A 72,089-nucleotide genomic window follows, 5' to 3' on the forward strand; every position below is an offset into this window, starting at 1 on the left:
GCACCACAGCATGAGCTCTGATTCCTGAAGACCTCGGCATAAGATCTTCACCAATTCCCATGCAAAAACTATTGTTTAACTTGATGCATTTTCAGGTCCATGTTTTTGTAAAGGAATCAACTCAAGCACTACATTATAAAAAGGAATTATCTTTGCACTTTAATATATGCTTGTATATGTGTCATTATGTATATGTATCATAATATATTTGATTAATTTTTTCTGTATATCACTTATTCATCCTAGTGAAATGTAGGTTTTGAAAGTCAGAAAAACTGCCCTATAGATCCCATTTTTTAGAACAATGCAAGGACCATCATATGCACTCTAGAAAAACTTGATGATTCAATAAATAAATGCATTGGGCAAATGAATGAATAAATCACCATGCTCAGTGACGTTTGATTTTAGTAAGACACCATGATAGAAAACATGACTACTAAGTAATGGCTAAAGTATTCTCAGTTAGTTTGATTTTTAGCTAGTTAGTTCCAATCTTTGGATTTTTCCTTGGTACCCAGATTTCAAAAACTACAGGGTCATATGGCATGATGATTTCACTGAAAGAGATTTAACAAAGAAAATTCCATGAATTTCCACTAGCACTCACTAGCAATTTAAAATCATGTTATAGATTATCTAAATTTTGTTTGCCTTTATAAATCCCCAGTTCAGAATTGGGGAATAAACAATAGAAAGCTATCTTAAAAATTAATAGGATTATGGAAAATATCAACTTTTAAATTAGTTAGACAGAGGAAACCATTTCAGGCATATTTATACATTTGTTAAGTGCATCAATAAGATTTATCCTTTCATATGAATTACACATATAAATGATAATTATATTTTGATAGAATTTCAGAATAAAAATTCTTCCATTCAAGTGTGGCTCTGCCAACATACAGATGAATTGTCTAATCAGGCCACATAATCTCATTGAGTCAGTTCCCTCATACATATACTAAGAGGCTTCTATTAAATATCATGTATAACCTCTATTGTTCTGAAATTATTTAATTTCTGTGTGAAGTGTCTTTTATTCCCTACATCATCTTTTATTCAAATGGCATCTGGGTTACTCAAATTACAAAATGTTTTCTTTGATGTATGAGGAAAAAAAGTGTGATGCTTAGAGTAATATGTCAAATTATATTTCTAGTTAATAAAAATGAAACACTATTCTCTCTCACATCCTGTTTGTTGAGATTATATATCACCATATAAATAATTATATATAATTATACCATATGTATAATTTGTCTAGATAATACATATTTATATAAAGTACCTAATTCAATAATAAGGAAAATTGTCCAACCATTAATCAGAGAATAGTTACTTTTTTGGGTATGTCTTACTGCTATTTCAGTATTACACAGAGTATATTTATATTACATATTATTTCCGCCGACCAAAATTATGATTTTCTGTCCATACAATGTTTGTTTAATTTACTTTTTATGGGTTACTATGAATGATATGCTGTTTTCAAATATGGGCTTTTGTGGAATGGCTATGCACTTATAATTAGTAAACCCTCACTATTACCTTGTTCAGAGAATCATGAACTCTCTCTTGCCTTTCTGTTTTTTTTTTTTCTTCTTTCTATTTTAGAAATCCTAAAAACGTGGCTGGGATCGGTGTCTCACACCTGTAATCCCAGCACTTTGGGAGGCCGAGGTGGGCAGATCACGAGGTCAGGAGATCCAGACCATCTTGGCTAACACGGTGAAATCCCATCTCTACTAAAAATACAAAAAATTATCCGGGCGAGGTGGCGGGCGCCTGTAGTCCCAGCTACTCGGGAGGCTGAGGCAGGAGAATGGCGTGAACCCAGGAGGTGGAGCTTGCAGTGAGCCGAGATTGCGCCACTGCACTCCAGCCTGGGCGACAAAGCGAGACTCCGTCTCAAAAAAAAAAAAAAAAAAAAAAAAAAAAAAAATTAGCCGTTGTGGTAATGTGCACCCTGCACCCGTAATCCCAGCTACTGGAAAGGCTGAGGCAGGGGAATCCCTTGAACCCAGGAGGCAGAGCTTGCAGTGAGTCGAGGTCACACCACTGCACTCCAGCCTGGGACAGAGCGAGACTCTGTCTCAAAAAAAAAAAAAAAAAAAAAAAAAAAAAAGAAAAGAAAAAAAAAGAAAAAGAAATCCTAAAAACATTGTGCCTTATATAATGAAATAAAACAAAAGCATAAACACTAAGTCATCTGAATTATCATTTAAAAATTTTGACTTGAAATATACCTAAACTGAGTTAATGTATGTAATTCAATCTGTGTTTCTCTTCATTAAGATGATTCTAAATTAAATCCTTTAAGAAAATATGCCATTATGAATAGAAAATCTAAAACATCAACAGACTTCCTTGAATTCTATTTATATTACACAATGAAAACACGTTGCAGGCCGCACAAATAGTTCTTGTGATTAGGCACATCTGAAGCCTGTCAGTAACAATATGAACCTGTGATCAATTAAGCAGCTGACTAATCTTTACCTCCTCCTCGTTGCTCTTGTTACCTAATAAGAAGGGCTGTAGAAGCTCAAGGGGGGCTGCCTTTGCTCACTAGAAGCAGGGAGCTCTCTGCCTCTTCTCCATGCTAGCCTTTCCTTTAAATAGTTTCTTTTGTCATCATTTCTGTGTTTATCCGTTTGTTCAGTCATAATGATGGTCTCAAGCAGTAACAGTAGTAACTGTTGTAGTGATGGCCTCAAGTAGTAACCATGGCAGTCAGTCACAAGTGGTGCCCGAACAGGGACAAATAGGGACAGATAGGGATAGAGACTAGCAAAGACTAGCAATATAAGAGCAATATAAGGTCAGTGTCCTAAAGAAATACAAAAGTAGAGACTAGCAAAGACTAGCAGAAACTTAAAGGAACTATCAGGGACAGAGACCTGAAGGGACCTGAAGAGGCCTGCAGGGACAATAAGAAATAAGTAGAGATAAGGAAATAGAGATAAGGAAAGAGAGATAGGTAGGGACAGACAGAGACTTGCAGGAACTTGCAGGAACTAACAGGTACCATGGGGACAGATCAAGGAAACCACACAGGAAGCTGAGAAACTGCTGGAGCGCCAGAGTTTTACGTTTTGCTGGAACTCAGAGGTACAACCGATGCTTAACGGACTAATGCTTTCTGATTGAGCTCCTCTCTACCCTAAATACAAGAGACCCCAATAGTTAGGCAGGAATATCATAGCCCCTATTCAGCATGAAAAAATTGCAGGAGACGGACCTTCATCCTTCTGCAACCCTTCATCCTTCTGCAACCCTTAGAACCCTTAGGGTTCTCTTGTAAAAGGGAAGGGGGAAATATGCAAGAAGCATTGAGACCAGACTGACTCCATTTTGAATAAGGGCTAAGAAAAATGAAGCTGGATCACCAACTGGCCATTAAGGGCTGCACAGCCTGAAATTGCCTTGCTCAATTAATTTAAAAACAAAACGAAGGAGATATTGGAGGCCACACAAATGTTTCTTGTGATTAGGTACATCTGAAGCCTGTCAATAATGCACCTGTGATCAATTAAGCAGTTGACCAATCATTACCTCCTCCTCCTTGCTCTTATTACCCAATAAATAGGAAGGGCTGTGGAAGATCGGGGGTGGGGTCCTTTGTTCACTAGAAGCAGGGAACTCTCTTCTTCTCCCCCATGCTAGTCTCCTTAAAACAGTTTCTCTTGTTTTTTGTTATCATTTCTGCGTTCCTGCCTTCCTTCAGTCACAATGACAGTCTCAAGCAGTAACAGTAGTAACTGCTGTAATGATGGTCTCAAGCAGTAACAGTAGTAACTGCTGTAGTGACAATCTCAAGTAGTAACTGTGGCAGTCAGCCACAAAAGGAAACCTGTAAATATTCAGGACTTGCAAGTACATTTGAACCTTCAATAACATGGATTTGAGTTGTGTGGGCCCACTTAAACGTGGATTTTTTTCAATAAAAGATGGATGGAAAATATAGTATTTAGGGAATGTATGTCTTCTTTTGAAAAGTGTCTGTTTGTGTCCCTTGCCCCCTTTTTAAAGAGTTGTTTGATTTTTTTCTTGTGTCTTACAGATACTAGATATTAGGCCTTTTTCAAATGCATAGTTGGCAAAAATTTTCTCCCATTCTGTAAGTTTTTTATTCTGTTTATAGTTTATTTTGCTGTACAGAAGCTCTTTGATTTAATTTGATACCATTTATCAATTTTTGCTTTTGCTGAGATTGCTTTTGGCATCATGAAATTTTTGCCCATGAGGGTCATCTTTTCTTATATGTGGGTTTTACAGGGCTGACTGCAGAACTTGTGTATGCATGGATTTTGATATATTCCAGAGGTCCTGGAATCAATCGCCTGAATATACAAAGAGCCAACTGTAATATGCTTTCATCTAAGCCAGTCGTTTATCGAATATTTTATTCCAAATATATTTCATTATATTATCTATTTAATATAAAATTGTCACTAAGCAAACAAATGGCATTTTATCAGATAGTTGTGTGTTGGTTGGGTGTTCAAGCTATCTTGTTTAAGTTCAATCTCAATCACATCATAACTTTCTAACTTTAGTCTTCTCACTTAACCTCTCTGAAACTTAGGCATGGACTCTGAAATTAAACAAATATAAGATCTTATATGTATATTATATGTATGATTTAGTTTAAAGTCCCAGTTTAAGTTGCAGAGTAAAAGAAAATAAATCAGTAAAACAAAATTAAAGGTAATATGAACAGGGCCCTGGAGAGCAGTGTTGTCACAGTCTGTTTTAAAGTCTGAAAGTCAGTCTCAGTTGGCTGTTGAGAATATCCCAGCCTGGTCAATGGAATTTATTGTGAATTATATTTGCCATATTTAAGATTATTATTTGAGGTGAGAAGTAACACTGAGCAGGCAATACATTCTTAGAGGTTTTGTGAGTTTTTTCCTCTAATTTATCTTTCTGAGAAAAGCAGACTTGATTATTTCTTTATGACTTGCATGCAACATAAGTATACAGAGATTATGTCTGGTAAGCAGACCTTTGATTGGACAAAGAATTTATCATGTTTAAACCACTACTCCCAGAGACTGTGTTTCTTATAGAAAAATATACAAAAAAGGACATATTGAAAGAACTATGTTTTAGTATATTTCTTGTCTCTTTCCTTTCTTTCTTTCTTTTCTTTTTTTTAGATACTTCGCTCTTCTTGCCCAGACTGGAGTTTCATTGGTGTGATCTTGACTCACTGTAAACTCTGGCTCCAGGATTCAAGTGATTCTTTTGCCTCAGCCTCCTGAGAAGCTGGGATTACTGGCGTGCACCACAACATCAGGCTGATTTTGTATTTTTAGTAGAGACAGAGTTTCACCACATTGGTCAGGTTGGTCTCGAACTTCTGACTTCGAGTGATTCACCAGCCTCGGCCTCCCAAAGTGCTGGGATTACTGTTTTAGTATATTTTTTAAGGACATGAGAACACAGAGAGCAGTAGTCAAGTTTATCTAATAATTCAAAGTCTGAAAAAAATCAAAAATAAGTGCATACTCATCAACAAGACTTGGGTGCAAGGTTGCATCCCTAATGTTATTAAACATTGTCTTTCAAACATGACAGAGCAATTGAGCAAATGAAATATAGGTCCAGCTGATAAAGAACAGGTTTATTGGCCTGTTTGTTTTACTATTTATGACAATGAGATGTAAACCCTTGTATTGTATATAATAATCATGACAGAAATGGAACAGTTAAAAACACATTCCACGTGAAAGTAGGGTGACAGACCTACGTGATGTTGAGGTTAGGACGTGGACCTATCATTGAGGAAACCTCCACATTTCTTGTTAGGTTCTTGAAAATGTACATTGACATCTTCAGACTTCTGAGCTTCTCAATTAAGTTATTTTCCTTTCCCCTTTCTTTTTTAATAAGAGAAAGTATGCTTTTACTTCTGACATCTCAGAGATTTCTTGAATTTTTTTGAATGTTCATCTGTGAGTGTTGAAATATTGCAATGTAGTGTTTGTTAGTAGCATTTGTTATAGGATTAGTGTATGTGTTGTCAAAGTATTCTTTGCAAAAAGTTAAGAACATAACTCACAAATATGTCATGTGTTACAGATTTCTTTATCTCTTTAATGAGGAAATCAACAAGATAACAAAAGTTGGTTCCAAAGAGAATGCTAAATATAAGATTTCTAAGTTAGATACTAAATTGCTTAATTTCCTACAGGACAGCATTTGGTGATATCTTTTGAATTTCTAAAAATCTTTTAGACTTTAAATTTTAATGCTCAGGAATAACTTTAAAGGACACAAAGTAATTTTTTGCCAAATTTTTATATTTTAAATAATTTATCTTAATTTTGTACTTCACCCTTATAGTGCCAGCTAGGATATTTGCAAGTCCTTCTGAGGTTTAAGAAGAAATAGTTTATACCTGCACTTCATACACTAAAATAACTCAGATTTTCTCAATCTTTTGGTATTTTTGGAGAGGTGTTGTCTAAGATGCTAGCACTTGGCTGGGCGCAGTGGCTCACGCCTGTAATCCCAGCATTTTGGGAGGCCAAGGTGGGTGGACCATGAAGTCAGGAGTTCAAGACCAGCCTGGGAAAGATGGTAAAACCCCATCTCTACTAAAAATACAAAACTTAGCTGGGCTTTGTGGCAGATGCCTCTAAGCCCAGGTATTCAGGAGGCTGAAGCAGAGAATTTCTTGAACCCAGGAGGTGGAGGTTGCACTGAGCTGAGATCACACCATTGCATTCCAGCCTGGGCAACACAGCGAGACTCTGTCTAAAAAAAAAAAAAAAAAAAAAAAAAAAAAAGACGCTAGCAGTTAGGCTCCTCTGGCTGATATTCCCTATCGGTTGATATCTCTGTTCCTTATACCAGATACTAACTTCTTTAAGTTCAATATCCTCCTTTTCAAACATCACACCAAGGAACTCAATATATGGTGTTTTTAGTTGAAAATTTTGAAGTTTCAAGTTTAACTAAAAACTTAGAAGGAACAAAACACTGGAAAACAACTTCTATTTCAGTGTTGGTAATACATGATACACTGTACTTGTCCTCTAAGAGATGTATTGTTCATTGCTGTCCCCAAAATTTGTTACTGGCCTTGACCCTCCTGTTCTAAGCATGGGGGCATATCTCACCCACAGTTTTTTAAACTTTCAATTTAAAAAGATTTTTCTCTCTTCTATGTAGGCCAAGTATTATACCAAATATTTGAAGGAAACCAATGAGTCAGAGTTCATCTATTTTCTTCCAAGGATGCTAGCCACTCAGATTGGACATGTCGTAAACCCTCAATAAGCAAAATTCAGCCACACTGAACTCTATGGAACAATTCACATTTTTTTGGAATTTTTATGCATATGAAATAAATGCACGAAATATGTTGCTATCAACTGGCATATTTATTGTACTAGATCAAATAAAGTATTCCGGTTGGAATTTTGTTGGACTGTGAGAAACCCTTTCAGTGGCAGTTTTTCTCCAGCGTTGTTTGTTCTTGATGAAAGTTTTAAGTGAATTAAGGAAGTAAAGGGTCTCAGTGGAAATGGTGTGCTATTGGACTCTGAAATCAGAATGCCTGGGTTTGAATCTGGGCTGTGAAACCTGAATGGCAATTGTGCCTCTCTTAGAGTTGCAATAATTAAGTTAGTTCACATGCTTTAAGCACTTAGAAAATGTGTGTAGCATAAAAGTTACTATGTGTTTGTTGTTTTTATTATAATTATTAAATATAACTGTGACATGTTAAGAAGCCCCACTCTTATTCTAAAATGATTATATAAAAACCTTTTAAATGATTATAACATTTAAACTTAGAAATAAAGATTGTATTGTATTTTCATAGAAAATATGAATCTCAGCTGGGCGTGGTGGCTCATGCATGTGATCCCACTACTTGGGAGGCCAAGGCAGGCAGATCATTTGATGTCAGGGATTCAAGACCAGCCTGGCCAATATGGTGAAACATGTGTCTACTAAAAATACAAAAATTAGCTGGGTGTCGTGGTGAGCACCTGTATCCCAGCTACTCAGGAGGCTGAGGCACAACAATCACTTGAACCCAGGAAGCGCAGGTTACTGTGAGACATGATTATGCCCCGCACTCTGGCTTGGGTGGCAGAGAGAGACTCTGAGAAAGAGAAAGAAAGAAAGAAAAGAAAGAAAAGGAAGGAAGGAAGGAAGGAAGGAAGGAAGGAAGGAAGGAAGGAAGGAAGGAGGGAGAGAAGGAAGGAAGGGAGACAAGGAAGGAAGGAAGGGAGGGAGGGAGGGAAGAGAGAGAGACATGGAGGGAGGAAGGGAGGGAGGGAGCAAGGAAGGAAGGAAAGAAGGAAGGAGAAAATATGAATCTCAATAGATGAAACTTACTTTAGTGAAGACAATGAAAGGAAAAAAACATGTTTCTTAAAATGTAGTCATGCAATGGATTGACATAAGGACTTGACAGTATGGAAAGACAATATATGGAGGGTAAGGCAGAAAAAGTACGAAGAGTTGAATTAGAAAAGAGTTAATTTAGAAAAGATAAGGACTGTCACAAAGCAAAATGATGTTTATTCCTTATGTTATATATCATAGTATAATTTAAAGGTTTATTTAAGTCTGGATAAAAGATCAAGCTTTTAAGAAAATCCTTTACATGTATTTTTAAGAAGTATTATATACAATACACTAATCTCAGATGTCCTAGAAACATTATGTCCTTTTTCTTACTTACTTTTCTAGCCAAGGACTCAGAATCACAATGACTCAAAGCTTTATTGTAAAAATGCCATCACCATTTTTTGATGCTTGAGATACCGCATCTTGTATAAAGATTCCATTTTAGGGGTCTGATTTGGAATTCAGATAAATGAGCACAGAGCATTACACTTGCAATTGGAGATTTACAAGATAGCAGGTAATGCATGCTTGGCTATCTGAATTCAAAATCTAAAACTTCCAGATAATAGCCATCTTAATGACCTCAATTTGGGTCACAGTATTTTCTGTTTTTTTTTTTTTTTTTTTTTTTTCCTATACACAAAATCTCTGAATCTCTGTATATCTTCTAGCACAGATTTTTAGTGAATATTTAAAAGTTTTCTTTAAATTATCCCTTAAGCTAGAGGAGATTGTTTTATTTCAGTTAGAAAGCAAAAAGTTAATATTCATTTGATGCTAGTATGTTTAGACATTATGTGTTTAGACTACAATTTTTATTCATAACCTGTTTTGATTCAGAAGGTACTAACACAAGACATTTTGCAAACTTAAATAAATTTGTAATAAATAAGTTTGCCCCCCTCTTTTTTCAAAATATGAAGTAAAGATTTATGAGTACTAAGTGTATACTTTGCTATGAAAACATAGAAAGATAATGTTATTACTGTTTAGTAAATAGTTTATAGAAGAAACCAAAGAATCATGATCTCCAGAAACAGAAATTTTATCTATTAATAATTGTACTTTTGGCAAATAGGAGATATTAACTAAATATTTGATGAAAACCAAAATAACTGAGCAATTGTGAACCTGGGGATACTATATTGCTCATCTCCGAATGAATTTTTTAACTATCTTAAAGCATTGCTATGAGTATTAAATGAGTTAAATGAGTTAGAATTGAACCAGGAACATCCTATTGAAAATACATTATTGTGTTACATGATTATGAGTATTATTAGTGGCAGTTTTATTGTAGGATTCCAGAAGAGGCTACTTACTCTTTGAATGCACCCATGCTTTCAAGATGTATCAAAAGATTATTTTATAATACATGAATTTTGGCAAAATTATGCATATAAATCTCTCATTTAAAAAAACTGAGTTTCCTAAATTTATCATTATGCTTTATGACATCAATCTGTTGAAAACTTCTCTTTATAATGAACTTTTCTTATATTTCTTATGTTAAGAATGAATATCTCAATGGGCATTTGAAAGATATATACATGCAAAATAATGTAAAATTATACCCACATAAGGACAAATATCTTGATTGCAAGGTAATAAATGCATTTACTTTAGATGAACTTAAAGTGTGTTATCTTAATAGCCCTGTGAAACATTTCAAGTGTATCTGAGATACTGCACTGAGTGAATGTTCCCCTGGTGTGGAAGGATTCTAGCTGATTAAAACAGTCCATATGATATACTAAGTTTCAGTTCTCTCAGGCCCCTGTGTCTGACATACGATTGTTTTATGGCTCTTGCTGAGGGACAAATAACAGCCAGGCAATGGTCCTCTCTCTCTCTCTCTCTGTTTTTTTTGTTTTGTTTTTTTTTTCATTTTTTCACCCTCTAACTGTATTTTTTTTTTTTCTGATTTTCTTCTGCCTTGCTTTAAATTTGCAATTGAAAGCTAAAGAGTTTATCTTTTTAAGTTTTGTGAATTTAAGTCTATGATTTAGGAACCCTGAGAGAAATCATGGAGAATTCTAAAATCCTATTCATATGGGCTATCACAATGACATCTAGATTTAGCAAAAGATTTTAGCTGTAAGAATCATTGCAAAGCTGGTGTTGGTACGTGTTATTAATATTGAACACTCGACAGTGTAAGGTATTAGAGATTTTATTTGAATTTAAAATTTTCTGATTATGTATGTTACTTTGGAAAGCCATTATAGAAAAATGATAAAATTTCTCTAGAATCTATTGCTATAATTTTGAGACAAGATAAAGTGCACTTGTACCAAGTAACCCTTTAGCATCCCGTAACTTATGTGGTCTAACATCACAACAAGAGGTAGAATTGAAAGATAGGCAACATAATATTGAGATTTATTCTTAATTAATTTTGCACACACATGTATCTCTTAGCTTATTAAGGATGAGGCAATATGCTGGAATATAACATAGAGGTGTAATGAATAAGCATCTGGTCTAAAAGCCAAAGGCCCAAAGGATAAAAATCAGTTTGCATCTGAAGCCCAAATTCATCATCATGGAGTGATACATGCATAAATGTGAAATTTTATTTTAGATATATTTTGAAGCCAGTAAAATTAGGTAGAAATATTTAAAATTTTGAGATACAATACAGGAACAATAATTTCTTATAAATGCTAGATATTAGCTTTATCCTATATTACTAAAGCTTATTATTATGGTACCATACAGTTTCAATCTTAAGTGAATGTTCTTGTTCCATTGTAACCTATATTAGGGCAAGATATTTTTTGACCAGCTCTACAAGAAAACAGAAAAATAAGGACTTTTATGGTGATACTAATAATCTAAGTGGAATTAAATTGTTAAATATAAATTTTAAATATTGTGTTATGTTCAGTGTTATAAATGCTAATGCATTAAACAATTCCATATAGATTAAAATTGTTATATAAATAATCTCTAGTATTCTGCTTCTAATTTGATTTACTTTTAAAAATGTTTGCTTTTTCTCAAAATAAATGTGATAGCCTTCCTAAAATTATTTATCTAACACACTCACTCTAAATACTTGAATTAATTGTAAATGCATCTTCCCATATTTGTTTGAAAGATAATTTTTTTTGTTAATACATTTGACAATTTTTACAATCTGTGTTATTATTGTAGTGTCTTTCTTTTTTTATTACAAACATACTATTATAATTAAACTGACATTTAATTTTAACATATGAAAGTATAAGGGGTGATTTTCATTTCAGATTATATTAAAAATTAATTATATTTAAAAGTAGAATATTCAGATATTAAAAGTAAGGCAGAGAGACAGGTCTTATTCATGTTGCTAATATTTCTATGTTGATATTTCTTGTTAGTGCACCTGATGGTGTGATCACTGGTCTTGGACAAGTCCATTGATGCCAGAAGATGCTGTATGAGCAGAAGCAAATTTGTGAGAGATGATTGTTTCAATTTTGAGATGTTTACCTTGTGAGGTGTCTTATATACAAAGACAGTGAACAATTTCTGATGTCACTCAGATATATAAAATCTTAAAGATTCATTTTGGCATGTTAATAAGAAAAAAAGGAGCATACATGTTTGTGGTCATCCAGTATAAGTGTAGAGAGTTAAACGAAATGAGAACCTTGAACAAAGTGCAAGGAGAACTTGAAATAATGACAAAGACATAGGAGGAAAAGTTGCATTGTTTCCTGTAGGTCAGGGAAATCAAGAGCTTTAAGCCTTGAGTAACTGCATTATCAGATGCTATTAAGTGATCACATATCATAACAATGAACAAAATAGGAGGGGAGAACAAATAAAATGTTGAGGGGCATGAGATTAATATAAAGATAATTACTGATTTAAATCTCTTTTAGCAAAAAATGTCTTAATGTTAAAACATTTTTCATATTTTGTGAGGTGATAATTCAGATGCCAGAGGCTGAATGATTATCAGCTGGATTCCTGGATTTGAGGAAGTAAGTGAAGGTGTTCACCTTGAAGCATACTAGCAGATTATATTTCGACTCTGGAGGAGGAGGGAAATTGAGAAGGCAAACATCGGGCAAAAAACTGGAGTACTAATGACAGAGGAATAGAAAACAAAAGCATAGTTAGTTGATCATGTCTTTAGTTAAGAAGGCCTTTAAAAAACACAAACATCCAACAATAATTAGTGGTCCCTCGGATTGTACTGCTTTTTTTTTCCTGCTTATTATGTTATTGTGCAAAAGAATTCTTACAGAAACTGATTATTTTCCTAAGAGAAATGATCATAATAATCTGCATCCCAATTGTGAGGTTTATCATACCTTGTTTTTTTTTTTTTTCTTCAGAAAGTTGTTGGGGTCCGCGTGTTTCCTAAACAAAGGAATGAACACACAAGACAACACAAGACAAGAAAACATGGCGGCCGCCTCGAATGGCACGCTCTGCTTTATTTTATACAGTCGTTTGTGGAATGTTGCCAAGTCACAAGACACATTGTTGTTTTTCTGACCTTTCCCTGACTTTTTGGATTTTCAAGATGTTTACACATAAACAAGCCCCCAACGCCCTGCTTCCTTTGCAAGAGCAAGACTTATCCGGAATGCCCTGCTTCATTTGCAAGAGCAGGACTTATCGGGAATGTCTCGTTTGTGAGCACCTAGTCCTCTACAGAAAGTACTTATGGCAATGTGTAAATTCTTAGTGGTTGCAATCCCGGGATAAAGAAGGGGCAGCAGAATGGGCATACTACACGTGGAAGCAATTCTAATGTCTCTCGGTCATCATGACATTATCTCAGATAGTAGAATACTTTTTTGCTTGCTTTCCACTGGCCTGAGTAGACCAGAGTGGACAGACGATGCTCACTTCCAGGATCTCTAATGAGGAAGAGACTGAGATTGTATGGACTAGACACATACATTTTCAAATGATTCACTGCTAGTGATGGTAAGAGATGCCTTCCCTCCTTTTAGCCCTTATTTTCTGGATCCATATATTCTAGCTAGTAGAACATTTATCACATTACCATTTATCACATTTATCATTTATCACATTACCCCAATCGTACATGTTGCTGACCTTGAGTAAGGGTCTTAGCTCAATCTTAAACAGATTGCTCCCAAATTTTATCAGGCTGATTTTTAGCAAAAGGGGTTGTATGCTGCTCAACCTATAATTCCCAAGATCACGAGCCAGTTGTGCTCATTTTGCATACATAAAATAGATTCTTAGGTCTAAAACAATGCTATAGGGAATACCATGAGTATTAAAAAGGCTTTCTGTAAGTCTTCAGATAATAGTGTTGGCTGGGACACTTTGGATAAGAAAGCAAACTCATTTATGGAATATATAGATTCCTGAGATCGAAGGTTCAAGTATAATTCCTTTGCTGAAGCAGGACCAACCGTTATTACCAAGCAATGATGCTGATGTCTAATTGTTGACGTATGGTGCTGGAAAATTGCACACACGAGAGTGGAAGCAGCAAGAAAAGTTGTGGTAAAAGGCTAGCCCATGCAGTTGGGCATATAAACAGCCTTCATCCTTGTCAATATAGACTTCATACATGGGACTACACAAGCACTGAAGTTGTCTGGAGATATACTAAATTATATTCACTTATCTACCTGCTTGTTGAGAGACATCCTTTCTATGAATAATCGCCAGTAAAAATTAACATGAGATGCAAATATGTATTCTAATTACCTCTGTCCATTGATCTATCTGTATACTTCATCCTCAGATCTCCTTGTCACTGAATTTTTCATCTTATTCCAGTCTGGACTCAGACAAACTGGCCCTGGCATTTGCCACTTCCAAGGTATTAGGGAATAACCACAGTTGAAACAAATTATTTCTTCATATGGAGTAGAAAACCAAATGTATTGCTTGTAGTTCTGTCCACTGGGAGAATTTCTCTTTATCACTTTGGGATAAGAGTTGTAATGCACCAACAATTTATTTCTGGCTAATATCTCAGTAGGCTGGCATTCCCTCCCCAAGGAATTGATTTATAGCTCTATGAGAGTTCTTTTTAGAATTTATGAGGCTCTAGAAACACTTAGACAATGTTTCCTTTATGAAATCTGGATTCCCTTCTTCGAGGGTCTGAAGTATCAGTAATAACCTGGCATCAACCACTTATTAGAGATTTGGGTCAAGGCTCAACAGGAACCACTCCTCCACACCACTTAATACAATTAAAGGTAACATCTTAATTTTGTTCCCCTACTCTGAGTGTGGTAGCTACTTCTACACGTTCTCTTCTGTATCTCAGTGTTTTGTTCTGGGCTTTCAATCTTCTAACACTTGTTTAGCATGTTTAAAATTTTTTTCAATTTTTTTTTTCTGAGTTAGAAATACTGTTAAGACATCTTTTGACAGGGGCCTCGCCAGTAAGTTAATTAATACCATAAGTAGTCTCAGAAAACAGACCCTCAGTGAAAAATTTTCAGATGGGTTTAAACATCTTGCCAATGGGAAATAGAAGGCTTATTATCCTTGATATACAGAAGCATCATCATTAACCAAATTGTTACCTATTTTGATTATGATTAAGTACTTATGGAGCAAATACTTTGGGAGGTCAAGTTTCTATTCACTTATATGAAGAAAAAAATAAGTACAAAGTTTATGAAGTGAGTACATGTTTTAAAATGCCCTGACATACTTATATAAATAAAAATCACAAGCTCAGATTTTTAATTTCTTAACTCTAATTGTGGTATAAAATGAGAGATATTCTAAGATGGCTTTAAAAACATCTCTTATATACTATAGAAACAAATCAAACTTGATGAAAATCAGACATAAAATATAATCATACTGTTTTCAGAAATACAATGTCAGTTGAGTTAACAACCCTGTACAATTTTCAATGTAAAATTTAGGATATTTGAGAAAGAGTGAAATTCTGAAATTTGGAACGAGGGTATTCATGTGGACCCAGAAAATGATAGAAAGGGGCCTTTGCTACCCATTGGTGACACTGAGACCTAAATCTGGTCGTAGTTTGAGAGACAATGCAGGTGTATAGAAGGGATATGTCTTGCAGAGTCGAATCTTCATTTTTAAGGAAATTTTCGGTCAGTCATTGTTGTTTTATTTTAAAACAGGTCAAATTGGTGCTTCTGCTAGGTCTGAAGTTTCCAAAAATATTTATTTATTTTTGTACTTTATATGTTTTTTTTTTTTTTTTTCAATTTTTATTTCCTACTTTTTCTAACTTTGTTTTAGGTTCAGGGGATACACATGCAGGTTTGTTACATGGGTAAATTGCATGCCGCAGGGGTTTGGTATACAGATTATTTTGTCACCTAGGTAATGCAGGTAGTACCTAATGGATGGTTTTTTTTATCCTAACCCTCCTCCCACCCTCAACTATCAAGAAACTCCCATGTCTATAGTTCACAATCCTGGGACTGCTGTGTCAAATGACAGTTTCATTTAAATTCTTTGAGAAATCTTCAAACTATTTTCCACAGTGCCTGAACTAATTTATATTCCCACCCACAGTGTATATGTTCCCTTTTCTTCACAAGCTCATTCATATTTTTTTTTTTTTTTTTTTTTTTTTTGACATTTTAATGATAGCCCTTCTGACTGATGTGAGATGGTATCTTTGTGTGGTTTTAATTTGCATTTCTCTATGAATAGTGATGTGGAGCATTTTTTTCTTTATATGTTTCTTGGCCACATGTATGTCTTTTTTCGAAAAGTGGTCATGTCCTTTACAAATTTTTTTAATGTGGTTGTTTGGTTTTTTGCTTGTTAATTTGTTTAAGTTCCTTATAGATTCTGGATATAAGACCTTCATCAGATGCATAATTTGCAAATATTTTCTACCATTCTTTAGGTTGTCTGCTTATTCTGTTGATAATTTCTCTCACTGTGCAGAAGCTGCTTAGTTTCATTAGATCTGATTTGTCATTTTTTGTTTGTTTGTTTCTGTTGCAATTGCTTTTCTTTGACATTAAATCATTGCCAGGGCCAATATCCAGAATAGTATTTTGTAAGTTTTCTTCTAGAGTTGTTTATAGTTTTGGGTTTTACATTTAAGTCTTTGATTCATTTCATGTTGATTTTTGTATATGATGCAAGGTAGGGGTCCAGTTTCAATCTTTTGCAAATGGCTAGCTAGTTATCCCAGTACCATTTATTGAATAAGGAGGCCTTTACACATTTCTTGTTATTGTTAACTTGGTCAAAGATCAGATGTTTGTATGCGTGAGACTTTAGTTCTGGGTTCTGTAACCTGTCCATTGGTCTGTGTCTGTTTTTGTAACAGTGCCATACTGTTTTGGCTACTATAGCCCTGTAGTATTGCTTGAAGTTGAGAAGTATGATGCCTCTGACTTTGTTCATTTTGTTTTGGACTGCAATGGCTATTTGGAGTCTTTTTTTGGTTCTATATGAGTATTAGAATAGTTTTTTTAATTTCTAATTATGTGAAAAATGTTATTGGTAATTTGATAAGAATAACGCTGAATCTGTAGATTGCTTTGAGCAGTATGGGCATTTTAATGATACTGATTCTTCCTATACATGAGCATGAAATGTTTTTCCTTTTTTTTTTTTTAATTTGTTTGTATTATCTCTGTTTTCTTTGATCAGTGTTTTGTAATTCTCATTGCAGGGATCCTTTACCTTTCTGGTTAGCTGTACTCCTAGGTATTTAATTCTTTCATGGCTATTGTGAATGGGGTAGCACTCATGATTTGGCACTCAGCTTGGACCTTATTGGTATACATAAATGCTACAGACTTTTTAATAATGATTTTGTATCCTGAAAATTTGCTGAAGTTGTTTATCAGTTCCAGGGTCCTGTGGGCAGAGACTCTGGGGTTTTCTAGGTATAGAATCATGTTGAATATGAAAATAGATAGTTTGACTTCTTCTCTTCCTATTTGCATATCCTTTTCTTTCTTTCTTTCTTACCTGATTGTTCTGGCTAGAACTTCCTGTCCTATGTTAAATAGAATTGTGGAAGTGGGCATCCTTGTCATGTTCCAGTTTTTAAGGATAATGCTTTCAGCTTCTGCCTGTTTGGTATGATGTTGGCTGTGGGTTTGTCATAGATGGCTCTTATTATTTTGAGGTATGTTTGTTCGATGCCAAGTTTGTTGAGGTTTTTCAACATGAAGGGGTGTTGAATTTTATCAGAACCTTTTTCTACTTCTATTGAGATAATACTATGTTTTTTGTTTTTAGTAATGTTTATTTGATGAATCACATTTATGATTTTCTTATGTTAAACCCACCTTGCATCTCAAGAATAAAACCCACTTGATTGTGGCACCTTAGCATTTTGATGTGCTTCTGGATTTGGTTTGCTAGTATTTTGTTGAGGAGTTTTCCATCTATGTTCATCTGGGATATTGGACTGCACATTTCTTTTTCCATCATGTCTCTGTCAGGTCTCAGTATCAGAATGGTCTGGACTTATAGAATGAGTTAGGGAGGAGCCTCTCTTGCTCAGTTTTTTGGAATACTTAAGGTAGGATTAATACCAGCTGTTGTTTTATACATCTGGTTCAATTTGGCTATGAATCCATCTGGTTCCAGGGCTTTCTCTGGGTGGTAGGTTTTTTATTACTGATTCATTTTTGGAACCCATTATTTATCTGTTCAGGATTTCAAACTCTTCCTGGTTTAATCTTGGGAGGTTGTATATTTCCAGGAATTTATCCATTCCTTCCAGGTTTTCTAATGTGTGTGCATAGAATTGTTTGTAATAATCTTTGGGATTTTTTTGTACTTTTATGTGACGTGTGATAATGTCCCTTTTGCCATTTCTTACTGTGTTTATTTGGATCTTATCTTTTTTTAAAATTAATCTAGCTAGCTGTTTATCAATTTTGTTTACTCTTTCAAATAACCAACTTTTGATTTTGCTGTTCTTTTGTATGGTTTGTTGCATCTCAGTGTCATTCAACAGTTTGGCTCTCATTTGGGTTATTCATTTTCTACTGCTAGCTTTGGAATTGGTTTTCTCATGTTTTTCCAGTTCCTGTAGGTGTGATATTAGGTTTTTAAGTTGAGATCTTTCTGACTTTTGGATGTGGGCATTTAGCACAATAAACTTTTTCTAACACTGCTTTAGCTGTTTCCCAGAGATGCTGGTATGTTGTATCATTGTTTTTACTAGCTTTAAATAATTTCTTGATTTTTGCCTTAATTTCATTATTTATCCAAATGTCATTCAAAAACAGGTTGTTCAATATCCATGTAACTGTATGACTTTGAGAGACCTTCTTTGTATTGATTCTGTTTTTATTGTGCCATGGCCTGAGATTGTAGTTGGTATAATTTCAGTTTTTCTGAGTTTTTTGGGGGGAATTCCTTTATGCCTGACCATGTTGTGTATTTTAGAGTATGTGCCATATGCGGATAAAAAAAAAATGTATATTCTATTTTCGTTGGGTGAAGTGTTCTGTAGATGTCTATTAGTTCCATTTTGTCCAGGGTTGAGTTTAGGTCACAAATATCTTCATTAGTTTTCTGCCTCAATGATCTGTCTGATATTGTCAGTGGAGTGTAATGTCTCTCGCTCTTCTTGCCTGACCATTTATGTCTCTTTACATTTGTCTAAGAACTTGTTTTTTGAACCTGTCTGTTCCTATGTTGGGTGCATCCATATTTAGGATAGTTAAGTTTTGTGGAACCAAACCCTTCATCACTATGTAATGCTCTTTGTTGTCCTTTTTGATCACTATTGGTTTAAAGTCTGTTTTGTCAGAAATAAAAAAAATATCAGCCCTGCTCTTTTTTTGCTTTTCCTTTGCTTCATGAATTTTTCTTCATTCCTTTACTCACTTTGAGCCTATGGGTCTCACTGAATGTGAGCTAGGTCTCTTGTAGACAGCATATAGTTGGGTCTTGCTACTTTAACCATCTTGCTACACTGTGCCTTTTAAGTGGGGGCATTAAGCCCATTTACATTCAAGGTTAATATTGATATGTGAGATATGATCCAATCATCATGTTATTAGATGATTGTTATGTAGACCTGATTGTGTAGTTGCTTTATAATGTCAATGGTTTGTGTATTAACTGTGTTGTTTTGGCAGCTGGTAATTTATCTTTCTTTTCCATGTTTAGCACTCTCTTAAAGATCTCTTACAAGGCAGGTCTGGTGGTAACAAATTTCCTTAGCATTTGCTTGTCTGAAAGTGATTTTATTTCTCATTTGCTTACAAGTTTAATTTGGTTGAAGATGAAATTCTTAATTGGAATTTCTTTTCTTTAAAGATGCTGAACATAGGCCCTCAATCTCTTGTGGCTTGTCAGGTTTATGCTGAAAGGTCCACTGTTAGCCTGATGGGGTTTCCTTTGCCAGTGACCACCCCTTATCTCTAACTGCCTTTAATATTTTTTTCTCTTTCTTTGACTTTGGATAATCTGATGACTATGTGTCTTGGGGATGATTATCTTACGTAGTATCTTACAGGAGTTCTCTGAATTTCCTAAACTTGAGTGTTGACCTTTCTAGTGTGGTTGGAGAAATTTTTATGGACAACATCCTCAAATATGTTTTCCAAGTTGCTTGCTCTCTCTCCCTCGCTTTCAGTTATGACAATGAGTCATAGGTTTTGTCCCTTTTTATAATATCATAATCTATTTACAAAACTTGGAGATTTTGTTCATTCTTTTATATTCTTCTTAATTTTCTCCTTCCTCTTCTTCTTCTTCGTTGTCATCATTGTCTAAGTTGATTTGAAGAATTACTCTTTGAGTGCTGAGATTCTTTCTTTAGCTTGGTATATTCTGCTGTTAACACTTTCAATTGTATTATAAAATTATTGTGGTGAGTTTTACAGCTCTATCAGGTCAGGTTGGTTGTTTCTTAAAGTTCCTATTTAATTATTTAGCTCTTGTATCATTTTACTGGATTCCACAGACTTCTTGTATTGGGTTTCAACTTTTCTCTTGAATTTTCATGATCTTCATTGCCACGTGGATTCTGAATTTTATGTCTGTCATTCCTGCAATTTTGGTCTGATTAAGAGCTATTGATGGGGAGCTAGTGCAGTCATTGGGAGGTAAGAAGACATTCTAGCTTTTAGAGTTGCCAGAGTTCTTACATCATATGTCTCTCATCTGTGAGGGCTGATATTGCTTTAATGTTTGAGGCTACTGTCCATTCGATGGGGATTTTCACTTTTATATTCTTTAAATCACTTGAGGCTTTGACTGTGATATAAATTGGGGTCAGACAACTGACTTCATTTCTGGAAGATTTCACGAAGCCAACACTCAGCTCAGTACTCCTAGGCTGCATGCTCTAACCCTGCAGCGGGGGTGGGGGTCCGTGGATAGGGCGAGGACAGGGTTGAATTTGGGCCCAAGACTTTCTTCTCTGGTTCCTCAAGGTTGAGAGTACCCTGTGCTGGAGTGGCTGAGGTGTAAACAGACTTTGTTGTCATGGCAACTCTGTAAGAACTCTCAAGTTCACAGTGTCTGGGCTATCCAGGCAAAGCCATGAGTTGAAGTCAGGAGAAACCTAGACATCAACTCCAGATTTGGGTCTCATATGGACAGCTTACTTAAAGAAAATGCATTATTGCCCAAGAGGGTGAAAGTTTACATAAAAGAAGATCAAAAACTGAATTAAAATACATAGTCACAGTTTTAAGGAAGATAAAGGCAGAAGAAACAACTAAGACTAAAATAAGTCACATAGGCAAGGGCAGGGAGAGATAGCTGTCAATGTAAGGGAGGAGTTTAGACAAGGAATGGCTAACCACATAGACTGAGCAGTGATCAAATCCCTGAGGATAGTTTGAGTTCACCAATTGCAAAGTCCTTGGCAACCTTAGTGAGCTCTAGATGATTTGGGCAGAAGCCAAACTTCAGTGGATGGAGAATTAATAAAAAGCACATAAATAGAGATACTGATTAAGAAACAACTGCTGAAACATGGAAGAAGAAAGATAAAAATTGTTGGCCAGGCACGATGGCTCACTCCTGTAATCCCAGCGCTTTGGGAGGCTGAGATGGGTGGATCACCTGTGATCAGGAGTTTGATATCAGACTGACCAACATGGTGAAACCCCGTCTCTACTAAAAATACAAAAATTAGCCAGGTGTGGTGCCGGATACTTGTAATCCCAGTTACTGGAGAGGCTGAGGCATGAGAATTACTTGAACCCGGGAGGTAGAGGTTGCAGTAAGTCGGAGATCATGCCATTGCACTCCAGCCTGAGTGACAGAGCAAGACTCTGTCCAAAAAATAAATAAATAAATAAAATAAAATAAATAATACTTGTCTAACCAAATGTCTTCAATCCAGAGACCTAACTTGAAGACCTATTAAGACTGGATATGATATGTACATTGTAGCTTGTCATGCTTATAATCAGATGCTGAGGCTGATTTTCAGCACAGAATTTTCTGTCTCTGCTAAGAAAAATATTATTTTTAAAGATGCCAAAGAGGCCCTGTTTTTTTCTGTTGAGTGCATGTTTTGATAATTAAATGGGGTATATATAATATTATTATTTATTAAAATATCTCAAATAAGTTTTTCTATACCATGATCTTTATAAATAGTGCTAACCATTTTCTTACTATGCACCACATGTAGTTGACTGCTATCTCCTTGTCACCCATTTGCACCTCATTAAAATTAACTACAGCTTAATTAATTGTGATGTCATCAATGTCAAGAATTATTTCCAGCCCACCTACCTTAATCTGCTTTATAGAGATACTATTGATATCTACTGTCTTGGCTCAGGCTCATTAGAAACACAGCCTGATGGAATATATATGTGCTGATGCTTAATGTAATGTGATTCCAGTGCAGCAAGAACTATGGAAAAACACAGTGATGCATAAAGGACAAATTATAAACACGTTGTGTGTTGCCAACTACTCACTGTTTCATGAGACAAGAAGAGACATGTCCCATTGCTTGATCATGTGAGATGTCTTGGGCAGTCTGTACCAGGAGTCTATGTCCCAGAATTGTCTATTGAAGAGATGAAAGGAAAAAGATTAATCTCCAAGTTCTCTCTTATCTGTTCTTTCCCACTGTTCATAATTTGCCTGACGGTTAACTCTCTACAACTTAAGAATTATTTGTCCCCTGTTGGAAGTCGCCAGAGAAGCCAGATCAGACATGTTATAACATAGTGCTTTACCTAATTATAAAATATATGTGAGGAGCTAATTTTTTTAGTCATTTTTTATTGGTTTAGCCTCAGGTACAATGGGTATTATGGCGAACATGCAAGAACCATATCAATAGAATCGTGACAATCACATTATTATTAACAGATAAGACTTCAGTGATTCTAGTGGCTTCAACAAGAGTGATCATAACCAGATGCCTAAAAAGACAGACAAAATTGATGTAATATGATGCAATGCTAATAATTCATCTTTTAAAAAGTACTTTATGGTATTTTGGATACAAATTAAAATAAACATCTTCAAAATTGAAACATAGTCTTATGACTTATACAGGAGTATACCCTCACTATGAATAAAAAAACTCAAAACAGAATATAGCAAAATTTATGGCTGTGTCAATGGCAATGCTTACAGGAAAATGTATAGCTGTATGTATATATCTATATTAAAAAATAAAACCAGGAATCAAAGAGATTAGTTGCTAATTTTAATAAAATAAAAGTGATTCCTAAAGAATACTATCAATAATTACATGCCAATAAATTATATAACCTAGATGAAGCTGACAAATTATTAGAAAGACACACATGATTGAAACTGACTCAAAGAGAATGAGATAATATGAATAGAACTATAAAAATTAGAGACTGAGTAATTAAAAACATCCCACAAATAACTCAACTGGCTTCACTGGTAAATTCTACCAAAACTTCAAAGAAATAACACCACTCTTTCACAAACTGTTTTAGATATCAATGATGTATAGTCACTGATGGAAGTGATCTGGAATTAAAAAATTAGATATCTTTCCTAGTTTTAGGAAGGTGCTTATCTATTCCCTCTGTAATATTAGTGAAGATAACTCAATGAAATACCATTTACACAGAAAAATAACTAACTTCATACGTAATTTCATGTACTTACATAATTGAAATTGGCAATATGATATTATGTGGAATAATATAGGACCCAATTTAAACTTTTTTGTACATTGTATTATCGTTTCTTTTGAAAACTCACTAAGTTGTAAAGCTGAGACATTTTAGTGACTATAAAATTGCTCAGCTTTCTTACACATCTAAGAATAACCAAACATTGTGACTTAAATTAATTTTAGTTTTGTTATATGTGAAGCATGCTACTTTGCTATAATGTAGATAAATCTTCTGTGATACAGATTTAGCTGACTTATTTCTTCTTTATTCACAATGGGTAGATTTTCATTATTTTCTTAAACTTTTTTCTTGTCTTTCTCTTTTTTTTTCTTTTTTCTTCTTTTTTCTTCTTGAGACAGGGTCTAATTCTGTTACCCAGGCTGGAGACCTTCTTTTCAATGACAATATAAAAAATTATGAGATGGTATCCATCCGTGTACCCTGATGGTGATTCATAATGCTACTCTTTCCCTATGATTATCTCTTTTGATTTAGGGACAGATATAATGTTTTGCTGACAAATTCTTAAATGACAACAAATATAATTTAAATAGTCCTTAACTTGGCAAAATATACTTAAGCTAAGATATTGAGAGAAAAATTTGGAGAGTTATTCATGAAAGACACATTGTACTATGCCCTTATTGAACACTTTCAAATATATATGTATTTTATTTTGATACAGAGTCTCACTGTGTCACCCAGGCTAGAGTGCAGTACCACTATCTTGACTCGCTGCAACCTCCACCCTCTGGTTAAGCGGTTCTTGTGCCTCAGTTTCTCAAGTAAGTGGGATTACAGGCATACACCACCACACCTGGCTAATTTTTGTATTTTTTAGTAGAGATGGGTTTCACCATGGTGGCCAGTCTGGTCTTGAACTCCTGACCTCAGGTGATCCACCACCTTGGCCTCCCAAAATGCTGGGATTACAGGCGTGAGCCATTGCGCCTGGCCTAAGGTGATATATTTTAAAATGAATCCTGTTTAATGCATTTTATAGGAAGCAGCATTAGGTGTAAATGATCAGCCTTTTCTGATGCACATTCTTATATTCAGATTTTATCCTAAAATCCACTACAATATGATAGACTAATATCCCATAGTAATTATGATGAATCCTATATACTTAAAAAATGTACAGGATACTTTCAATAAATTGAAATATCTTCTTTAAATCACATGTACTTTTGTACAGGAAAAAACAACCAGAGTTTTGATAATGTCTGCATATTTATAATTTATTTTTAATCCGTAGTTAAAATTATTATTTTTCAACCTTACCCTAAGCCAGATTTTAAAGACACACACACAAAAATATAAAAATAAAAAAAGAAACAAAAATATTCCTCTGTCTGTCCTATTCCTGTGCTGTGGCTATGAACAGATGGCTCATTCTATTTTATAATCAATTCCCTATGACAGTATTTTGATTACTTATGTCTTAACCCATTATCGTTTATTGGAATATTTATGCAGTTTCAATAGCTATTTTTCATGATATGATAACCTAATATAGGATTCCACTTTCTCTTAGATGCTGTTTATCAAAATTTTCAAGTACAATAATTATGGGCTTTCTAATCAAATAATTGATTATACCAATAAAACTAAAAATGCTAAGGTTTGCTGACTTCACTCAAAACATGACAATAATAACTAACATATAGTTATAATAATAACAACTCTTGCTGTGAGGATTAAATGAGGAAACTTAAGCATTGCCTAAATTAAAATAAATAATAAATAATTATTATTAATTAATAGCTATTAATAAAGCATGTTACTACTCTCTGAATCTTTAGTTTTTAAGATTCATGTAGAAATTTTGATGCGTTTGGCTCATTTTTTTCCAAAGCTAGATATGACTAACCAATTCTATAATCAAAGTAGGAATAGAGTCAGCTTAAGTGCTTTCAATTCTAGACCTGATTGTCAGGTCCCTACAAAGCGTAAGAAAAGATCAGTGACAATTCAGGGAGAAGAAAAGGAGAAACCACATCTGTGTGCTCCATCTTTCACTATTTTGAAAGTGTTACCTCTAGGAATAAATATAGTTTAAAACAAATTATGCTATGGATTTATTTTAGGTTCTGAAATGTTCTGACTATTCCCCCATGGCCATATAGATGTAGAATAACAAAGTGAATTGTCAGTGGTAATATTTGACTTTAATTGAATATTCCAAGATTGTTCTATCTAAACTTAGTTTTTGTGGTTAAGGGATAAAAGTGTCAGGTTGGTAAGTAATACCTTAGATTTAACATTTTGCTGAGATTTCTCTCAGTCTTTTAGAAATTTGTAAATGAAATGAAACCTAATTGCCTAGAACCAAAGCCAAGGTCCGTTGGCACAATATAATAAGAAAATCCATACATTATTTCCAGTTGCTTTATTTTGCAGAAAAATTGTATTTTCTTCTATCTTTTAGCTTTCATCTACATAATGTTACACCTTTACATACCTCTGAGTCTTATACAAGATTCATATAGACTCTAGGCTGTATTAAATAATTAGAATGCATATAAATTTAGAGCTCAGCTTAGATCAACCTTACAAAATTATGCCATCCATATTTGTAGTGACAATCATAGAATTTAGTAGCATAAAATATTTTAGTAATAATACATGCATTGAAAATATCTGTAGTAATGCATATTTGTTTATAAAATGTCAAGAATTATTTTTCAAGTGCTTTGTGTAAAATAGGTGTTAAGTCTATTGGTAACTTTTCTCTCTTGGAAGGATATATTTGGTCATCTGATAGATGACTCATTATATAATGGAAATATAGTCACCACTTACTGATAATATTATTTATATGTTATGACAGTCATTTTGTTTGTTAGGAAATAAACCCTCCAAAATATTGAAAAAATATCCTGAATTCCCTCAACTTACTTTGAACATTATTTTGCACCTTTTGCAAAGGAGACTTTATTTGCTTTAAGAATTTTCTCTTAAATATGTGCGGATGGATTATTTATCATTGTTTATTGCCTATTAACATATAACTCAATAACATAAAAATTCTAAATATACTTAAGTTTCAACTCAGGATACAGTATTGTGTGTATCAACAACATATTCAGAGTGTCTCCTCACAATTTAACCTATTTTTTTAATTTGGCACTGGTTCTATTAGTGCTTGAATTGTCTTTTCTTAATGTCTAGATGTAGTTGGCTATTAGGTTATGTTCACATTCAGTAAAGTAACTAAAATGCAAGCTATTTTCCTGAAGAGTTTGATTTTAGTGTGATCATCCAAACATAGTTCCTAATCTCAGCTTCATTAAGTAATTGTTATGACTATTAAATATGCTCCATTTGGTAAAACAATGTACAAGATTCTAATCATATGGTTATTTCATTCATTTGTGATTTTACTGAATAAAGCAGTATTATATAAGTAATTACTTTATTGATGTACTTCTCTATGAGACTACATAAAATATTAAGAAAAACTCATGATACAGCACTATTGTGACTACTGCTTCAATACCACCATCATGGTTCTCAACTTAGGTTCAACTACATTGAGCTTTATTTGTCTATAAGTCATCAATTCAATTGATGTTGTGTGATAGTTTCTTTAAAATTAAAAAATAAACAAATATATATTTTAAAGCATACATACTATAATATTTATTTTATACATTACAGGTTAACATATTTTAAAATTTTATATAAAAAATCTCTAAATACAAAACTAGCCTGATCTTTAAGAAAATTTAATATGGAATTATTGCACTAAGTTTTTTTTGGCTAGGCATGGGTATATTATTTAACCCAGTTAACCTCAATATCTTTATGAACATTAAAGTTTATTTTAAAAGTAATGGTTAATTATAAACCATTTTCAGAAGAAAAATGAATGAACTTTATTAGCAGTGTAAATTCATATTATGTATTTAATAATTTCAATTTTTATCATAGATTAAAGTGTACATGTGCAGGTTTGATATATGGGTAAATTGTGTTACACTGAGGCTCGGTGTCCCAGTGATCCTCCATTATCCAAGCAGTAAGCATAGTGCCCAACAGGTGATACTTCAGCCCATACCCCTCTCCTTCCCTGTCTAGTTGTCCTCAGTGTCTATTGTTCCTATCTTCGTGTTCATGCACATTCAATATTTAGTTACCACTTATAAGTAATAACATAAAATATTTGGTTTTCTGTTCTTGCATTCATTCACTTAAGGTAATGGCCTCCAGCTGCATCCATGTTGCTGGGAAGGACATGACTTCAATCCTTTTTATGGCTGTCTAGTATTTCTTGGTGTATATGTACTCCATTGTCTTTATTCAGTCAACTGTTGATGGGCACATAGGTTGATTCCATGTATTTGCTATTGTAAATAGTGCTGCAATGAACAAACAAGTGCATGTGCTTTTTTGATAGAGTATTTTCCTTTGAGTATATACCCAGTTGTGGGATTGCTATGTCAAATGGTAGTTCTATTTGAAGTTCTTTGTGAAATCTCCAAACTACTTTTCACAGTGGCTGAACTAATTTACATTCCAACCAACAGCCTCTCTAGCAACTGGTGCTTATTGGCTTTTTAACAGTTGCCACTCTGGTGTGAGAGGGTATCTCATTGCCTCTCTCTGATGATTAGCAATGTTGAGGATTTTTTCATGTGTTTGTTGTCGATTGTGGATCTTCTTTTGTAAAGTATCTGTTCATGTCATTTGTGAGAAAATATTTATATCTTTATGGATAAATACTTTTTTGAAAAATTATTTAAAGTCTTTCAATGGATACCATTAGGAACATTTGTGATTTATGGGAAGGGGTCAAAATATCAACACTAAGAAGAATTTGAAAGAAGCTGACTCCAACTGACATGGATGACTTTAAGGGTTTCGAGTCTTCAGTGGAGGAAGGGGCAGAAGAATGGATGAAATTGCAAGAGAACTAGAGTTAGAAGTGAAGTCTGAAGAGGTGACGGAATTGCTGCAATCTCAATAAACCTTAAATGGATGAAGATTTGCTTCTTATAGATTAGCAAAGTAAGTGGTTTCTTAAGATGAAATTTACTCTTGGTAAAGAAACTCTGAATACTGTTGAAATGACAATAAAGCATTTAGAATATTACACAAACTTAGTTAATAAAACATTTCAGAGTTTGAGGGGGTTTGACTCCAATTTTGAAAGAAGTTCTACTCTGGGTAAAATGCTATCAAACTGCATCACATGCTAAAGTTAAATCTTTTGTGAGAGTCAATTGGTGCTTTAAACTTCAGTGTTGTCTGATTTTAAAAACTGTCACACCTACCCAAAACATCAGCAACCACCGATCAATCAGCAGACATCAATATCACAAAAGACCTTCCACCAGAAAAAAAAAAAAAAAAGACTGCCTGAAGTTTCAGATGATTTTTAGCATGTTTTAGCAATAAAGTGTTTTTAAATTAAAATATGTACTTTTTTTTGTAGATATATGGTTTTGTACACTCAACAGGCTATATTATCATATAAATATAACTTTTACGTGCACTGGGAAGTCAAAAAAAATGTGACTTTTTATTATAACTACTTCTTTATGCAGTGGTCTAGAACCAATCCTGCAATATCTCTGAAGGTATGCCTGTGTGTGTGTGTGTGTGTGTGTGTGTGTATACATGCATATACATGTATACACATTATCTTTTCATAATGACAAAAGATCCCTTAATTAATATAAATTTTGATTTTAAACTCATACCAGTACAGAAAAAATACAATTAAAAATAATGTCTCTGATCACATAATATATATATAAAATATAAATGTTTAAAATAAATATTCGTATTAAACCCAACACATATTTTGTTTGCTTTTCATATTGTTTTCTTTTTTCTGCTTCCCAAGAGCTTAAACTCTTCATTTAGTAATCTGTGTTGGAGTAAGTAATCACCTCCCCATTTATGGGTATGCAGCACATCATACATGTTGACACTGTCCATAAGTTCTATATTTTTAAGTAAGCTAGAAGTCCTTACAGGAAAAAGAACTCTCTCCCTTAACTAACCTGAACATGAATGCTGTAGGCATTTGAGGAAAATAGACAGGTTTAGAACTATAACCAGAGAAGACAGGGTAGACCAAGGAATGAAAACCACACCTTGGTGACAATTTGTAGCTACTGGATTAAGTTCTGCCAAACACCAGAAAGTTCTCGAGAATTTTCAATTATGAAAGTTAATAATATCAATTTTTTCATACACATAATTAAGTTGGATCATCTAATAAGTTAAAAAAATCTAATTGGTATACTCTTGTCAAGGATGTAAATAAGACTTAGTCCATTTTAATTGTTATACCTTCACTAGAGGACATTCTCCAAAATTTTTCAAAAGTTTTCAGAAAATTACACAAATGTTTTACTTCTAGGATTTATCTTAAAATTTAATTAGATGTAAATTCAAAATACTATGTGCCCAGTTTATTGGTGATAATTTGACTTAAAGAAACAAATGACTGATAATAAGGAATATGTTAAATAATTTTGTATACTTGAAAAAAAGCACAGGTATCAAAAAATCATGTTGTATACCCCTTTAGAACATGGAAAATATTTACTGAATTTATGTTAAAATATTGATTGCAGTACACAATATAAATATTTTGAGTTATCACTAGTGATAAGAGTAATATTTATTTTACTTTCTGCTTCTAATGTAGCTCATATATTTTCTAAAATAAATGAATACTTCTATTGTCATAAAATATTGTACATAAATAATTTATGTGTGTGTGTGTGTGTATATATATATGTCTTTGCTGATAATCCTAATCAAGAAGGTTTTTCTTATGAAAATTTGGAAAAGCTTTGGATGCATTTCATATTGAGATCTCAATATCCAACATGACAATATATCAAACTACAGTTGTAGCATCAGGCATAGGAGAACTGATGGAGCTGTATCTCAGTTTTCAAATGAATAATAATAATAATAATAAAGTGTTATACCTAAACCACAATGTACAAAATTGTTAGACAGTTTTATTGTAATCTAGAATGGCAATAATATCAAAAGGACTAATATTCCAGGGGGCATAAGTGCCCCAATTTCTAGATAGTAAAATAGAATAGTGAAATAGTTCAGTGGTAATAGTGTCTAGATTCCAGAAAGTTTTCTCAGTTTGTGTCGCAGAATACTAGGGGAACAATGTAGCTCTCCATATAGTTATTTAAGGTAAAACAATTATTCAATATCTGAGGCCAATGTTGTTCCAGGAAAAGTCACACTCCCTCTGCGAATTTGGTGTTAAAACTTATAAAAAACATGTGGGATGGGAGACAACAGGTAAATAAGATTATTCAAGAACAGCTGCCAACTAACTTGAACCACGGACTAATTTTTATTTAATAATATATATGATTATCTGCCAAGTTCAACCTTCTTGATTCAGGCATTATATGTGGGTTACCTAGGTTGAGCATGTAATTTATCTTATAAAGGAGAATACTTATGCATGTGTAAGGGTGCTGATCAGACAAGAGGAGAACCTACATAAATCAGGATGGTTGCCAGCACACTTGAAGGCTGTCACCCAAATAGTAAGATGCCACAAGATTTCTTGCAGTATATATGTTTGTAATCAAAAGATGTTGCTGCTCAATGAAAGAAGAGGCCTTCTCCTAAAATATTTTGTGTGCTTCTTAGTCATGGGAACAGAAAAGTGTGAGTTCAATAAATATTTGCTAAATGAATTAAGAAATAAATTGCAGAATGAATATTCTTAATTTGTCTCTAAACCTTCCGTTTTCAAAATTACTTTATAAAAATGCTTAAGGGAAACAAGAAGAATTCCAAAGAAAGTAGAACACTACAATTATAATTTAAAAGAAACTAGAGAAAAATGAGACAATGCTTTGCAATTTACACTCACATTAATTATCATTACTGTGAAAGCTAAATGATTAGGTATTCCATTTTATTCATATAAACAAAAAATAATTAAAATTGTTACTAATATTAAGATGAACTTAAAAAGGAAAGAATACTGATTTCAATATACTGTAATGTTTTGACATAAAATGTAGTGAAATTACTAATAATTTTCATCTTCATATTATATAAAAATAGAATTTTAAAATAATGTCATAATAGTTATTAATTCCTTTAAAATTAACTGTGAAATTAATCATAGTGCTATCATTCTCATTAGTACCATATTTATTATAATTTACAAATAGTATCCCATATTTGTTAGTTGAATATTTAATTAATTGATATGTTATGCTTATATAACTTTGCCCATTATCATAGAGCAGAGTGAAATGATACATTACTTGACTGCAGTCATTATGCAACACATGACTGTAATCTAATATTTGAATGTGGAATTTTAAAATTTTCACTTGAAAATGAAAAATATAGATAATTTTTCCCTTTGGAAATGTTCTATGGCAGTTATATTTTTAGTTTTTGGAGGAACCTTGATACTGTTATCCATAATGGGTGTACTAATTTACATTCCCACCCACAGGATATGAGGCTTCCCCTTTTCACATATACTCGCCAGCCTTTGTTATTGCCTGTCATTTGGATAAAAGCGGTTTTAACTGGGGTCATATGATATCTCATTGCAGTTTTGATTTGCATTTCTCTGACAATCAATGACGTTGAGGACCTTTTCGTAAACCTGGCTGCCATTCACGTGTTTTCTTTTGGGAAATATCTATTCCGACCTTTCATGCATTTTTATTTGGATTGTTAGATACTTTTACTACAGAATTGATCTCCTTATATATTCTGATTATCAGATGGATAGCTTGCAAACAGTTTTTCCCTATTCTGTGGGTTATCTCTCCAGTTCCTTGATTGTTCCCTTTGCTGTGAAGAAGCTTTTTAACTTGATGTGATCCCGTTTGTCCATTTTTGGTTGGTCGTGCATGCTTGTAAGGTATTACTCAAGAAATCTTGCCCAGACCAGTGTGCTAGAGAGATTCCCCAATGTTTTATCTTAGTAACATGTAAATTCATTTGTATAGCATTCTTCCCAAAATAGGACTGGTATAAGTAAAAGCATTTTTCACATAGTAATTACATAATATATTTTATTTTTTAATTTTAGCTTCTCTCTTGAGTTATAGAGAACAGAAAAGTGTGCACATGGCTTTAAATTACCCCCACTTCTATCATAATTTTAGAGAAACTTTGATTTCAGAGAGATTTTGCATGAGGAAGGAGATACGGAAATTGAAAAGGGGGAAACAACAGCCTTAGCCATCTATGATGCAGAAGTATATACTCAACAATTAGAAGGCTAATACCTTAGAAACTTATGCACAAAATCAGCAAGACCCTGTCAATGATTAACTAGCATGATATTATTGCATCTACCCTCATATCTTCAGGTTTAATAAATGAGTTTACAGAGAGATACATGATATCAGATACCACTAATTTAATTCAAAATGTGCACATAAATTTAAAAATATTTTAACCCTGTTATTTTATTTTTCATTTAAATATTTTTGTTTAATGTAAATCTTAGAAATATACATTCATTACCTTAAGTAGTATTGCTTATTGTCCTGCCAGTTGACAAACTCATAATGGAGAATGAAACTCTAATTGAGAGTCATTATGATCAGAGAAAAACAGTTGCTATTGTGTTTGTTCAAAAAAGAGGTGCAGACCAAGCACAGATCACCCATGTCCATCAGTAGCAGCATTTGGTAAAATGACTACCACTTTGTTCACTGTTGCTTTTATTGGGACCATCAGGATTTACTTTTTGTATTCCAACATGCCACCATCGTGTCTGTAAAGTTCATCTCGTTATATATAGTCATTCGATAATATATGCTGAAGACCTGTAGCCAGAAGTCTTTTTCTCTCAGGTTTAGCTTCATTATCAAGGCTGTTTGGTCATAAGTGGCAGCTATTTCTGTAAGATCGTATAAATTTTGGAATGATAGGATTGCTGTTTAGGAAACAGTTTTCAAGTATCATTTATAATCACACATTTTTCTTTCTGAGTGGTTTGGCTAGTCAATAATCGTGTATATGTTGAACAAAACTCTACATTTTAATAGAAATGTGTATAAACTATTGGAGTTGGGGAAAACTGGGTACAGATAGCCATGGTATTTAGAAGGAAGTTCCTGTAGCATTCTAATAACACCTCTAGAGTTGTCATGAAGGTTAAGACATTTGCACTAAAATTGAAAGATATTATGAAAGGCCTGGAAAAATAATAAGCTAAATGATGGAATTAAGAAGTTTACAATTATTGGTCTGGCTCTCATCTCACCCCTTTGATAACTTGAACTTCAGTCACATCTTCCAGTTGTGTTAATAGCCCTTCAGGTTGGAATAGTACTTATCCCAGGGTACAACTGTGAAATCCTACTTTCTATTTAGCACTCTGCTCAATACTCCACCTTGCTAATTTTCAGAGTACCTGTCAATTGTCCCCCCTCTGATAAATCAGACTATTTTTATTCTCTCGTAATATGTAGAGATATTTTGTTATTTCAAATGAGTAAACATTGAATAGATTTGCCCAGGACTTCCATGTAACAGAAAAACACTTAAATTTTGCTTGATAAATGCTGAAAAATAATACTGATATTATTATAATAAAATAATAGTTTAAATAGTTGAATAATATTTGGCATTTGTATAAAAATTACTTTGCTATGGAAGACGTTGTAAACACATCATTTATGTTAGTGTACTCAATTATTACAACAACCAGTAGGACATTATTGTCCGTATTTTTCGGATGTAGAAAAGCAGAAAGTTTAAATAATTTTCTGAAGTCACAGAGTTAGTAAGTGCTAGAAGGATGATTAAGACTTATAAACCATGGTCTTAATGATTATACGACTACTAGATTTGTAATTTTATTTTTTTTTATTTTGCTAGCAAATTCTATGATTTTTTTTGATAACTGAGAGCTAATGTGTTTTAATGCATTTGTAAAACACGGTACCAGCTTATTTGTTTTAAATTGGCCAATATTATCGAGGAAAATATTCTGTTGCTATTGTAAAAACTCCTCAGAATACAAACTCTTGGTTCTGCCTACAGTTGTAACTGTTCTATAATGATACACTAAATTTTCTAATTTTGAGAATCCTACGCTATAATATTCTCTTTTAACTCCAGTCAGTTAAGTTTTAAAGAAATGAACTACTCTTACGTTTGCTTTGGAACGGATCTAGTAGCATCCAACACTGATGAGTTTCATAATAGCATTACCAAAGTTTAAATCAAGGGCGTCACCCATCACCCATATGTCAGGAGCTCAGACGAGCGCGGGGAGAGTTGAGCTGCTGGGTGTCAGAGTAGCTGAACACGGCAACAAGCCAAAAATGAAAAAGATAAGCCTTTAATCACTTGTTGCTATGGTATATATAAGAGGCTAAAGCCAGAGAAAACAGTCACTTCCCCTCCCTGACAGCTCGAACCCCCTGCCATTGTTTTGCCTGGAATGTTGAGTTGTGGAGGACCAGGAGAAGCAGCAGAGACTTGGGGATTATTCCATGGTTTTATGGACCCTGGGGTTGGAGAACGGTGAGAGAGAAGAACCAAATGGAAAAGCACTGGGTATTGATCCAGAGTGGGAGAGATGTTTCAAGATTTCCCCTTTCTTCCCGCAAAAGGAAGTCTCCATCCTGTAAAGGTCCTCTGCATAAGGCTTCAGATAAAGAGACCAACCTAGGAATGAAAATACCAGGTCTAGGGAGTAGGAAGAACCCAGCCAGGGGAGCGTAAGTCCTTTACTGCAACTGCCTTTAGGGACTGCAGTGCACTGATCGAGCACCAAGTCTTGAGGGGAGAAAGCAGCTTTCCCCTTTGTTATTGCTTAACAATCGCACATGAAATTTAACCAGGAGCTGGATTCCTGTCCATAGTAATAACAGTAAAAATAACATATACTTATGTGTAACTCATTATATTCCAATTATTATTTTAAGACTTTATATTAACTCCTCTTAGTCTTATTTACAAATCTACAAAAATGTTATTATTATTAATTCACCATTATTAATGAGGAAACTGAGAAACTTGCTGTATAAAAAGTTACTTGCTCAAGTTCACAACCTGGTAAAAGGAGAAGCTTCAAAGATCACACATGATACTTCAAAATAAGGTTTCCTGTAATAGTAAGCACTCAACAGATTTCTTTAAATTAATTAAAACTTTAATATTGAAAGAAAGCAATTAAAAAAATCTGTCTTCAGTGAATTATATTTCTTTGAATCTAATCAACTATCCAAAAGTACATTGCAGAAAGACAAATATAGAAAATGTATATGATAAATTTGGAAAAGTGAATTAACAATTTTATGATTTTTATAAAACTGTTGTAGTGAAGTGGTTGCTTCACTATCAAATTGAAAATGTACTAAGTTCAGGCCCTAGGACTCTATACAGATTATCAGATTTCAAAAATGAAAACATTATTAAATCTCTGTCAAACTACTTTTCACCCTTATATCACCAGATTAAATAAATGTGATTTTGTTCAGGAGTCACATATTACAGTCATGAGATAATTTTGCTTATTTTAATTTATGCTAATTAGGAAAACTATAGTTTAAAAAACTTTAAGTTACTACCCAGTGTCACAGTTATAGGGACCTAAGAAGCCTGGCCACTGCGGTGGCCCATGCCTGTAATCCCAGCACTTTTGAAGGCCAAGGCTGGCAGATCATGAGGTCAGGAGATCGAGAGCATCCTGGCTAACACAGTGAAACCCCGTCTCTACTAAAAATACAAAAAAATTAGCCGGGCGTGGTGGCGGGCGCCTGTAGTCCCAGCTACCAGGAGACTAAGGCAGGAGAATGGCATGAACCTGGGAGGAGGAGATTGCAGTGAGCCGAGATTGCACCACTCCACTCCAGACTGGGCAACAGAGACTCCATCTCAAAAAAAAAAAAAGAAAAAAAAAAAAAGAAACCAGAGTCTTTCATTTTTGCATAACTTGAAGTTAGCTTCGTGTAGAAATACTCAACATTTTTTTATTCCTGATATAAGTTCTATTGCTTTTCCATTAAATTTTGGGGATTTAACACATTCAAATTTGTATAATACGGGTTTTTAATAGTCTTTGGATAGGGGAAAACATTAAGCTCTATATTTGAATATGCTATTTGAGCAAGAAGTTATCTGAAACAACAAAAAAAAGGAGTTTTAAAAATAAGATGGGGTATTTTAAAGAATAATGATTTCAATACTTGATATCTAGGAAAGATAATTCTTGGCTTTAGTTTGTGTCTTGGGCAACACGCTATTTTAAAAATATATTTTGTATTGTGAAAATTAGTGTTATTTTTGAACATCTGATGATATTAACTGACCTCAGTTTTAAACCAAGAACACAAAATAACCTTTTAACTGAAGCTTAGAGCGGTCATACAGAGACTTTGAATAACTTCAATTTGTCTTTGAACACAACCTTTGCAGAACGAACACAAAAATGCTCCCAGGCTCCCTTTCTATCTCTTTATCACGGATGAATGACTTAAAGATCACATCATCACAAGCCTCAGAAGTAGCCTTTAACTGAATGGTGGAAAAAAAACCACTAAAAATTGCCTGCTCAATTTTTATATGAAGTATGAGGAACTTTCATTGATTTCTGGGAATAAATGCATTATTTAAAAGTTAATTTTACAAAAAGGTGCTTGTGAGATGGAGCAGATTCAAATAGGCCACATGGCACTCTTTTTCTTATATCTATGAAAATGTAACCAGACTTTTTTTTTTTTTTTTTTTTGATTTTTAGATTTTAGGCAACTGAAATTACTATGTAACGAATAGAAATACCATTATTGAAATAGGTTCATAAGTTATATTCAATTAAGCAACAAATAATAGAATCAATATTTCTTGCCTATAAATATTAGGCAATTTTTATTGTGAAAAATTTTAACTGTAAGCATATCTTCTTGTCCACTATAATATTCATTACAGCAGTGATTCTGATGCTTTTTATTTGTGGGTGTGTTTTGCTATTTTATTTGCTCACATTTATGAATCTGGCATTTAAACTGTACTTGGAAAAGAGCAGGTGTTTAGGTCTTATTTACTGAATCAATGAAATAGAAAATAAAATATAAAATTAGTGTTTATTTTTATCTGCAGAATAAAATATTTGAAAAATATTGATTAGATATACGCCCAGGCAGGGTGGCTCATGCCTGTAATCCCAACATTTTGGGAGGCCGCGGCAGGTGGATCACTTGAGGCCAGGGGTTTGAGACCAGCCTGACCAACATGACAAAAACCCCGTCTCTATGGGCGTGATGGTGCACACCTGTAGTATCAGCTACTCTGGAGGCTGAGGAAGGAGAATCACTTGAATCCGGGAGGCAGAGGTTTCAAGGAGCCGAGATCAAGCCACTAAACTTTAGCCTGGGTGACAGAGCAAGACTGTCTCAAAAAATTTAAAAAAAAAATTTCAGTACACCCTTAACCTTTAAATTTTTATTTTAGAAAACAGTAAAATTCATCATTTTGCTAGGTTCTCATAGAAACGCAACATGAATATTCAACTTAAGGTCAGAATCAAAATACAAGTACTTATTTTCCTGTGTATTAATGTTTTAATGTATTTTCTAGTTAAAAATACATCAAAGTAGATAAAATTAAAATGAAACTAACACATAATATTCAACTTAAATTTTTAGCAAGAAAGTTAAAAGATGAAAACATGTGGGAGATCCCATCTTTATAAAACTGTGGATAGAGAAACTGAAGTTATCAGGAACTATTACATTTTAAAATATAAAACTTTAGTGATATTTTGAATATTGCTTGCCAATAACACATTATAGTTTTAATTTTCTTCTTCCTGTATGCACTTTGCTTTAAAGAATAAACTGTTCTAATATGTCTACTACAGCACTGTGCTATTATTTGTATCAATTTAAATTTGTTTTCATTTAATAAATCTATTTTTATTTCTTAATTGCTTTGAGACAGAGTCTCACTCTGTCACCCAGACTGGAATGCAGTGGCGTGATATCGGCTTACTGCAACCTCTGCCTCATGGGTTCAAGCGATTCTCCTGCCTCAGTGTCCCGAGTAGATGGGATTACAGGTGCCCGCCACCACAGCTGACTAATTTTAGTATTTTTGGTAGAGACAGAGTTTCACCATGTTAGTCAGGTTGGTCTCGAACTCCTGACCTCAGGTGATCCACCGGCCTTGGCCTCCCAAAGTGCTGGGATTACAGGCTCGAGCCACGGCACCCAGCCTATAAATCTATTTATATATGCAGAATGTATTTTACTGTGGTGAAGATAATTGATTGCATAGGATGTATCAGTTTTGTAGTAGCTGACGAGTTAGGAAGCAAAACATTTTAAATTATCTTGGGTTATATTTTCAAGTATAATAAATATCAAGAAATCTAAACATATGCCTCAAAGAAAATGATTAGAAACAGTTATCCACTTTCTACAGAATGATATGGGTCATTAATAAACACTTGGATAGTTTTCTCAGAAGGAAACTGAGTATAAAAGTCTCTGGTCATATGAAACTATTGATCCAAAACTGCCAAAATCTGAACTTTTGAATTTTCTAATGATTTATTGTTGTCTTTGTTAAGCTGACCTGACACCTACTTTACTATACTTCCTTCTATTAAAAAGATACACTTCTAAAATAATTTTTTGTTTAGGAAATATAATTGTATCCATTTACAACTCCATTAAAACTTATGATGAAAAAAAGTTGTTATATTCTGTGTTTTTATTGTTTTTAAACTTTTCTAAATTCATCACTTGGATAAAAACAAGCACTTATTTATATCATTTGAATCCTTTGTTTTCAAAGGGGTTATATTAACCCTTGACATCCATGCATGATTAATAAATATTTTTTCTTGTCCTCATTAAACTGCTGGCTCACCTTTTAGAAAAATGTATTATTTTACTTTTATTATTAAGGTACATTATTTGAAGAAATATATATGGGTTCGTGTTGTGTATGTACATGCATAAATGTACATGTACATTAATTAATATAAATGATAACATAAACATTTATTTACGAGGAAATAAATCACTGATTTCCACACCAACCAGAATAACGCATTTGAAAGTCTATCTTCTTATATCACGCAAAAGTAATCTCATATAATTATAATTCTATGGTTGCTAAAATGTAATCCCCTGTCCGTTTTACCTAAAATTAAACAATAAATATTTTCAACATTATTATATAATATTATAACTGTTCTATTTTCTTTAAGAATATGCAATAACTTATTTAGAAAACTGCATTTTTAATGTGCTTCTATTTATTCAATGTTATAGCTACAACTAAAACAATTGCATTTCAAATTTTTGCATTTTTCATCTTTTATTATAAGATATGCTCTCTAGAAAAGATTGTTTTATTTTCATTGTCATATTTAGTAAGTGCATAGTTTAACACATTTTAACAGCTTGAAGACAAAACAGATAATAAATATAAATGTATGGTTTTCAATAGGCATGTATTATATTTACAATGTATACTTTTTAAGATTACACATGCTCATCAGGCATATGCAAGTGAAAATATACGTGTGTATCTTATTTATTATATTTTTATATATTGTATATGCATATATTAATCTTATACCAAAACCGAAAATGCCTCCATTTTAAATGATTATATCATAATTTCAATATAGCATATTTCATATTATAGAAATAATGAGTACCATTCTGTATACCACTGCAGTCAACTGAGATGTTAATAACCATTTAAATAAGAAAAGAATACTTGGATATTTTTAAATTACCTTTAATAAATAATTTTGGGCTAATAAAGTAATATAAACAATTGCTACAAATGTGAATAGTATCAAAATTATTACAACACAAAATACTAAATTTTATGGGATGCAGACAAAGCTGTGCTTTGAGGTAAATTTGCCATTCCTTTCTGTCTCTTGATAAAACATATTTATAGTTTATTTATTTTCTTGCAACAACTCTCATTATATTTATACAATATAAATTTTATTCCCTTGTTATTGCTTTAACAGATCATATTTATCCTTTCTTATACTCTACTATTTATTATTTTAAAATCTGTAAAGGAAAGACAGTGCCTTACTCATTAGATTATTTTTAGAATTTAATTAACAAGGAAAATACCTGGAATGACTATAACAATTCTTGGAAAATGTTAAACTGTTAATAAATATCTGCTATCATCAATCTTGAGGAAAATAGGAGTTAAAACTATATTTATACAAACTATATTTATAAATACAAACTATATTTAGCTACTTACAGTGCTGATTGTGTCCTTAATAGTTTATATCAATTGTTTCACATGTATACTCTGTAATATTATCTATATCCTCCTGTAATTATTAATGTTTTGCCTTCATGAATTACAACACATTTAAATTAATGCAGAACTAAATAACTATCTTAAATGCTTACCATCACAACTCTGTAGATTATATACTATTGAGGTACAATATGATCATATATGCTTACTTATTTTAGGGAACCATCTGGCTTAATATCATGTAAGTAACCTGATTTTTCTGTTCATATGTTTTTAGTGTTTTAAAATTTACATTTGTATTCACACTCACAGAGGATCTGTTTTGAAATTAGCCTCTTGTAAAAATCATGTTTTTATAGAGAAAATGTTTTGTTCAAATCAGATTTTTACAGAATAAGGTAGGTAATGACGACGACAATGACTATATGTACTCACCTTTCTGCTTTGATTTGTTATTCAAAATCGGTAATTACACATAATTTAGTGCTTGGTGCTCTGACATGAATCTTCGTTATTTTCTCCATATCATTTTACTTTATTGCTACTGATCCCATGAAATTAGAAGAGCATCTCATATTTTTCCTAGATATTGCACATTTGAGCTTCCACTGAAACAAATTACTACTTACATTCTTCAATGGAGATAAAATTTACTGCAAATAATTGCAATTCTTCTTTATTTGATAAAAATTCCCTATAGCTCAAAGTTTTATTGTTGTTTGTCGTTTATATTCTTTTTTTTTTTTTTTTTTTTTTGCTATAGAAAACTCAGGTATTATTCCAAATGTATGCTTCAGTGATGTATGCATAAAAAAGAGCTCATGCATGGACATAATATTTTTCTTGGCTAGCCAAAGAAGTAGCCAAATATCCATATTTTGTAAAATAATCAAAATTCTATATTTCTCAGTCATAGAAAATAAGGTGGTGGCTACTTATAATTCAGATAAGTTAAACTAATGTATGTCTTTTTATCTTCTGTTCCCTGATAATAAGTAAAACCTTAACTCCTAATGATATCCGTCATGTCTTATGAAGCAATCCAGATTTCACAGCCATTCCTAGACCCATTTCATGTTAAACCTCTCTCTGTACTTCCTATTTCATAATGAATCTGTATAATCATGAAACATCTTGTTATGTGTATATGTAAAGAGTAATTTTAATTTGATTGCATCAATGGTAAGACATTCCCTCTTAGAACCATCTCATTACCTTATTTTTAAGAATGATACCCTACCAATTATTTATCTTTGAGAGGATTTTTTAGGAAAAAAAACAAAAAAAATCAGTCCCTTTTAGAGGTGGAGCTATGTAGCCACCTATTTAAGTCTACTTAAATGACATTTTTATTTTTAATTTACAACTTTCCATATATTTTGATTGTTCTCCATTTTCTGCACATTGACAATGTACAATACACATATAGCGCCACTTAGGAAAAAACAAATGTGTAACATCTACACTTATTCATATAGCAATGTATTATAAATACGTACATTACGAAATATTTGAAGTTATAAGTATTTCATGATACTAACTTTTTACTGCTAATCAATGGTGAGCCCCATAGCCTTTCTGAACGTACAGTTTAATAGTTTGAAGAAATCTACAATTAATTCATAGTATAAAAAAGCCTGAGTTCATGAAAAAATTTCAATTATATCATGTGTATTTTTATGGATGTGTTGAAATAAGAGGAACGAGAAGCAGTAAAGATTTTCATCAGGACTTTTATCTTTCAAATAAAAGGCATTATTTGAGTTACAGAGAAGAAAAACAAAATTTTAAAATATACACTTACCTGATTTTACGAACGTTTTACAATAAAAATTGCAACAGAAGGATTCCTAACACATTCATTGTTTTAATAGTCTACTAAACATTAATTCATAAAATTTAACTTATCTTAATGTGATTGTGTTTTAATGGTAGGTAGACCATGTCAACCAACATTGTCATATAAGCTTATTTGAAAGCTTGATTTTCTGCATGGTGACAATTTACAATCATTCAACAATATTTTAGAGAAGTACAAAGGGTACATCAATTCTTTTTTTCTCTTGGGAGGTTCAGTTTACATACTCTCCTATATTAGCAGAGAAACTTCCTGGATAAGAGAGATTGAAAATTTTTGTTGGTTATTATTGCTTTGTTTTCTTAAACAAAAACTTACTGTGATCCTTTGATGAAGTAAGATTTCCATTCAGTCAAAGGAAAAAAAAAATGGTGTCAGGGTGAGAAGAAGATTAAAAATGAAAACCTCAAGACAGTTTTCTCCGGTACTCTTGTAGAAATAAAGGTTTTCCAACGTATTTTGTCTGCTTATTGATTATCATTTCATCTGGAGCTTATGTCCAGTTGATTTGTTCCAAAAATTGTCTCCACGTTTTCTTTGTATTGCTTGTTTTTGGACTTGTCTTCTACATTTACCTGCTGAGTTTTCTGCTAGTTTATCTTTGCAACTCTTTGAGATGTTTCTTATGTCCTGGATTTTCCTGCATTTGGCTTTACTCTGCCTACTAAAATAGTGAATTCCCTGGGAAGACTTATTTTTTGTGTGTGTTCACTGAAGCACATATGTATTTTTTTCTGTGTCTAGAGAGAAATAATAGCAGTTTAATATTTGCTGAGCATCATAAGGCAGACATCCTTTTTCACTCTTTTTACAACACTTAAAATGACAGCTGGTATGGAATGTGACATAAAATGTTCTCTTTTTAGAGTTATATTGGTAAAAATTACCTTGTTAGAAGTCAAAGGATGCTCACAGATTTCTATTTATATACTGTTTCAATTCCCAATCAATTTTCACAGGCATTATTTCATTTCCACATCACAGTAACTCTGTTAAGTTGGTTAAGTTGAAGTTAGGCATGATGACATTATGTATGTTTTAGAGACAAGAAAATTAAGTCAGGGAACCAAAAAAAAAAAAAAAAAAAAAAAAAAGTTCGCTGAGAGTCTGAGCAAGGTAATGTCAAAGTTTACGTTATAATATATGTGTCTACTTTCTAAGAACACTGGTATGGTTTTAGGTCCCTTTGCAAACTCTATAGTAACAACCAATAAAAGTTTGAACAGTATTTGAAAATGCATATGATTTAAATTTTATTTAGAAGGTAGTTGTGAGCTGTTCTATTTGAAATAAATTTCTTCCTTTAAAAACATATTGAAGCAGAAATAATAAAAAGCAATATTAAAGGAGCACATAAATTTTATGCCAAGTTTCCCAGCTATTCATGCAAAACAATCAACCACCAGATATATCACTGAATCTACAAGTTTTCCAGCTATTTGTGCAAAACAATCAACTGCCAGATTTATCACTGAATATAATTGATGATAAACTGAATGATTATCAGAGTCATAAGTGAAAGTTTTAATCAATTATTTTGCACTGTTTCTCTTATATTTTTCCAAAAAAATTGAAGTTTCTTTTTGTTGTTCTTTTGAACAACATAAAATGTTTCAACTGAAACACAAGTTTTTTCAAGCGGTGAAGACAGGAATGCTCTATTCTGGTCAGCTTTTATGTACCCAAATATATTTCTGAAATATACTGCTACAACCTTAAATATAGAAAGACAAATTATTTTTAATTTGAATTTGAATATTTATTACTTTTTTCTACTAACACAATTTACAATTAAAAATAATAATTATATATTGACACGCTCAATTAAAATTCACAGTACATAGAAAATGCTAATAGATGTTCAGGAGTGAACACAAATTAAAGATGGACAAGAATCAGAACAATCAGTAGCGTATATGCTTTGTAGATGTGGTAGACTAAATTCATGTTCACAAATGTTCACTACCCTCTCTGTGCTAAAAGAATGTACTTCTGCCCTTTAAACTAGCTTTTAGATAAATGACTTGATTTGGCTCAGTTAAGGTGTGCAAAACTGCCATTACTCGATTTTATACCAAAGTTTTGAGATTCTGAATACAATTCACCATGGTATCTTTTCTTTACTGTTGTGATCATGAAAACACATGTAGAGATGGAATCACTATCATCCTTGGTGGCTGAATGACAAAGATGAGCTTCCTCATCAAATTGTCATGGACATGTAACATATGCAAAAAGTACACCTGATTGTGTTAACAAATACTGTATTTTTTCAATTTGCTACAACAACATTATCCAACCTATAATGAGAGAAACATGAAAAAATCAAAAGCTGCTTAGGGAAAATCTGGTGAAGGGGTATCTGGACACTAAGATATGACTATTGAGAATTAATGCAGAGTGCCAATTTTTATTAATTAAATGTTTGGAATAGTAATAATATATATTCTTGTACCTCTTAAACAATTTAATTTTAGTAATAAAATATGACCTAAAATGTTTTTATTTACTCATAATTGATCGTGGCCACCCAAATCTATTTTTTCTCATAATTGTATAATTTATTAATTCATGATTATTCTAAACCTGGGATTTCAATATTATAATCTCCAGAATAGAGAGAAGTTTCTATGTCATAGTTTACAACGAAAATACGTTTGAAAGAGCTAAACTTTCTCATTAATCTGTTATTGAGACTTCATCTGAAAGGTTTTCTTAATATTTGTTTTGAATCTGGCACTAAGATCACAGAATCTTGACAATCTTTCTCTTGTCTATTGTTCCTTAGATCCTTGTTTCAGCTACTAGAGCTTAAGATGTGCAGAGAATTTACTATCCCAAATCTGCAATTAGCAGTGACAGAACTGCCATAATAAAATCTCCAATTAGGTTCATAACAATTGGGTTTTGCCTTGATGTCATGAGGTTTATTCAATAAAATTTAATTAATTATATAGAAATGCCTGTTCCATCTGCGACTGAAATATATAGTCAGGTAGCACACCCCCACACCACCTCCCAAGCCCCCTACTATCCGCACACACACCTCACCTCTGCACAAAATCTTCTGAAAACTGACCAGCCCTATGAAGTATTTCAGATGTGTCTTCTCAGAAATCATTTTGTCTGTGTACAGAAAAGGTAACTTTAAAATATGAGAGAAATCAAGATAACCAACACGCAAAACACAACTCTGCTTACAATATCGACTATGATACAGCACAAACTCAGTATATTTAATTTCACATAAAAAAAATTATTTCAAAGATACAAGTGTAACAAGCACTCTATCGTTAATATCTGAGGAATTACCTAGGAGCCTGCAGAGACACATGCTGAGTAGCCAGGCATTTCCTGTTGTTGTCAAGGTAACACGTTATCTTGAATTCCTACTAACAGACTCCTTCTAGATTATACCACAGATAGTAAACCTGCTACCACCCACAACTAATGTGAATGTCTTGATGTTATGCACAGGAGGGCTAATCGATATAATAGTTCTTTTGAAATAGAACTAATTATTAGATAACTCAGTAAGGTTGTGTAATTTCAGTAAATGTCTGTGGTCTTAAGGGAAGTTACAGGTTCACAATAGAAATTAAGTAGAAGTCAGTAAGTCATGGAATAAAAATAAAAAAGGAAACAAAAGAGGAGAAATTGCATTCTATTTAATATTTTTTCCTCAATAATGTTAAAACTTGAAATAAGGCTTTTTTCCAATTTCATTTTCATATGTATCTCAAATTAATTGAATTGAATAATTTGTAGAGTTAATGATCGTCAGAGGTCGTATAAAATATTTCATTGGAAAGATGAGGAAACGGAACCTCAGGATGTTTAAATTGATTAGGTCATCAATCTATTTTAAAAGGGTCAAATTCTAAAGCCTTAGCTTTTATATGTCCTACTCAAATGTTCTTTCACATATGTAAAACCCATTTCAGTTACTCTGGAAATTGACATTAAGAAAGAAAAGATATTTTCACAGATGAAGAGAAACTTTGCACAAAAACATTGGTGTTTACATGATAAAATGCAACTGAAGGAATAAGATAAATAAAATTATCATTACATCCTAAATATGACCGCATTGGCATGAGTCAGTTAAAAACACGCTACTTTTTTACCTAAAAATACTACATTTCTCCTATCTCACAGATATTTTAGAAAAAAATCTAATCTCCTCCTTAAATTTGTTTATTCTATAAAAAGTAAATGTGCATTGCTGTTAACTTGAGACTGCTTGGTACTGAATGAATCTATGCATCCCAAAAGTAGTAATGATGACTTTGATGCTCTTGTATAAAAATAATCATTCAGTATAATGGTTTCATATCTTTTCAAGATTTAAAAATTAGAATTTTATAGGATCAAAGACATTAGATTTTGTAGGTGAGATAAAGAGAAAGATGGAGAAAACATATATTGAATAACTTCTATATACGAGACACTATGCTAGTCATATTACATCATGTTGCTATTTAATAGTCACAATTAATAAAAGTTACAAAACAATGTGTGAATCAATAAGTACTGAGAAAATCATGCCAATATTTAAGATTGAGTAACATTTACCTTGTTTAGAAATATCCTATTTTGAACTAGGAATTTGAATCCTTTCAAGGAAAAAAATATATTTTATTAACAACATCAATTAAAGTGTTATTTCAAGTAACCACTCATACTACTTAAAAACGTTTTTAATAATGTTATGCCACATTGAAAGGCATTATATAATATGAAATGTAGGTCTGAGGAAACATGAAGAAGAGGTTATTTATAAATAAAAGTTGAGTGACAGATAACAAGATTACACAAAGCTGTAAGTTGTACAAAGCTATTTCTAGGAAACAAATACAAAGAGAAATGGCAAAAAAGAAATGAACATTATCAGATATACATACAGGAGAGTGAGTATATTGGAAAATAGCTTTCAAAAATAATTGCTGTGCTCAGATTCTGCAAAATGAAGCCTGAGAAGATTAAAAGTAAGTAAAAGCAATAAGACATGGCTGATTTTACTTTTTCTTTTAGGATTGCAAAAAAGCAAGTATCTTAAGGAATATACATCTAGTGTCTATAAACTTTCTACCTGTACCCTTCTCACTGGGAAGTCAGGATGTGAAGAGGTGTGACTCACCGGCCGGGAGGTCTACTTCTAATTTTGAACATTAAAAATTTTACCCTCACAAAGATTGCTAATTCTGTTCATGCTGATGATGAATAATTTTGCTAAGTCATATAAATCCTACCAACAGGCACATGTGTACCTTTGTTATTTTTCCTGTGGTTGCTAAATTGATTTTTTTGTTTTCGTAATTACAAAAGAAGCTGTTTCTTTGTATCTATTTCTTTTGGTGCTTTTTTACTTTTGAGCTCACTATTTAACTTTTATTCTTAACATTTTCAACAAATTTTAGATGTAGGGATCATGAAGTGACAGAGTAATTAGGAAAATAATGAGATGGTTTCATTATCCAAACAAGGGAATAAGTTGGTTGTATTTTATCTCCTACTTAGCTCTGTAGAGATCCTTCTAGTTTCTGCCTTGTTCAGTCAATATCCAATTTAGTCTCAGGATAACTCCTTGTTTGTAATAACTTCCTAATAGGAGAGAATGTTTGAATTGCCATAGATAAATCAGTGAATTTGGTGATAGAGGGAAAACAGAAACTGAATCTCTACTCTTATTCCGTGTTAGTAATAGACTATCCATGTCATTTCAGGCAACGTATTAGCATGATATTGTTGCTTATATCTTGTGAAATTTATTCTTCAAGGAAGAAGATGAGGAAGTCGTATCTTCAGCATTTGTATAATGAATTCCTGTAATATAGGGTGAGAAGAGCTTGAAAAGACCTCTTCCTATCTGATATTAGAATAAGAAGAGCTTCTCACTATTTAACAATTGCAGCTTAGCATCAGTAGCAGAGTATATTATAGCTATTAATATTAGTAAAGATTTCCTGATCCCTAAATTGTGTTTACATACCCTGTACATGGACAAGGACAGGTAATTGTTATGGGCCTTTGGCTAAAAGATGTCAGTAACTGCTGATTGTAACAGGCAGAAGTTTGGATTCTCTAAGTAGTGCTTACAATTTAAATTAAATATTGGTAACAAGACTCTTGGAGTAATTTTGAAAATAGGTCCACACATTCTTTGATATCATTTTCCTCAAGAGGTGAACCCTAATTCTCTTTTGTGTACCATCTAAATTTAGTTACTTGTGTCTAGTGAATAGAATATGTAAAAGTATAGGAGGCATTTCCAAGATTAGGTTACCTAAGACTTCAACATTCCTCTTGGATCTCTCTCTCTCTCTCTCTCTCTCTCTCTCTCTCTCTCTCTCTGTCTCTCCCTCTCTCCCTCTGTCATAATTCTAAGAGAAGCCAGTTGCAGTGTTGTGAGGGCAGTCAGGTAGTCTACACAAGGCCCACATGTCAAGGAACTAAACTCTGCAGCCAACAGCCAGCAAATGTGTGAGTTAATTCACATGCGGATGTCCTGAAACTTGCCAAGAACTATGTAAGTGAACTTGGGAAAGTATCCTCCCTAATTTGAGGTTTGAGATAACTGCATCCCTGTTCCATAGCTTGATTATAATCTTATGAGAGACCCTGCTCTGGAATCATGCAGCTAAGCTACTTGTAGATCTCTCATAGAAACTGAAACAATAAATATTTATCATTTTAAGGAGCAAATTTGGAGTAATTTGTTTAGCAGCAACAGATCACTAATGCAACTTCCAAACTATTCAAGACAAATGAAATAAAGATCTCTTTTCTAAATATCATAATTTTTAAATTCTAGATTTATTATTATTTAAATGGGATATACTGGCGAGGCTTAAACTTTTCTGGAAACTAGACTAAAAACAAGATTATAACAACAAAGAAGCTCTCAGTTCTCTTCTCGTATGTGACATATATTTAGCTCCTCATCCAATTTAATTTAATGAAAGAAAAGCAATATACTTGGTCGATATACATGATTTTATATACATATACATATATTTAAAATTCACCTACATGTTCTCTGATCTTTTAATCACAACAGGCAATCAAGATTTTATTCTAACATAAACATAATTCCCTGTAGCTTTCATAACCCTTATTCCAATATCAAATTTTTGTCTATATCTGATGCCTTTAAAATAGTTATATGAAATATTTAAATAATTTTTCCCTCTACACTTTTTACCTTTCACTAAACAAATCTGGATATCAGATAGAAAACTGATTCAAAATAAATTATACTATTTTATTCTACTAAAATGACTAGTTTATTTCTCTTAGGAAATGAATGAGAAGAAAAAATAATATAAAGAAATTAGTGATGTGGCATTTTGGGTGATATTTCTAATTTATTTATTGGTATTTAACAAGGATTATTCAAGAGAAAAAAAAAATCCTATCCTAAATCACATTTCAAAATAGGGCATTTAAAGAATAAACAAAACAAAAAAGAACCAAGGAAGCCCTCCTGTAAGCTGTATGTATATAGTCGTGTGCAGGGATGCTTATTATGCAGAGCAGACAAAACAGTCATGCAATTTGCTTGTCTCAAGATAGATTTGAAAATGGAGAGTTCCATTAAAATGAAAGAACAATGTTTTTGCAGTCAGGGTCCTTGAAGCATTGTGGGTGTTGATTTTCTGTTCGCAAGTCTTTTTTTCATCCGTTCTTGTGTGTCTGTGGTTTCTTCCCTCTTTTATGATTTGTCAGTGGTGCTGAATGCTGATGAAACAATACTTGGTATAAATATCCTAAGGCAATCATTTTTCAGATTATAAATTTAGGATTTGAAAACTTATGCTTTACTTTTATGGGTACAATTTTGTTCAGGTTGCTTAATTACATTTGGTTGCCCTGTGATTCCAAGAATAGTTAGGAAAGAAGCAACTATGATATGCCAAATTTAATGTGTATACAGGAAAAAATAATAAAAAGCAGACATAGGAAAAATTCAGAAACATTTCAGGTAATTTTTTGTAAAATTTTCATGGAAAACAACAATGTTATATTTTGTTTAATATAAAATAAAGGTTTCAATGAAAGAAAGAATATTGTTCAACATTGATTACAGTGATTCATACAAGAAAATTAACAATATTAGACAACAGAAGATCAGACTGAAATACCATATTGCCATTTATTAAGTATATGTCTTTGAAATACCACTATTTTTTCAAATACCTTCAGCATGAAAATGAGGTTATTGATAGCTGCACTTTTTTCAAGTTTTTTTTTTTTAAATGCCAAATTATGTGATTTATAAATCTCAAAATACTCTAACTTCAAATGACAATGTTTACACAGATATCCAATAAGGTCATTCAGTCCAATAACATTAAATTTTAAAATTATAATTAAAGGTATATATGAACATAGTTTAAAAATTATACTTAATAAAATCCACCTTTTGTTGACAAAGGGTAGAATTCTAATCTGCTCCTTTCTTTTCCACTATTCCTTTTTTCAAATTCCAAGTAACATGAAACACTGTTATTTTGCCCAATATCAACTTTAACATTATCTAGTAACATCGTGTATCACAGAGGAAGCTTTACATCTTTTTTGTCAACAATTTTTAAAACCACTTCTGTTTTTTTTTCCTTTTATTCAATGAGATTCATCACAATTGTTAATTAAATCTATAATCAGTGTGTATCTTTTAATACAATTATAGTTCACTTCTGAGTTAAAGTATGTCATATATTGTTTTTTTTCACTGCATATGTCTTTATTTTTTCTAAATTTAATATTTTCCTTTCATGTATTAACTTAGTTTATAACAGTTACATTACTATTTCAGCTGTTTCACCAGATCTGCTAAACACATGCCAATATTTTCAAAACGCTTAACTGTGTAAATTGTACTTCTTCTTTTTTTGTCTTAGAGTCCTCCCTCTTGAATTCTTATTATTTTCTGCTTAATTTGGACTCTGGCCTGATGAACCACTAATGCCATGAAATGGTCCTTTCATTTTGGGGACTTTTACTTCATAAGCTCTTCGGTCGGAACTCGTGTTCACTGGTTACTTGCGATACTAGTTCCTGGTCAATTCATTGTTTGGTAAGGCACAGATTGCATTAGATTCCAAGAAAGAGTGCATGGGCGATCAATTTTCTAGTATTTTACTTTAATTTTATATATTCACCTGGGTTAATAGCTGATATGGATAGTGGGTTGAATGCCAGCCTCAAAAAGATATATCTGTGCCAACCCCCATAATCTGTAAACGTGACATTATTCAAGAAACTAGTCTTTGCATATGTAAATTACACTAAAAATTTCCAGAAGAGGTCATCCAGGGTTTAGTATGGTTTCTAAATATAATGACGGGTGTTCTTGTGAGAAAAAAATGTAGGGAGATTTGAGATTCAAACATAAAGGGGATAAGGTCATGTGGAGATGAAGGGTAAAGATTAGAGTCAGCCTGAAGCCAGGAAACATGTGAAGCCACCATAAACCAGAAGAGACAAGGAAGGATTCTCCCGTAAAGCCATGGAGGGAGCATGTCCTTCCCACCTTGCTTTTGGACTCCTGGCCTCCATAATTATGAAGAATGCATTATTGTTGTTTAAAACCACCACATTTGCAGCTTGGTTATGCAGCTCTAGAAACAAAGTAAAATAAAAATTTTATGTAGAAAATGTTTTCAATCTTTCACCAACTATTGTATTTTACATCATTTAATCTTGTTATATCAGAATTCAACATTGTGTTTGGAAAACTCAAGAAAGTGTGATTTTCAACAATTTGTATATAATATAAATTTTGTTTTGTTTCTCTGTAAAAGCTTTAAGACATTTGCTAACTCTCATGTCTGGAAATTGAATACTAATAGCTTTGTATTACTATTATTGTACATTGAGATTGGCACTCATTGGATAACTAGAAAACTCAAATTCTTCATTCCTAGAAAATTTTCTGGATGTTCGTTTGAATTAAAAGTATCTACTAGACTTTTTCTCTTCCTTCTTTCATTCATTGTTTTTATTTGATTCTAGAAGTCATTCCTATCTCATTGCTTCTCTCAATTTTTATTATTTCTGCCTTTTGCTTTATTTTAAATTTTTAAAAATACTGAGTTTTATACATTGGATGTGGTATGGCTTTAATTCCTACCATTCTATTTTTAAAAAATAATTTAACTTTTATTTTAAGTTCAGGGGTACATGTGTAAGTTTGTTATATAGGTAAACTTGTGTCACGGGACTTTGTTTTACAGATTATTTTATCACTGAGGTATTAAGCCTAGTATACATTAGTTATTTTTCCTGATCCTCTCCCTCCTCCCACCCTTCACCCTCCAGCCTCTGAAAATCTCCAGTGTATGTTGTTCCCCTCCATGTGTTCTCATCATTTAGCTCCCACTTGTAAGTGAGAGCATGAGGTGTTTGGTTTTCTGTTCCTGTGTTAGTTTGCTAAGGATAATGTCCTCCAGCTCCATTCGTGTCCACAAAAAGTACATGATCTCATTCTTTTTTTATGACTGCATGGTATATCATTGTGTGTATGTACCACATTCTCTTTATCTAGTCTATCATTGAGGGGAATTTGGGTTGATTCCATGTATTTGCTACTGTAAATTTCCAGTTCTTCAAGTCTGTGTCTCCCACACACACTTGGTTTCTTTACCTGAAGAAATCTAACTGAAAAGTGTCCCAGAAAATAAATGTTTATCACTAAAGGGTAGAAATTAGAGCTTGAAAGTGGAGGGAAAAGATTTAGAGGCCTAACCAATACCAGTGATGATTTTCTTATTTTCTTTCCTTTCCTAATACCTTAGTCCTCTAAGTTCTGAGACTTCGAAAGTTTCTACCAGTCAAATTGACTTAATTTTCCTTTGGGAACTGTTTTATAAAAACCAAGGTTCAGTTCATTTTTTTCTCTCCTTCATATTAGTCTTTGACAAGTGATCTCTAGCACTTCTGTTAAAGATTAAGTTGTGTCTCCTTTATTTTGGAATATTCAGTGCTCAGCGCACTTTTTGAAACAGCAGCTTTAGTATAATTACATTATGAATTGTTACAATATGTTTTGTAGCCCATAAGTCTTTAAGCTGGAAAACATGGTGTAACCAAAATAAAAAAATAATAATAGTTTTATTATAAATTAATTCATGTTTCTTATTTATACTTAATAATAGACTATTCAAAGAGAAATGCATGCCAAATGAGAGCCAATACATTTTTGATAATAATATTGAAGAAATAAATTTATCTAAACTCTTTTTTCTTGACATGTTTTTTTGATAGGCTTTAATGGGATATGATTTATATAATGTTATGATATTTTAAGTGTACAGTATTAATGCTTTTTAGTGTTTTTACAGTTACATACTGATATTCATAATCTAACTTTAAAATATTCCCATCATTTCAGAGTAAATTTTATCTTGTTTGCATTCACTCCCCACCATCACCTAGGCCCTAGACGTCCATTAATTTATTTTCTGTCTTTCAAAATGAGCCTTTGCCATTATCCTTAGCAAACTAATGCAGAAGCAGAAAATCAAGTACCACATGTTCTCACTCATAAGTGACAGCTAAAATGATGAGAACACATGGATGTGTACAGGGGAACAACACACCCTGGGAACGTTTGGAGGGTGGAGGATGGGTGGGGAGAGAGAATCAGGAAAAATAACTAATGGGTACTAGGCTCAACACCCAGGTGGTGAGATAATCTGTACAACAAACCCTTGTGACACAAGTTTACCTATGTAAAAAATCTGTACATGTAACCCTGAACTTAAAATAAAAGTTAAAAAAATGAGGGAAAAGAAGCAGTAAACCTCAAAAATATTAAGCTAAGTAAAAGAAGTGGCTTTCAAAAATATCACATAATTTATAATAACACTTATCTAAACTGCTTCACAAGGAATATACTTATTCTATTACTAAGAATGAAAAGGTACAAATAAGTCTAAAATTTGGGAAATGATGGGATGATGTATTATTACGTACTATAAAAGTGATCTCCAAATAAAGATGCTCCATGCATAATTTAAGATTCGACAGGAATTCCACCAAGGCTTTACTAAAATCATTAAATCTACACTAAGAATCATGTAAAATCTATGCAAAATGAACATAAAATATTTTTGATTAACAATGAATGGCATGTTTTCGGATAAATTAGCATATATTTGATTTGAAATATAAAGAATAATAGAAATATGAAAAAGTAATAAATTCAACACAAAAATGTGACGTGATGAAACTTCCTCCAGTGATTCTAGATATTATGACTATTTCAGTATGAAGAAAATTATCAATGGAAACATTGCATCAATTAAGTGTTTTTTGAAAAGTAATGTAGAATTAGAGATAAACCAGAATTAAAAATGTATGGGTTTCAGAAAAAATAAAAGACTGAATTTGGTAGTTAAATCAGTTATAATTGAAGACAGAGTAAGATAAAAATATCTAAGTTTTTTTTTTTTTTTTTATATGAGCAATAGTAATTTAAAAGCCACAATAAAAAGACAACTCCCAGGCTACTTTCACTGTAGCATCATTGCAGAGAAAGCAATAATGTCAAGAATGTGGAATATATCTACTTAAAAATAGCAAATAAAATATTTCATAAGTGTCATGGAATAGTGATAACAAATTCAAATTGACTCAGATAAAAGCAGAGCCTTGTGGATATAAAACTGACTGAACTATAACAAACAAAATGTCAGCGTATTTAATGGAGTGCCACAGGGATCAGTGTGAGGGCTGATCTTATTTAACAACTTAATTAATGATCTGGAAGATGGAGAAAACAGTATGTAAATGAAATTTGTAGCTGATATCAAATTGGAAGTTTTGCCAACACTAATTAAGATAGCAAAGTTGTTTTAAAAGAGAAGGTAGAGAGGTTAGAAATACAAAGAAGTAAAAGTAAATCATATGTTGAATTTATTAGAAGAGAATAACCAATAAACTTTGAAAAAAATGAATAATATTTACCTCTAAAATACTGGAAAGAAAATAAGAATGTAAGAGAATTTTAAAAATCAAACTGCCAAAAAGTACTTTTAAAAATTTGATATTTCTTGAGGGTTCAAATACTCTAAAATATGTAATCTCTATTTTCAGATTTCAAGGTTGATAGCTCTATATTAAAGTTCAGAAAACAATATAACTAACGTAAATTCAATAATAGAAATAATGCTGAAGTTTTATAGGACTTACTTCTTTATGACAGAAACAGTAAATTTGCGAAAAACGTATTAGCAATTAATTCAGTTTAATATAGCTACTACAATATGATTTACAGCTGTATGATACATTCGCTTCCATCAGTAAATGGGTTTTTGTCCACATCAATAGAGTTTCTTTGATAGGGAATCCCTAAAATAAATTTTTCTTGAATAGATGTTTTCGGCATATAGAGTTGCATTATTCAATAAGGTATCACAAGAAGATAAAATACTTCAAATTGAGAGAGATGCATTTTTATATGAATGCTGCATACCATGAAGACAACATCATCATCTTTCTCTGTAAATGAGATAGATATCTAAATGTATAACATTGTTGTAGAGATTAAGAGAAGCACATTTTAAAAATGCCAAATACTATGCATGTCATATTGTTGGTGCTCAATAAATATTAGCTCCCTCAGTTTGGAATTTATTCCTGCAGTAGAACCAATAAATCTCGTGGATTGCAAACTGGTCAAAAACATCAGGGGAGGCAATTTTATAACTTTTCTTACAGAATGATGTAATTGGAAAAAAATCTAAAAAATATCTATTCAAGTAGAGTCAAAATGAACGTGTGTCTCTTTACAAGTAATTATTGAGTGGACACTATGGGTCAGGCACTATTCCAGGCATTGGAAACTCAATGGAAAGAAAATAAAACAAAAAGTATCCTGTCTTCCCAGAGTTTATATTCTACAGGAGGGAAGCAGACACAATCCAATAAGCAATCATTTACATATGTGAATCTGTAAGTGCTATGGAAAAAGTACTTCTGTGAAATGGGGGTGGGGATGTGGAATTCCCACCCAGCAATGGGGAAGGTGGCTTATTTGGGAGATGCTCAGGAAGGTATCTGAGCAGAGGCCTGGAATAAATAAGCAAATCTGCAGGTATTTGTGAAGAGGAATTTCTGCCAAGATGAGAGCCAAGACAAGGACTCTGAGATAGGTAGTGTGGTGTTTCCTGGCCCCTGTAAGAAGGCCAAGTGACATGGAGCTCACAGAATAAAGGAAGTGACAGAATAAGAGGGAGAAGAGACTCTGCTAAAACTGGTGCCATTTAGACATTAGTAATAGTTCCATATTAATGTTGATAGTTAGACATTATTCCTAGTACAATAAAAAGCCATTGGAAGACAGGAAATGGAAGGGTGAAATTGTTTTCCTTGATTTTTTTTTTTTAATGGATGGCCTCAGCTGCTGTGTCGTAAATAATTAGAAGTAAATCGTAGAAGTAAAAGTTCTAGCAGAGAGACCATTTATGAGTCAATTACAATAATGTAGGTGCCCAAAAATAATGGAGGAGGTAAGAAGGCATCAAACCCTGGAAATGTGTTGAAAATAAAATTCAAGCAATTTACGTATTTAATAGATGTGGAGTATAAGGAATCAAAGATCATTGTAGAAATTTATGCTCAGCAACTAAAGAACAGAGTTTATGTTTATTGAAGTGGATAATACAACAGAAGGAGCAGGTCGATTGCTTATAGGAGGGTGGAAATCAGCACTTCAAATTTGGTTATAATGTATTGACTTTTAAGTCATCCAATTGGAAATGTGAATGAGGAAGTAAGCTACACAAATTTGGAGTCCAGGGAAAAATAGGGCTTCAAGATATAAATTTGGGAGTTAATAGTTTATAGAAAACTTTCAAAACCTTGAGATTGACTGAGCATAGATAGATGAGAGAAGAGGTCCAATACCCTGGACACTCCAGAGTATAGAGATTAAGAGATGAGGAAGCACCAGGAAAGGAGATTCAGATATGTGAGAAAATTTGTCTCTCTGCAATGTATCATTTCATTATAAATTACGTCAAGAACACGTGCTTCTCTAGAGGCCTGGTAAAACGCAAAGGAAGAAATGGTCGAACTTTGGTTTCAAGATGGAATTTTGGAAATGGACGTGAAGGGAGCAATTATAACAAACTTTTAATTGTCTTTTTCTATGGGGAGCAGAGAGATGAGGCTAGAGAGGTACATGGAATCAAGAGAGTTTTACAACATGGTGTGACCTTACAGAACGTTTTAGGATGAGTGATTCTATGAGAGGGAGCACTTGATATCTCAGGTGAGAGAAGATATAACTTTTGACCCTGGATGTTAGTACGTGACAGGAAACAGGACTCAGTTGACAGGTGGGCAGAAGGTGGGGTATGTGGGTAAGAAATTTGTTTGTAGATGTGGGGGTGAAAGCATATGGATATTATCAGAAAGTTAAAATGTGGCAGAATGTTGGGGGCTTGAAGAAGGAGGAAGTGTAAAATCTCATATAGAACAGAATAATCTAAGGAAATGAGATGTCATTGTCCCCCACACAAGACTTTATTAGAAGACACAATTTTGAGTTGCAGCCATGCAGCATGGCTTTACTGTTTTCTACAATCTCACTTAGCTGCTTTGGTGCAGTTTCAGAGAGACTAGGATTTAACCAGAGTTATGTGAGAAATGATAGAGGGTACAGGATATTAAGAATATATTCAGGACAATTTTTATAATGTTGTGCCATGAGCTGTAAGCAACATAAAAGAAAGGCATGATGACAAGATACAGTGAAAGCTTCTGTAGCCTTAGTAAATCTTTTTCTTACTGTGCATGCACATGGCTGTGCAATAACAAACATTATATAATGGATATAAGCATTCTGAGTGCTGTTCACAGCTGAATTATTTTTTATTTTTATAAAACTTCATAACGATACACCATAATTTGCAATACTACACATGTGCTTGCTATTGGACAAATCTAGCTAGGTATCTGAGAGACATATCATTTTAATAAAACCCCACTATCCAACATTCTAGCTCGGTGGAATCTCTGCTCCAGATGCTTAGGAGTTAATTTATTGCCAAGAAAAGGGTGCAACCCTAAAAGGCAGATTCCTAACAGCTATGCCTATGTTGCAGATACAAAAAGAAATTTGCTGCCAATAGTTCATGAGTTACAATGGATTCAGTGAAAGTGTTTGAGGGGTTGAAGATGTGTAGGTTACATGGGAATTATAGGGAATGTACAAATCTTGATGAAGAGGAACTTGTTTAGATCATGGATTTTATATAAAAAATATATATTTTATTTGTAGGGAATTTCTGATATCACAGCTTAAGTTCTCTGGGAAGACAACCCCAAGAGTGAGATCAGAGTGCACAACACTTATTAAGGTGCTTCCTAGTGATCAAAACCTGTGAAAATGAGGGGAAAGAAACAGGGTTGGGCAAAAAGAGAGCTCTGGCTGCAAGGCAGATCTATCAAAGGTCTTAGTTCATTCCACTATAGCCACCAGAGCTACATGATCCCTCTAGGCGCTCCGAGTTGGGGAGAAGGGTAGGCCTCTCTACCCTTGCCTTCCTTGATCAGTAATTTGTGGTAGGGCCGCCCTGTGAAGGAAACGTGAATTGGGCAAAGCAGCTGTCTTCTGTGTAGGAAATAACTAGAGAGGACTGACAGATGAGACCCATCTGCTAGCAGAACTTCCAGAATCTGGGGGGGACAAGTCCCTAATGCAGAAGAGAGATCTGAATGATGTAGCAAAGCATCCAGCACCTTTAATTTCAATGGGCAACGCCCTAGCACTTCTTGATATCACTTTTAAAAAAGTAAAAGAAGGGAAAATGAAAGAAAGAAACCTGCAATTTATGATATTTTGCATGTAAATTGAAAAAACTACTTAGGTCCTTTCTGAATTCTTATGACAAAGAATCTTATGATAGATGCTTATGACAAAGTATCTATCTTAACTGGTAAATTTTTGTCGAAATACCTATTATCATTTTATTAAAAAACTAGTTGACAACAATTAGAAATTCAACTTTAACACCGCAATATTGTATTCATATACTCAAAAAGTTAGATAAATTATCTGAATATTAATTTTGGGTTTAATATTATACAATTTCATGACTCAGATTACATATTTAAATATTTTATATTTTACTGCATTTTTATCTTATTTATAAAAAGCTATTCATCCATTAGAGCTTCTATCTTCTGGCACAAGTAACTACTTTTTACAATGATAAAATACAAAAATGCAATTTAAAATTTATCTTTAAGATTGATAATTACATTCCAGATTCTAACTTATAGTAAAACTATGGTCCAAATCCCATCTTACATTCGCACATCAGAATTCATATATTTAACAAAAAGGTAAATAAATTGCTGGATATCCTGAGCATTATATCATTTTGGGGAACTGCAATAGTCATTGACTGGTCAGTATTTGTATATGTTTGTGGTTGTATTGGATGCTTTTCTTGAAGAACTAGAACATACAATTTAGAGAGGTAAATCAAAATTAATTCATTTTTCTAAAATACAGAAAATGTGTGCTCATTAATTTCCTTTTTTTCCTTTTCAAGGAAAATAGCATTTAAAATTAAAATTGCTTTATGAATTGCTTAAAATATCTCAGAAAAAATAATAGCATCAAATTTAGTTAGTTTCAAATTATCTGTGGAAGGTGTTAATATAAAGCAAGATGGAATTTTCATTTGCAGTGAAGTACGCATCTATCAAAGTGAATTAACTTTTCAGCTAAACAAGTACCCTTTAATCAATGGTGTTTTCTGAACATCTGTCCAAGTTGGCTTGCTATACATGAGTTTTATCCCTGCCTACAGTTGAGATTGCAAGCTCATAAAAAAAAAAAAAAAAAAAAAAAAGTGCTGTGGCTATATTTCAGATGCTGCTTTTTCTAGGCTCAGTCTGCCAGACTCCCTTTGCTTTAATCTCACTTATTGTAGGTTGGTTCTGCCTTCGTATTTGTCTCAAGCTCTTTGGCTCAACATGATTGTTAAAGGTTTGACTTATTTTAGCTTACCTCACATGTAAATCCTTCCTCTGTGCTCACAATCTGCCCTGTCTTTTTGGACAGTGATTATTCATTTGTTACACAGATACTTATTACTGATAGTATTGCATCCACACTGGAAATGCAATAACGCTTAATCTCAAAGAGCTTAAAGACCATATGGAAAAAAAGAAATGTAAATAAAAAAATAGAAGTTCGCATAGAATCTTTTGGAGCAGAAAGGGCATTTGACTACCCAAGGTCCTATATAAATTATAATTTATCTATATCCTTCTATGCTTATCCTATAGAAAATATGGCCCAATCAGCAATCTGTAATCTTGGTAAAACTATTGCAACACTTCTTTTTTGGTGGTTCAGTTGGATTTAAGGAAAGCATACTGCAGATAAATACATTCTTCTGACCAAATATCCTTTTATTTTTCTATTTTATTTGTTTTTAAAAAAATAGGTTTGATAAACAAAGCTTTACCAGTCAGTAGTATAATTCTCTTTCTGGTAAGTCATCTGCTGATCTGAAAAGATCATGCTGAGAAATGCCATTTCTTTCTCATTCACTACTGTATTCGTATGCTTCACAAAATGTCTGGCACTAAGATACTTAATATGTATGTTTTTCATGTCAACAAATAACTAAATTAATGAATAAATTAACAGAAGTTTGACTTTACCTTAGAATAGCCACATCTCCAGTTCTAATACCTCACACACACACACACACACAGACACAGACACAAACACACACACACTAGAGATCACTGATCATCAATTTAGGTAAGTACATTTTCATGGTTTTTACTGATTACTATTTGATGTTGCCCCTCAAAACTTCTGAAATGGGTAAGGGAGATGTAATCACTTAATTAATTTAAAGACAGGGTCACATGTACTATTTTATGGCTGATTTGATTCGCTTATCATATTATTGAAAGCTTGAGAAAATCACAATGTTACCTCAGACATAGTGTGATGGGTGAATTCATCAATTTGCAAACAAAAATAATAGACATATTTTCCTTTATGGGCACAGGACTTTCTTAGCACATGGATGCATGAAAAATCAATACAAATAATATATCATCTTCAAATACCAAATACCACAGTCTCTAAAGAATATCTGTTCCTGAAATGCTTTTGCTGCATCAAGAAAAATAAGAATGTTTATTAAAGATGAATACAAGCAATCATGACCAGTTTGGTTATATAGATGATTTGAGACTTCATGTGCAGTGAAAGATAGAGTAATAGATGATGCAGAATCGTCCTGAGGTAATAGAGAACCAAGAAGACAGAGACCAAAGGTAATATGGAGAGGTGAACCTAAAGTTAAATACACAAAAATAAATATGAAGAAAAAGAAAGAAGCTTTAAGGAGGACCACTGGACTAAAAGTGCTGTGATGGAGTATATCTAAATTTTGAAAGAAAATGAGAGCCTTTTTGACTTCAAGAGAGATGACAGTCTATATGGACAGAATTATTTCCCTAAGGTTTTGGGAATGGTCATGTGACAATAAACCTCCTGATGGGCAATCCTTCCCACTTGAGTTTCGAGTCCACATGTTCTGATTCTGGACAGCAAAGTGAAAAGTAGAAAGTGATGCTATTTTCTTTTTAAAATTTGTTGTGCTCACCTACTTAACTTTTCTGGAATAATACCATGTACTGTGACCTATTATTTGCGGTAGCAATGTCACTAAAATATTTTAAACATCATCATTGTTGTTTTTGCTTGGGAGACATTTTTATTTATAGGAATTAAGACATTCTATACCTCAAAATCATTACCAAGGCTTTTAAAGTTTCCCTTGGGCTCTCTAAATATTTTCCGTGTGGGAATAGTGCTGTAATAGTCTTTAAAATATTAGAAAAGGCACTTGTGAGGCTAGAGAAAGTAACTGAGCTAGGAAGTGCTGTGTGAGAAATATCAGTTTCACTGAAAGATCTAGACTGCAGACCTTGTAGAATGGGCCCAGAGTCTACCTTTTATCAATTGAAACTCTCAAGCTTTGTTGTTACTGACATTCAAACATGTCAATTATCTTCCTGATCCTAGCTTTGCTCACCATTAAAATGAAAATAATGATATTCAACTTATGGTTATGAAAAAGCTGTTTTTATTTATTTATTTATTTTTATTATACTTTAAGTTCTAGGGTACATGTGTATAACGTGCAGGTTTGTTACATGTGTATACCTGTGCTCCATCAGTGACAGACTGGATTAAGAAAATGTGGCACATATACACCATGGAATACTATGCAGCCATAAAAAAGGATGAGTTTGTGTCCTTTGTAGGGACATGGATGCAGCTGGAAACCATCAATCTCAGAAAAAGCTGTTTTAAAAACAGTATATGGTAAGCAGACAATACATTCATCTTGTCCCTTGATTCACAATGAAGGATTGATATTTTAATTTTTTTTTTCATTTTATATGATGATAGCTAAGAAACCTCTATTGAATAATGTGTATGCCAGAATATTATTAGTTGGAGAGATAAAGGCATTCACAGTAAAGAGAAAGGCATTGAGAAATTGAGATAAATCTAAGGAAATGATGCAATTAAAGGACTTAGGCATATGAGGGGAACTTAAGAAAATGTAATCATTGGAAAAGGAGAAGCAAGTATGGTAACAGGAAGAGTCAAAGGAAATGAAAGAACTCATTGCCCATCAGGAGGTTTACTGTCATATGACCATTCCCAAAACCTTAGGGAAATAATTCTGTTTATATAGACTAATCTCTCTTGAAGTCAAACATTTCAAAATTTAGAAATATTCCATCACAGCACTTTTTAGTCCTCTGGTCCTCCCTAAAACTTCTTTCTTTTTCTACATGTTTATTTTTGTATATTTAACTTTAAGTTCACCTCTCCACTTTACCTTTGATCTTGTCTTGTTGGTTCTCTTAAACATGAAACTCTTTATGAAATTCTTAATAAAGGCACAGCTTATTTTTAGTATTCACCGCCCTACATTTCTCAGTAAAATAGTTTTATAGCTCAAAAATTATAAATTTAAAAATTCATTGTCATATTATCCGAAAACTAAATATTTTACTTTTTAAAATAAAAAAATAAAAATGCAGCTATAATTTAAAATAAACAGACAAAAATAGGCTTTTTTTAAAAAAACAATTTGCATTTATTTTGTATACCTGTCAAATGTATTCCTTAACAGGAGGCCCCTTCTGCAGCACCAAGCAACGTTTCATGTGGAGGTAATTTCTGCAGATGCTCTAGCTGTCAGGACTGCTTTTAAAAGTTGTTTTTAGGGTGTCATTCGCAGGCATTAACTTATGTTGTGATATTTTCTGCACGTTGACCTCACAACCTGCTTGATATGCAGAACACTTTGGTCTGTCTTCAGAATTTGTTGCTTAAGAATGACCTTGTCTCATGTCCTCTCACTTCACACAGTGTTGGAATGGTATGTGCATTATTCTTGTTGATAGGCTTTCTGAATTTCTTGATAGGCTCTATGAATTTGGATGCTCAGTTTTTTTTTTTTTTTTTTTTTTTTTTTTTTAGTACAGATCAGTCTTCACCAATGGTGAATTACTGAGCGCACTGACACACATTCTCAAGAGCAGCTACTGTATTTAAATGTGTATGTTCATTTGAATTAGAGGAACTGCCTCATTTTTGATGAAAATGTGCAATTGAGTTTTACTAATAAGATTTATGACTATCCTGTATGAAGAAGGAAAAAGAGCCACTTCAAACTCATATTCTAGTCATTTTTATAAACAAACACTTGGCTTTCTTAAGGAAAATTGTATACAGTGTTTACCAAAATTCTAATTACAAAAATAGATCAAATTTATAAAAGCTATGCCATATGCACAAAAAGGTAAAGATATTAAAAAATATGAAAGAAAATTTCACCTTTTACCTATTATAATAAATTTAAATGCCATACAAATAGACTCAAGCAAGTAAAGACAAAATGTAACTTAGTCCATTTAGAGATTAGTCCTGCCTCTGTGGGCAGTGGGCAGATCTAAGAAATCACATAGCATCGAGAGAATACATGTATTTGCTGAGAATCTTTATTTATGTATATTAGATAGTTATACTTTTATTTCATTATGTTGCTTAGTAATGACAAATGATAAGACACAATTTCTCCTCTTAAGAAACTTTTTATATCAAATTATGTTAAATTAAAAATACCATAATCTTCTTAATCTTTAAAGAGATGATCATTTTAGGGGTTTTTTTAAGTGTATGTTTGGCTGGAAATATAAGTCTAAACATGATTATTTAGAGATTTTGTCATGACTGTAGTTTCATAAATACTTACATTACATTTCAATGTATTGCATGTAATATATTACATTTCAGTGTATTTCAGCATTGGAATAAACTCTAAAATGCCATTTTCACTCTTTCAAAATCAGGTTAAACAAAGAGAAATCCAGTTTCAGAACAGGAAGAAGAATACTAATTGTGTTCAGGTTACATAAATCATGAATCGCTCAGTAGATATTCTGTGTCCCTATTTTATGTCATTCTCTAAATAAGCTATCTTAACCATTTTTTCTTAACCTGTTCTTACAACACTGCATCTTATATCACAGAGGCTATATTGTTAATTGGAGTTTCCTGGATCACAGTGTATAGGCATCCCTAAAGTAACCTGTACCACTCTTTATTTTAGTGAGTAGTCTGCATTCTGTTTTTTTATTATTATTATTAAAAGCATCTAATTAAAATAAAATAATTTTAAATACATATATTTAACTGGAAATTCAGGACTGGTTCAAAAATTGAGAATTTAAGAAAAACTTACCACAACGGTACCTTTAGTCCCCAAAGTATTATTAGTGGACTACTTTCCAAAACAGTTATTTATGCAATGTTTTCAAATAAAAAATAACAATAACAATAAATAAGTGATAAGAAAAACAAACAAGCTAAGCAAACTGAAAACTGAGCTCACAGGGAGAACTGCAACTCCAAATACTGGAGAAAGAGACAAACATTGCTAAGGTCAGCTTACCTGGAGCAGAACCTGTCATGTTTGTAAATTTGTGGAAATACTAAAATGGTAAGTTTGACCAATGGTGAAGTCTAATTATCTAAGTAAGAAAGAGTTTCCTAAGATCATGGACTGAGGTGTGTCTCATACACTGTCATGTGTTTCCCCTCCAGGAACTACACCATGTTCTCATGAAGAGCCAAGAAAAAAATGCCTTATGTCTTCAGCAAGGGGAGGGAAAAATGTAACCATTTTGAAATAATAGAGTGAACTATTTATAGCAAAAACCTACCCTCTGGAAAATGACGTTACCAAAGCTCATAATAGAAGGATCATTATCCAACTCCAGCCTTCATCTTCCTATTTCACCTAAAGGGGAAAGGGAAAAGCAAAACAAAGAAAAGTGTAATTAATAGAAAAAAGTTACAAGCATGGTCTATGTGAATTCAAACGTACTAATAATTATCATAGTTATACATAGTCTGAATTCACTAATAAAAGACACAGCCACAGTGATTTTAAAAAATAAAAGACACAACTATATGCTAATGTAAAGACACAAATTTAAAGCAAAAGAGTGAAGAAAGATATGACAAAGTAACAATAGTTTTTTGTTTTTAATAAAAAAAGCTGGCGTAGCTATCAAAATTTCAGATAAATTATACATGACAACAAGGAAATTATTAGTGTCAAGAGAAGCATTACCTAATGATAAGGGAACTAATTCTCTAAGATGGCATAACAATCTTTAATATATATAAATTAACATTAGGTCATCAAAACACATGAGGCAAAAACTTAACAGAAATGCAAGGTGAAACAGGAAGATCCATTATTATAGCTGAAATATTAAACACATTTTTTTTTGGTAAATGAAGATCAAATAGGCAAAACTCAGTAAGTATGTAATTAACCTGAATAGTACTATCACCTACTCCATCCAACAATAACCAAATAAGACATTCTTCTCATGCTCACATAAAACATTCACTGAGAATCTCATCTGGGTCATAAAATATACCTTACCAAATCTAAGGTCATAGAAAATATATGAAGTATGGCAGGTTACAGTGGAATTAAACTAGGAGTAAATAATAAAATGGTAGATACACAATCACAAAATATTTGATGATGAAATAACAGTTCTATATAACACATAGTCAAAACATAAGATGAATTATAATAATTGATTAAAACTAAAAATATATGTTCTGAAAATTTGTGTGATGCCACTAATTAAACCATATATATATTTATATATTATAAAAGTAGAAGAATATGAAATTGATAATCTAAATTGGTGCCTTAAAGCACTAGTGAAATAAATAAAATTTAAGCAAAAAGTAGGGAGAAGAGATTTATAATAGAATGTACAGCTACCATAAATTAAATTAAAACCTAGAAAACACTAGAGAACATCAATGAAACTAAAACCTGTTTCTTTAGAAAGATCAATAAACCTGACATACCACCAGCCAGACTGAAAAAGAAAAGTGAAAGATAAGAGAACCAACAAATTACCAATAAAAAATTGAAAAATGGGTCACCTTTACTAATCTCCATGAATATTAATAAGATAATAAAGAATTGTACTGAACAACTCTATACCTACAAATTGAAAGATTACTATTTTTTTCTTTTTTGAGAGAACAGAATCTTGCTATGTTACCCAGGCTGGTCTCAAACTCCTGAGCTCAAACTATCCTCACACTTCTGTCGCCCTAAGTTCTAGGATATCAGGCATGAAACACCATGCCTGGCTCAAATTTAATAATTTTGATGAAATTGAGAGCTACATTAAAGGAAATATATTGCCAAAACTCACATACAAGTACTACCAATCTTACTAGGCCTGCCATGTTAATTACACTGAAACAATAATTTAAAACCTACCAAAAATAAATCACCAAACCCAGATAATTTCACCAGTAAATTCTATAAAACTATTAAAGAGAAAATAGAAACTCTCTCCAAACTATACCAGAAAATACAAGCAGAGGAAATACTTCCTCACTAACCCTATGAAGCCAACAATACCTTAATATGAAAAACAGAAAAATACATTGAAAGGAAACTATCGACCAATGTTTCTAATGAACATAAATGCAAAAATCTTCAAGAATATATTAGCTAACTGAATCAAAAATATTTCAAAAGAATCACACACCATGGCCATGGAGATTCCTTCTAGGTATGCAAGGTTGATTTGATATTTGAAAATCAATTTGTATAATTCAACTGATAAAAGAGTAAACACAAAAAAGCTATGTTGTTACATCAAGTCGAGAAAAAGTATTTAACAAAATCCAACATGGGAACAGTGTTCAGAAATCTAATAATAGAGAAGTTGATAAAAATATACAAGAAACTTGCAGGTAACATCATACTTAATGGTGTGAAACTAGACTCTGTCCTAAGATCAGGAACAAAAAAAAGATGTCCCTCTCACTAATCACTATGCAATATTGTACTGAAATTCCTAGACAGTGCAATAAGACAATATAGGAAAACAGTGTATGGGTAGGAAAGAAAGAATTACAACTGTCCTTTCCATGGACGACATGATCACCTGTGTAGAAAATCTCTCAAAACTGACAAAACCTCCTGCCCAAAGACATGTAAACAATAGCAAAGGAAAGAATAAAAGTCCTCTGGAACCAATAAGCAATTACAGCAAAGTTGTAGGACACAGGGTTAGTACACAATAGCCTATTGATTTTCTGTGCACCAGCGATGAACCATTGGAATTTGAAATAAAAAATATAGCACTATTCATGATGGCACCATAAAAGGGAAATACTTAGAAGTAATTCTAACCAAATACACACAAGATCTAAACGTGGAAAACTACTAAACTCTGGTAAAAGAAACTAAATATTTACATAAATGGAGGCATATTTTGTGACATGGGAAAAAATTCAACATATTTAGGATGCATACTCTTCCTATATTTATCAACATAAGTCAAAATTCAAGTAAGCATTTTATTAATATTGACAAAATGTTTCTAAAGTTTGTGTGGAAAGGCAAAAGATCTAGAATAGCCAACACAATGACGGAAAAGAACAAAGTTAGAATACTTTGTTCTTTGGGGAATTAGAACACTCCCCAAGTTCAAAACTTTCTGTAAAACTATAATATTCACGATAATGTTTTATTAATAAAAGACACATTTAAAAAAGAATAGTTTGTTTCGTGCCTTTTTTTTTCCCCACAAGATGGCAGATTAGAGGCTTTTAGTGTGCCTTAGCCACTTGAAAATAGCAAGATATACATAAAGATTAAGTCCATAAGAATTTCAAGAAGGAAAGCAGGAATCCACCAGAATCATGGACCCTCCAAATCCCTGATAGGAGAATGTGGGCAAACAGCCCACATGGTGGGATCTGGCTGATAAAAGTGAGTGAAGCCCCAGTACATGAGAGAAGCAGAGAGTCCCCCTCTGTTACTCACCTTTCCTCTGGGCTGCTCTAGGAAGAGCGCTTTGTTTCTCCTAAGCCCTTCAGCTAACTTGGGGAACGACTTGGAGACACTGAGAAGGAAAGTAATGGGAAAAGCTGCAGAAATTTTCCCCGACCCAGGACCGAGAAGGACACCATTTTTAATCCAGGTGCATATAAGGTAAGTTGTAAGTTGTTATTTGGTTACATGGCAGCATAAACACCAAGGCATTTTATTCTTAAGTCTGAGATTGGAGCACTTGCTTTAGAGCAAGGTAGGGAACACTAAAGTAAGAAATGTGCAAAGTACCTCAACAATAGGCACTGGGATTGTGCTGTCCCCCATCACAAGACTGAGGTAGGAGGAAAGCTACTACAACTGTGGCTTCTAGGGGATGACTTGTAGCCAAGGCCAGCATGGTGAGTTGGAACCAGTCTGTATGTGTTATTGCTGGGTGGCCCAGTCTGCTTACCTAGATTGTAGAACAACAGGACTCTTGGTGCTTCTTGCCCTGGCAGAACTCCCAAAATTCAAAGCACCCCCATGCCTGAATCAACAGCCGGAGTCACCCCACCTTTCCTGTGCGTGGATCCTGGTGAAAGGGGGCCCTCTCCACTTCATGTCTAGTCATATCCCTAAGCATCTGGGGTATCCCTTCTCCTGGATTAGGAGTTTAGACTGCCTCCCCATCTCCATGCAGAAATCTTGGGGCCAAGGAGATTTCCCAGCTCCATATCTAGTCACATCTTTGGGTGTTTGGTGACCGCTCACTGGGTTCTGCCTCTGCTCTCTACCTGTGCCTGCCATCAGGGGACCTGTAGGCAGGGCCACCCAGTCCATATTTTCCTATCTTGCACCCACCACACTCTGGGGCTGAGCAGAAAGCTTAGACAACTGTGTGACATATGGCTCAGCCCATTGCCTGAGACAATAGAGAGCTTCTGCCAGTAAATAAGGAATAAGTGAACACTTAGCTGTGTTGGCCTTAGCTGACTCTTACCCATAATCATTATCTACTGGCTTGTAGGTAAAACCACACAGTCCAATATAAAATCTGCTGACATAGTATATAGGGCTATAGAAACAAAGCCAAAAGACCCTCTCCAACATTCTCTAGAATTGCATCTGCTAGGGAGGGAGGAAAGAGGAAAGGGGAAACAATAATATTATAGAGACAGAAAGAAAATGAAAAAAAGTCCTATTCACATAAAAATAATTACAAATAGTAGAAGTGTCAGCATCTCCAGATGAGAAGGGACCAGCACAAAAATTCCGGCACATGAAAAATATAAATGTACTGACACGGCTGAAGAATTACATTAACTTTCCAGCAAAGGTACCTAGCCAAAATGGAAACTCAGAAATGACAGATAAAAAATTTAAAGGATGGATTGCAAGGAAGGTCAAGAAGATCCCAAACAAGGTTCAATGTAAACACCAATAAACTTCTGAAGTAATTCAGGAAATGAAGAAAGAGTTAACTATTATTTTTAAAAAATCTATAGACCTTCTGGAATTGAAAACCTCAGTTAAGAAATTTCAAAATACAATTGAGTATTTTATCAATACATTTCATCAAACAGAAGAAAGAATTTCAGAGCTTGAAGACAAGTCTTTCAAACTAACTCAGTCAGACAAAAATAAAGAAAAACTAATTTTTGAAAATAAACAAAGTATTTGAGAAATATGGAATTTTATAAATAAACCTAATATATGAGTTATTACATTCCTGAGAGAGATGGAAAAACTAAAGACACTCTTCAAAACACATTTGAGTGAACAATTCAAGAAAATTGCCTTAATCTTGCTAGAGAGGTAGACATAGAGATATAAGAAATTTAGAGAACACTTCCAAAATATAATACAATATTAGCATCATCAATGCCTGTAGACACACCTGACTGCCCAAGTCAAAAAAATAAATAAATAAAGGCAGCTAGAGAAAAAAGTCAAATCATGTACAAGGGAACTCCATTAGGCTAACACCAGACTTCTCAGCAGAAATTTTACAAGCCAAAACAGATTAGCAGCCTATTTTCAGCATTCTTAAAGAAAAGAAGTTCCAGCCAAGAATTCAATATCATTCCAAACAAAGCTTTGTAAGTGAAGGAAATATAAAATCTTTTCCAGACAACCAAGTGCTAAGGGAACTTGTTACCACCTTTATAAGACATATTAAGAGAGTTATAAATATAGAAATGAAAGAATGATGCCTACCACCACAAAACACACTTAAGCATATAGCCTAGAAACCCCAGAAAGTAACCACACAATAGAAACTACAAAACAACCAGCTAACTACATCATAATAGGATTGAAATCTCATGTATCAATATATCCTTGAATGTAAATGGTCTAGAAGTTCCACCTAAAATTCACAGAATGGCAAGCTGGATAAAAAACAAGACCCATTTTTTGCTGTCTTCAAGAGGTCACTATTCTTACATCTAATAAAACAGATGTTAACCAATAATATTAAAATGGACAAAGGGCATTATATAATGATAGAAGGTTCAATTCAACAATAAGTCTTAACTATGCTGAATATATACACACCCAACAACTAAGCAATATGCTCATAAAACAAGTTCTTCTATACCTATGAAAGACTTAGCCACCCAATAACAGTGTGGTCTTCAATAACCTACTGACAAGATTATACAGATCATCAAGGCGGAAAACCGATGAAAAATCTCTGGATTTGAATTTGATACTTGACCTAATAAACATTTAAGAATACTCCAAACATCAGCTAACCATAGAATATGTATTATTCTCATCTGCTCACATAGTATATTCCAGTATAGATCACATTCTCAGTCATAAAGCAAGTTTCAATAAATTTATAAAAAACGAAAATTATACTAACCATACTGTCTGATTACAGTGGAGTAAAACTAAAAGTCAATACCAAGAAGATCTCTTAAATCACACAATTCAAAAGATTTAGTTTTATCTTTTTTGTTTGTTTGTTTTTGTTTTAATTTTTTGAGGATGTTTCTATGTTCTTAGCACTATTGGCCTATAGGTTTTCTTTGACATTGTGTCTTTGCCAGATTTTAGTGTCAGGATGATGCTAGCTTCACGAGTTATGGAACATTC

Source organism: Macaca thibetana, chromosome 17 (assembly GCF_024542745.1).
Source record: "Macaca thibetana thibetana isolate TM-01 chromosome 17, ASM2454274v1, whole genome shotgun sequence".
Lineage (NCBI taxonomy): Eukaryota > Metazoa > Chordata > Mammalia > Primates > Cercopithecidae > Macaca > Macaca thibetana.